We start from the raw sequence: 61059 nt of genomic DNA, 5'->3' as shown, positions 1-61059 counted from the left end.
GTGTGTGTGTGTGTGTGTGTGTGTGTGTGTGTGTGTGTGTGTGTGTGAGCGCGTGCAAAGCCAGGAGCCGGGACGTCTCAGAAACCTCCCTCCCGAGGAAACCTAGCTCCACACCACAGGCCGATCCAGGGCAGCTCAGATCCCGCCCCCCCCCCCCCCCCCCACCGTCACCGTCGAGAAAGAACCCTGAGCTGGATCCACACGGCTAACCCACCCCGGCATTCAGGAAAAGCCTTTGCACGTCCTGAGCACAGACCACCCGAGTGCTCAACGCACCCGCACTCCGGGGCGGCTTGCTGTCCCTCCCCTCTCTCCCTGCAGACCCACGTGGTTCCTCTCCCCCCGGGGAGACAGCCCGTCTGGGAGGGAAGCCAGCGACCCTGGGCCTCCAAGCAGAGCTTTGAACCTGAGAGACCTGTGCATTCACGTGACCCCGCGGAACCCTCCGAGAGCACCGTCATCCTTCCACCCTGCACAGTGGGGGGAGGAGGCGACCCAGGGCCGGGGGGGTGGGGGGGCAGCCTACGTGTCTTGAGCACCTACTGTGGGCCAGGCAGCTTGGAACACCTGCCCTCTGCAGCCCTCGCCTCCCCTGCGAGAGAGAGGCAGCCCCCATGTCCGTCTGCGTGCCACAGTGGCCTCTCCACCGACCCACCTGCACCATCAGAGCCCTGACCCACCGCGTGCACACATCCGGGACTCGCTCCGCAAACGCCGAGTGCACACCTCTGCACACCGGGCCCTGGTTCACATGGTCCTTGCCTTCGCTGAAGAGCAGACAGTAAATAAGAAATAACAGTATAATTCAGGGGCACCAGTGGGGGGGGGGGGGCTCCATCAGTTGAGCGTCTGACTCTTGATTTCGCCTCAGGTCATGACCCCAGCATCGTGGGATCGAGCCCCTCGCGGGACTCCACGCTGGGTGTGGAGCCCGCTTGGGATTCTCTCTCCCTCTCTCTCTGTTCCACCCCCACTCACATGCGTGCACGTGCTCTCTCTCTCTCTCTCTCAAAAAATAAAAAGTGTTTAAAACAGAAATTACATTAGGGGCGCCTGGGTGGCTCAGTCGGTTAAGCTTCCGACTTCGGCTCAGGTCACGATCTCACGGTCCGTGAGCTCGAGCCCCGCGTCGGGCTCTGGGCTGACGGCTCGGAGCCTGGAGCCTGTTTCAGATTCTGTGTCTCCCTCTCTCTCTGCCCCTCCCCCGCTCGTGCTCTGTCTCTCTGTGTCTCAAAAATAAACATTAAAAAAACAATTTTTTAAAGAAATGACAGTATAATAAAAGTTATGTTATAATTATTTCCATATTTATGTACTATAACATAGTTTCAAACTCTTAATCATTATATGATCTAATGAATAATTATTGTATTTATGAAGTTACGTGATTCTAATGAGAGATGATCAAATAATTCTAAAATTAGGTCAAGTACATAAACAATTTGTCACATTATTGAGTAAGAATTTGCAAATAATTGCATATTATCATTTATAGTTCATGTAAGCAACACTACTTCCTAAGACTTATCAATATGGAATAATAAAGGAATTTAATTACATAAACGATAAATATAAATATGCTTTTTCCAGTACTTGCTGAGGCCAGGTGCTATTGTGAGCCCTGGTAACCCACAATCGGTGGTTGTGAGGTGATCGATCACTTCAAAATAGGGGATTACCCCCATTTTACAGATGAGGGAACTGAGGAACAGAGAGTGTAAGTGATTTCCTTTAGGACACACAGCTAATAAGCCCTGAGCAGGAAGCTGAACCCTGGGCTCTCTGGCACATCGTGCCTCTGCTGAGAGGGTGACCACACTTGGTGGAGCTTCCCGGGGCCCCAGCTCGTCCCCTGGCCCTTCCTGCTCCGGGGCACACAGCCGACCCCCACCTGCCGGCCGCTGCGGGGGTGGCCGAGACGTCCCCCGCTGCCAGAGCCCCCTCTTCCTGCACGAAAGGCAGGGGGAAAGTGCCAGTCGCTAACGCCCCCGGGAGCGGCCTCAACCGGCACCTGGGGGAGGAAGGTGGGCGCGGGTCCGGGTCCCTCCCGGGGGCCTGGCCCTTCCGAGTCCAGCAGGAGCACTCCCCAGTAGCCAGGGGGTCACCTCCGTGGGCTCCTGTCCCCCCACCAGCCTCTCCTGACAGGACTCCACACACAGACTACTCACACTCCATCCTTGCTTCAGGCTCTGCTTCTGGGGGCATCAGAAGCAGGACCCCGCACGGCTTCTCGGTAATGACCGTTCACACCAATAAACCGCCACCCGCTCGCCAAGCACTGTTCCAAGTTGCTTCGAGGTGCTAACTCACTTACCCCCCCCCCCCCCCAAGCAGCCTACAAATGGGAAAACTGAGGCCTGCGGGATCTTCCCCACCCGCCGTCATTCACTCAGCTCCAGAGCTGGAAGCCCGACCCACCACTCCCGGCCCCACAGAGACACAGCCAGCGGCGTGACCTTTCGCTAGGGCTCTTGTGGTCACACAGACATTCTGGCAGAGCCCCAGTGCGGAGGATGGCAGGAAGGAAGGTGGCCCTGAATGAAAATTAATGAAATCTGGCCATTTGCAACAACGTGGATGGAACTGGAGGGTATTGTGCTGAGCAAAATAAATCAGAGAAAGACAGGGATCGTATGATTTCACTCATACGTGCAACTTAAGAAACGTAACAGAGGATCACAGGGGAAGGGAAGGAAAAGTAAGATAAAAACAGAGAGGGAGGCAAACCATGAGAGACCCTTAAATACAGAGAACAAACTGAGGGTTGGGGGGGAGGGGGGATGGGGAAAGAGTGATTGGGTACTCAGGAGGGCACTTACTGGGATGAGCACTGGGTGTTATAGGTAAGTGATGAATCACTGAATTCGAATACTGAAGCCAAGACTACACTGCATGTTATCTCACTTAAGAATGAAATAAATAAGTAAAAAAAAAATAAATAAATAAAATAAAATAAAATAAAATTAAAATAAAATAAAATTAAATAAAATAAAATAAAATAAAAAGGATGGGATGAATCTGAATCAGGGAGACACCACTCAAGGCTCTTGCCGTTGCGGCCAGGTTAACCCCCTCTGAGAAGCTCCGTTCAGGCCCCATCCTCACGTCTGGTGGGGACGGGGTCTTTTTGACACAGTAAAATACACCAGAGTCACGCCCTGATTGGGGATCAGCGCTCCCAAGAGAAGGGCTACTTCCCGAAGAAGGGCAGCGACCACGACGGAGCGAGGAGGTCTATCTGCCTGGGACTTGGGGAATCAGGACAGAAAGGAGCTGGGGTTGAAGGAGCTGGGGTTGCAGGGGTGGGGGCAGAAGACTCGTTTAACTGAAGGGCAGGTGGGATGCGTAGGAAAGGAGATGTTTCCGGGCCCCGCGGAGGCAGTTTTCAAACATGGCTGCCAGCACTTGGACACTCCTGTCACGAAGAGGTGGGGGCCCTGCTCACGCTCCTCGCCTGCGTGGCGTGTGACTGCATTGGCCGACAGAACGTGCCAGAAGTAACTCTCAACAGTGTCCGAGGCCGGGTCACAAACAGCCATCCAGCACGCCCCGGGTCCCCCGCGCTACCCCGGGGCCGCCATTTTGTGAGGAAGTCCCAGCTACACAGAGAGGCCGCGTGCGGCCCCAGCTGTGCCCAGCCTCCCAGCCCTCCCAGCCACGGGCACCGGCCATGTGGATGAAAAGGCCTCCGGAAGATTCCCCCCCCCCCCCCCCGACCCCCAGACGCCGAAGTCACCCGCCGCCATCTGTGCCTTCCCAGCTGGCACCCCAGACGTGGTGGAACAAGGGGAGGTCACACCATCGTGCCCTGTCTAAATTCTGACCCACAAAATCCATGAGCAAAACAAAATGCAAGTTTGAAGGTAGTGAGTGTGAGGGGTGGCCGCCCCCATCCCTGAAAGGCTCCATCTAGATGGAAAGGCAGCCCAGCCAGAGCAGAAATAGGGCCCCGAGGTTGGTCACACCATATCAGCCCCTGTTTCCCCATAGACATGTTGTAAGGAGCAACCTCAGGGCAAGTTAAGTCTGGAAAATGCTGGATCACGTGAGTTTCTCAGCACGAGAGAGAACTTTCTACGCGCAGTATACATGCCCAGGAGGAAGACAGACATTATGAGCGGGCCAAGACATTTACTGCCTCCCCCCTACTTTTAGTGAAAAGAGCCAGACTTTCCACTGAGAAACCACCCCTCTCCCTCCCTCAGCCCACTGAGCTGTTGTTAAAAATTACAGTCATTAGTTATAGATCGTTCTTTAGAAAGAATTTCTAAATATTTCTGAGTAGTTGAGTTGCAAAAGTTTCTCTTGTGGAGAGGCTGACTCACTCACATGAACTTCTTCCTGGTTCCCACGATGGCTTCTTCATGGAGAGAACTTGTCCCCAGGAGCACACAGGGGTGTCTGCCCAGGGGACCCCTCCAGGAGGACTCTCCTAGGACCCCAGGCCCAGCAGACCCAGTGGATGCTTATCAGAGGGGGCCGACATCTTAATTCACCACCATCTTCCATCGCACATGGATTTTGCAAAGGTTGGTGTTCCTAAGGGGCAACCACTCAGGAAGTGATAGCTGAAATATCTTAATTTGTGTAAATGTTTTTTAGAAAACAAAGTGTGAAGGCTGCTCGTGTGACAGAATGTCTCATGAGCCCGTTCCCACGGGCTGCCCTTAGGTCCCAGCAGCTACTTGTCCAGAGGCAGCCACCCACCTCAAGAGTCAGTTCATCTCTAGGGCCCTAACGGCATTTTCTTTTCTTTTCTCATTTATTTTTATTTGTTTTCATGTTTATTTATTTTTGAGAAAAAGAGACACGGAGCACAAGCAGGGGAGGGGCAGAGAGAGAGGGAGACACAGAATGCGAGGCAGGCTCCAGGCTCCGAGCTGTCGGCACAGCGCCCGACGTGGGGCCCGAACTCACAAACCGCGAGATCGTGACCCGAGCTGAGGTCGGACGCTTAACCGACTGAGCCCCCCAGGCGCCCCCCTAACGGCATTTTCTAAGCCCCCGATTATTCCTGAAGCACCTCGTCCCTGAACCCCGTCCTCTGTGGATGAAAGCGCTCCGGCCTCCCTCCTCTCCCTGCGAGCAGCTGAGTGAGAAGCGTCTTGTGAACCGTCCGCACAGGAGAGTTGAACTCCGGGGGAGAAGCAGACTCAGTCAAGTTTCCACATTTGGCCCTGAGGGATCCCCGGGCAGAATAGGACTTGCTGATAAACAAAGTGTCTGGTTGCAACCGCGAAGGTTTCTAAGAAAGCCAGCGATTGGCCCAGCAGCCGCCCTGCCCGGGTGTCACAGGCCAGCCACAGGCCTTGTCAGAAGGCCTCTCACACCGAGCTGTCCCGGGACACGAGTCGGCCCCAGCCCGCCCAGCATGGAGGGGCCCGTGCCTTCTTCCCACTGTCTCTGCGCTGAGGAGGACAGTCCCAGGACCGCGTGGTTCGTCTGAGGCTGCAGAGAGAGTGCACGTCGCCCATAGACGGAGCCTGGCGGGGGACCCCTCTCCCCCTGGGCTGGCCGGGGTCTGGGCCTCCCTGGGTTGTGCACGGGGCATGTCTCATGAGGCAACCTGCAACCGGACCAAACTGGGTCCCCCCGTGTCCCCGCTGTCTGTGTCCCTAAGGACCCAGCACAGTGAGCCTGTGTGTAACTGGAAGGATATGGAAGGATACACGACCCCATCGTGTGCGGCCGACCCAGGCCGGGGGGCCCCGCGCAGATCACGCCCAGCACTTTCCAGGACTTGCTCCACACCCCCCCCCACACCCCTCCATCAGCTCATGGGACCCCAAACAGGAGCCCGGACTTTCATAAAAACATAGCATGTCCCACGTTTTCTCCAGGATATCCTGTATGATCTGTGCGCCTCCGTACCTTTTCGCTACTGTTTTGGGGAGGAGTGAAAAGCAAAACAAAACAAATCGACAGGCAAAAAACCCTTAAACTCCCAGCGTAGCCTTGTGTTTTAATCCCCACCCCCTTAAAGAACCCAGAACCGAGTGACAGTGATGAAATATTTTACAGTGACTTAAACAAAAAACGGAGCATGAACCAGCTTTTAAAAAGGCACTTTATTTTAATAAAGAATAAGAGAGATCGATACACGCTTTAAATGGATACAAAAATAAATATTCACTTAGCATATTCAAGATACACGCTTTCCCATTCATTTGAGCTAGAAACCGAAAGTCGCTGTTCTCTGACGTAATTTCAGAAAACGGGTCTGTTACCCCAAACAATGTGAGGCCGGCTCTGTCCGCCAAAGAGGAAAAGCCACTCTTGCCGCATTTTCCTGTATTTTCAGGTGAATTCAAACACACCTAGAGGGCCTACGACCATCAAGTCTCGCTACATATGCCACGCCCGCGTCACCTTCGTGGAAGCAGCCACGGGCAAAGTGAACCAGTCTTCCTCGGCTTGGATTTTAAAGCAGCGACTCATGGTTACAAGGGGGCCAGGCTGGCAGTCTCGTCCCCCAGATCCCGGCTCCTCCCACACCTCAAGGTGAAAGCCGACAGGCGAGGCCGCTTCGTGCCCCGTCGGCTGTCAGTCAGGGCTGGTGGCCACGAGGCTGGGTTATGAAGGAGAAAGAACGGGGTGACGACTCTTCTCCCCCTCCCAACCCCACTCCACAGAGAGTTGGGGGGAAAGCCCGCGGACCCTCCCCGACCCTGCCAGGGGTCCACACTGCAGGTGGGACGGGCTCGCCCCGGCCGCCGACTTCCACTGGCAAGCGGCCGGCACCCGGCCACCCTCTGCCAGTCCCAGCACATCGCACAGGATACACGGGCGGAGAGGGAGCACCCCAATCTAGCGAAATACAACTGGCTTTTTTTCCCAGAAAAAAACGTTTAAGTGCTTTTCAATGATGAAAGTGATTTCAGAGCGGTTGTGGAGATGGGGAAGGTTGACGGGAAGGCTGGCCTGCCGCTGCCGTTTTGACACATTGTGGGGCAATAAATGCATCTGATTGGACAGGAAATAGCGTGACGTTCCTCTGGGGCTAAAACTGGGACTCCTCCCCTGGAGTCCCACCACAGGACTCCGCTGAAGAGTAGAATCTGGTGTGGCCCCAGGCCTGGGAGTCCGAGGGATGGGGAAGGCCTTGTCCCTGCCGCCATCCACCCTGTGACCAGGGCAGCGGTAAGAAGCCGACACCTCTCATCCGCGGTCCCCAACCCACCCGAGCCGCGCCCACACACTCACCACCGCCGGCTCGTCGATGGGTTGACCGAGTCAAAGGCACAAATCAAAATGCTTGTACAATCTACAATTACTTTTTGAATCTGTGGTTTATATCCTGCTCACCTTATGTGAAAAAAATATATATATCAAAGCAGTTTACAAGAGGACAAATTGAAAGAATGAGTATTTTTAAAAACAGGTCAAAACCATTTAGAAAGAAGAAAAAGTCAGGGATCTGGGATGATTGAATTACAGCAATGAAAACACACACACACACACACTTAGCTCGAAGCTTCCAGGCGACAAGGGCCCAGAGGAAAAATCTTCATTGTGTGGAGGTGAAAACACACCAGCTCACCTGCTGATGGAAATGCCCTCCTGGCAACAGATCCCAGGAAGGAGGTGCATTCCCGCAACAAGCCAAGAGTTCTGTGTTCACTTGCTAAAGGGGGGGTTGCTATCTAAGTTTTTCTAAACCTTATTAACGTGCTTAAGAGCAGAGACGCTCCACGCGGAATCAAGCATATCAAATCACGAATCTATGGCTCTAACGCAAGGTACAGACAAAAAGCAGACTTGTTCTGACAAGTTGATCTCCTACTCCAATTTTTTTTTTTTTTTTTTTTTTTTTTCCTGGAAGCAGCTATTTGCTAGTAAAACTAAATGGCGAGTCTTTGGAAATATCGATTATCCCGAAATGCTGAAAGAATCTAGCAACTGATGATAATTAGGGGAAATGCAGGGAATACATGTTTTAATCACGGGTTGTGTATGTAGTTACAGCATCTGGATCGTTCGGCGCACTTTCCTACGTTTATACCTGAACAAGAGGCGTGACACGACTCTGTGTCGAACATCAAGCCCTCACGGGACGCCCTTACTAAATTAAGAGCAGATGAAGCCCCGCCCCAGGTCAGAGGGAGCCACATCCTTAAATAATTACGACAGTAATTGTAATAACGAAACGCGAGACGCGGGCAGGACGGGGTGCCCGAGAGAGAGGCTTAAACCGTGATCTGCTGGTTTTCTCTGAAAAAAGGTCTCTGGTGGGAGGCACAGATGTCTGGAAACATCCGGAAGACCTGGTCCGGCTGGGGCTCCTCGGGGGGCGGCACCATGGGGCCGGAACCGCAGCTCTTCCTGGCTTCCTCCACCAGCTGCTGGACATAGAGCTGCTCGATCTACGGGGACGGGCACAGGTCAGACGTGGAGGCGGGAAGCGCGGTGGCCCTGCCTTTGGCCCTGGTCAGATTCTCGGGTTACCCAGGCCGAAACTGACATGGAGAACCTCCACATGAGTCCCACACGAATGAGCCCCAAACAGGCGGTGCAAGGAAAGGGCAAGGGGTCTCCCCATAGGGCCCCGACCTGGTAGCCAGTGGCCAGAATTCCACCATTAGGGTTTCATTCCTTTGACTAGATTAAACAAGGGCTTGCAAAGCCCTAATCCGTTCCTCAGACCTTGAGGCAGCTGAACCTTGCTAGAAAGGTAGCGTCTTGCTAGAAAGGGGGTTTCGACTTAAAACACAAACAAACAAGAAAGGCAGGGAGAGAACACAAAGATCGTGAGTCCCGGAACGCGGGAAGATGGTTCAGAGCGGCAAGAATGGCAGATGGCAAGAATCCACCAGCCCTGCGTGGAGGTTCACCGTGCGCCCCGGGCCTGCCTCTGCCCACGGGTGGAGCAGCCCGCTCCCTGTTCTCCAGCCCAAGCGTAAACTGGGTCCCGCCGTGCGGGCCAGGAGATCCGGCCCCGTGGCCAGAAGCCCCACGGCCGCCTGTTCCTACCTGCACGAGAATGAGTTTGGATCGCAAGGGAGTCATATCTGGAAACTCCTCTCCAAAGCACAGCACCACCCTGCTGTCGGGAAGCCGGCTCTGGTTGTTGTAGAACTGTTGGAGCTCTGGGGAGACAGGAGGGGGAGGGGCCCCTGTCGACGCCGCCGGGGCCCCCGCCACGCTCTCTCCCCGGGGGATGCTCCCCGCGGCTGTCACACCTGAGCCCACCTTTCCGGGGCCCCTTCTCCAGGGAAGCCGCCGGGACTGCTCAGGCCGGGCGGCAGGAGAGGCCTGACCCCCAGCTCTGGACCGGCGCGGTCACGGGGAGAGGAGCAGAGAGCTCTGGGGACACAGAGAAGGGAGCGGCCACGGCACTGCAGGTGCTCATTGCAGACACCCTGACCTGGAGGTGACCTGGGAGGAGCACCCGGGGTGGGATCCTAGCCACATGCCCCACAGAATAAGTCACGACAGCTACCGCCAGCGTGAGTGCCGTCCGCGGACTCAGCGCGCCTCGGGACGTGCACATCAAGCCCCGGGGGGCCTTGCCGAGATGCAGGTCTGACCCCGCAGGCCTCGGTGGGGGGCGGCGGAGACCCCCCACTTCTGACCGGCCCCCGGGTTACGGGGACACTCGGCGATGCACCTGCGAGCTACCGGGTCCCTTCATCCCCCCGAGGGCCACACGGGAAAGCTGCGGTCTCCGCACGCCCATTCCACACACGGGGCAGTCAAGGCGCGGAGCGGTTTCCCCCCAGGGTCGCTGAGCAAGAGAGCGCAGAGCAGGACCCCCCCCACCACCACCGGGGACCCCAGCTGGGGGGGGGGGGCGCGGCCCGCGGGAGGGAGGCGAGGTCTCTGGGAGGCGGGGGAGGCCAGCCGGCGGTGGCACCGACCTCGGAAGAACTGGCTGGTGTCGAAGACCTGGACCACCTCGTCCCGCTCCAGCTTGTTGGGCCTGTCCCTGCGCGGGACGGCGTTGCCGCTGCAGAACACGCGGCCCTGGCACCGGCGCCGGACGAGCACGCCCTGCCGGCTGCTGTGCAGGAGCACGCCCCGCTCCAGGTGCCCGAACAGCTTCCGCGTCACCTGCCTCTGCCGCTCGCTGGGGATGGCGTCGGCCGGCGGGAAGCACACCAGCTCCAGGCCCTCGGGCCCGAGCAGCCCGGCGCCGGGCGGGCCCGGGGGGCTCAGCGACAGGCGGCAGCCCTCGGGGCGGGTGGTGGTGGTCCGGCCCACCAGCTTGCCCCCGTAGTAGAAGCTGATGACCATCTGGGAGAAGGCTGCGGGGAGGAGGAGGGCGACAGGTCAGCTCCGCTGGGCGGGGCGGGGGGGGGCAGGCCGGTTGGCTCCTCGCGTGCGGGGGACCCCTCGGCAGTGCGGGAAGTTCACGCACGCCTTCCGGAAACGGTGTCTTTGTGAGCACGAGGACGTACGCAGAATCACTCAGGAAGCAGTGACTCGAAATACGAAACAACTGTTCTCATGCTCTCCGTTCTCCTGGGGAAGGTCGCAGGGCCGGTACGGTTTGGAAGTCAGTAGAACTGCCCCGTCACACGGCACTCTGGGACCGTCATACGACGTCACAGAATACCCATAAGCGACACACCGCGTTATCCGTTACCCGACAGATACACCGTCGCTCGTGCTGTGGAACAACGGGGCCGTGACCGGATTCACAACGGACCGAAGTGTGAGATTTGAACTCCACGCCAGGGAGAACAGACATGCCCTCTTTTCCTTGACAAATTCACAGCCCTCTTGGGGTTCCTTGGATTTCAAATCACGAATCCCTCCAAACCCTTCATCTAAGCCTGTTCTTAGAAGAGTCTGAAAATCATTCAAATTAAGTCGTTTCTCCAGACGTGCTACACTTAAGGTCGGGGAAGGAGGCAGGGCGGTGACCCAGAGCTAAGTAAGTGAAAAGATCATTCAATCTTCGGGGCACCCGGGAGGCTCAGTCGGTCAAGTGACGAACTGGCTTAGGTCATGATCTTGCAATGTGTGAGTTCAAGCCTCAAGTGGGGGCTCTGTGCTGACAGCTCAGAGCCTGGAGCCTGCTTTGGATTCTGTGCCTCCCACTGTCTGTGTCCCTCCCCCGTGCACACACACAACACACACACACACACACACACACTCTCTGTCTCTCTCTCTCTCTCTCTTCAAATAAATAAAAACTTCTTTTGTAATGACAGTTAGAGAAAAAGAGGATGTTACCAGGTGGTACCCAGATACGAAAAACCATCGTGCAAGTGGGGCTCCAGTAACTGAAATTTGGGAACCTTTAAGCTAAGGCACCAATGAAGACAACAGCTAACTTCTGCGACAGTCCCAGAGAAATCTGCCTTTTGATAGTTTTAAACTGTAAGAATTACAGGCACTATCACCAAACTTGGTGAGTTTGGGGCACCTCCTAAGGGTCCCAGATCAGTCCAGGGCTGCCTTCTAGAGCCACACAAACTGTGAGCTGCCCACCCCCATGGCAACCCCTCGAGTTGTGCAGTGCACCACCCACACAATAGTCAGGGGCAGCCCTGTGGGTAGCCACCTGCCTCACCCAGGTTAATAATGTTGTGTACTTATAATTTCTTGCCCCCTCCCCACTGGGCTCTGATTAAGAATCATTTGCTCAGTCAAATAATAAGACCCCCTGCTGCTGTGGGCACAGGCTCCATCTTCCCCCACATGGGGGTTAAACGGCATTCTAGAACCACTCTGGGTTGGGAGCTTCAGGTGTTACGGTCCAATTCATTTATATGACATGTGGGAAAACTGAGGCCCAGCTGAGGTCACCCAGCTGGCGAGTGGCAGCTGAGGTCACCCAGCTGGTGAGTGACACGTCTCATCCTGTCCAGTTCCCCATCCTGCGCACTGTGCCAGCTCTGGGACATCTGCATCCCCCGATGGCACGCTCCACTTCCTTCGCTCCAGAACATTTCTGAACTTTGTCACAGACGAATGAAACACTACAGACGACTCTGTCACCACTCCACACCCTCGCCCCGCCACTGCCGAGGCTTTATCTCACACCAGCGCCTCGCGGCCCAAGGGAGCCACAGATGGGTGCTCTGGAGAGGCCCAGACGAGGCCTCCTAGGGACCCCAGTGCCACAGGGCAGCTTAGCTTGGGGCCGGTTCGAGCCGGGAAGGCCTGAGCGACGACCGCTGCCCCCGCAGTGAGCGGCCAGCAGAGACCCGCGGAGAAGCCGCCACCAAGGCCACCAGGTGGCTCTGGCCAGCCCACCTTGACCTGCCCTGCCCCCGCACGGCCACCTGCCCACCGGGGGACAGCCGCCCCACAACGGCAGCAGAGCAACGATGCCAGGAGCACAGACTCCCCGACGACGCGTGAGCCCAGCTGTGACTCTGTGCCTCAGTTTCCCCATCAGCAAAGCAGAGATCGTGGTGGCGCCCAGCTCCCCAGGCGGCTGGGGACGAGCAGGAGCTCGTGTGTCGTGCGGTGCTCATGGGCGGCTCCTGAAGAAATCGGGGTAACAGGACCGGAAGCTAGCCGCGTAGACGAGACTCCCGGAGTCATAAGCCCTAATTCCTGGCCGAGGCAGCACACGCCAGGCGCTGTTCTCAGCGCACTGAACTGAGGGGCACATTTAACGCTCACGATGCGAGCTGGAGGCTGCTGATCACTCGACGCCTTTTCCAGGTAAGGAGTCGGGTGTCGACAGGTGAAGGCATTTGCTCTGATGGCGCAACCACGAAGCGGGGAGAGGGGCTCCCCGGCAGGCCGGCCCTGCACCCGCGTCCTGCAGCGCCGAGCCCGCCCCCTCCGTTTCCGGACACGGCCTTGCCCCCCTGCCCCACCACTGCAAACACCGCCAAGCACACCCCCACCCCCCCTGGCAGCCACGGGCGTGTCCGGATCCAGCCCGGTGGGGGGGGGGGGGGCGTCCACGCAGCTCTGTTGCCCACACTCCACACGGGGAGGTTTCACGTAAAGGTCTGGACTTCTGATCCCTCCAGAAAAGTGGGGACAGCAAGCCTGGCGGGTCTGAGGCCCGCAGGGCACCGTCCAGCGCTGAGCAGCCGAGGGGCAGGCCCTGCACTCCGCCGTGGCCTCCAGCGCTCCCTGCCCGCCCTTCCGCGGCCCTGCTCACTCACTACCTCGTCCCCGCGGCCCTGAGAACCGGGGACCCTCGCCATCACCTTGTTTCCACAGGGCGGGGCCAGAGAGCCTGTGGCCCGAGCAGAGGGACCAAAGCCCGCAACACCTGGAAGGTTTTAGGATTTTCTGTGCACGCGGCACTGCTGTGGGTCGCTCCGCCCGCTGTGCGCTGGGACGAGTCCGGAGCCACTCGGCACACTTCCTCCTCACCCGGATGCCTCGGCCCTGCCCCCGGCTCCTCTCCCGCCCCCAGAGAGCACCGGTCAGCAGACTCCCCGGGCCACGGAGCTGACTAGCTCAGAGGCCTGGCCCCGCGGGCCAGGGCGTCCCGGAGCAGTGACAGGAGTGCGACGAACAGGAACACGGGTTCTCCGCACTTTGCGGGCCTGGGTGAGGACCTGCCTCCGCCACACCCCGAACACTCGTCCCACGAGGCCCGTGGTCCAGACACCTCTCTGAGCCCCGCTTCCTCCTCCGCATGGGTCAGGCTGTCCACTTCTCACAGAGCTATCAGGGAGGACACGGGCTTTCTCTGCTCCGTCAGTGAGCCAGAATGCAAACTCCAGGGGCCACGGCAGGAGGTCTGAGTCCCCAGCACCAACAGACAAAAACGTGGCACAGAGGCCACCTCTGCCCACGAGGGGCGGGAGCCTGGAGAGGACGGCCAGAGGCCATGTCCTGGCTCTGCGGCCCACGTGCTGTGTGACCCAGAGCCTCTGAGCCTATGCGGCGGGAACGATGTGGCGGGAGGTGTAACGGGACGAGGCATGACCCTGGCGCCTCGCCAGTATTCGGCGTCAGCCGCCACCATCAACCCCATCACCACCGTCGTCACCACCACCAGCCCCAGCCCCAGCCCCATCGTCGCCATTAATTAGGACCATCGTTATCACGAACTTGAGTGTGGAAGACAGTAGAGGAAATGGGCACTGGGGACGCTCGCTGACCAGTGACGCTCCTACCAGAAAACTAACGCTACGTCTAATCCTCACGAGGGTCCGGTGAGGTTCTGCCTGGCGTCACACAAGAGAGGCAGGGCTGGGCCTTGAGTCCGTCTGTCCCCCTGCTCTCTCTCCTGCAGGGTTACGCTGCAAAGAGCTCTCGGGATCCATCTTTCGGCCCGTTCTGAGAAGAGCCTCAAAACGGCCGGCCCCTGACGTGCTCAAAAAGCAAGCAGCGAGAAGGATGAACTGGGGTGCTGCCTTCTGACGTGCGATTGGCTCATCCACGGGCCCCTGCGAGCCCACTCGGCCCTCTGGGCTCTGCCTTCCAGGAGCGCCCGCGTCCCACCGCGCCAGCCCAGCCCCGAGCACCCGCGTACCTGAGTGGTGCGGATCGTAGGCAGTGTAGCCCGTCACGAGCGGCAAGCCTGTGAGAGAAAGAGAAGGCCCAGTTGCGCGTGAGGAACCAACCCCAGCGCCCCCCCCCCTCCCAACAGTTCCTTTAAAAGCCACACGGGGCGTGCTCCCAAGGCCCAGAGGCCCTGCCACAGGCTTCCGCTCAATTCAGTGCTTTTCTCTCCCAGCGCCATGACCTGCGTTTCAAAAACACGGAAAATCAGGCCTCAACTCGACCGGCACAGAGGGGGAGGAAACGTCCTCTGTGCTGTGGGGTTTTTGACCAAGTGCCGGGGTGATGCTTTCCTCCCACCCAAGGGCCTGCTCCCGAAATGTCACTGGACGGCGTGCCCACCCTCCAGGCCTGGTCTCCGGAGGGAAACCTGGGGCCTCAGCTCGCTTTCCGGGAGGGACAGCCACCGTGCAGGGAGAGGGGGCTCTCCCGGGGCCCCTGACGCAAAACTGCCACCCACAGCCTGGAGACCTTTGAAGTCACTTGGGCCAGAGTCACCTCCCAGTCTCCCACAAGGAACGGTCAGGGAAAGAGGCGGAGGGACAAGCAAAGAAATCTGTGCTCGTGGAGGGTCGTTCGAGAAGGAAGCGGGCTGGGGGGGGAAGTGGTATCAGAAGCTAATTAAGTAATTTATTAAATAAGTGATTATTTATTAATCCCAATGAAAATAGGGGTATCATGACCCTATGGGACAGGTCCTGGTGTCTCCATTTCACAGATGAGTAAACCGAGGCGTGAATGAGATCTGCAGGCCCCCGCCCCGCCAGGGGGCTTCAAATCCAGGGCGCCACGCGGGCAACCCTCGCCCGCCTCCTCTCCTGACGCCCTGTGCTCCCCTTGGCTCTGAGGGGTCCCTCATGTCCCAAGGGAGTGGCTGGCAGACATCCGTGGCAAGCACGACTGTGGCCGAGACCCCCAACTCCCCTCTGGCCTTGGAGAAGTTTGCACACCCCCTCCCTCCCCTCCGACCCCTCCAGGAGCGCAGGAGACAAGCAGACCCCTCCTACGGGGAGGGCCCATGTGCCCCCCGAGAGGCAGTGGCGAACGGGGCCACGGGCATCATTTACCTTCGATAAAATAGGGCTCACAGTAGAACCACCGCCCCACCTGCCCCCAGCTGCCTGGAGGCTGAAAGGAGTCAGTGCCCAGACCACTCGAACGAGCCCCGCACGCCAGCCGCACCGGGGGGCCCCTCCTCACCTGCGCTGGGCTGCTGGATCCACCAGTCTGGGAGCAGCTGGCCCCTGCAGGCCTCCGGCGGAGAGGGGCTCCTTTTGACTACCCCCATGTAATCGTCCACAGAAGGCTGGAGGAACAGGGTGAGAGAGAACAGCATTGCGGTCGGCAGGCTTCCAAAGTGGGGCTCCGGTGCTCGTAAAGGCAAACGGTTTAGACTTAACCCAAGCCACACTGTCAACCTTTTATCCCAAGACAAAGGGAAAGTTTTACTTCACCTCTTGAAAGACCTAAGACAAATCCAGCAGGCTGAGCGCTCAAACCACGCGCCCGACTTACCAGCCCCTGCGGGACCCCTAATAAGTTTATGGGCGCCAGTTGCAAAACCAAATGGCCACGGGTCGCCCAGCCGCCCGGATGCCCCGGGGAGGCAGACAAGTGCTGGGACGCCGAGGCACAGCGACGCCGGACAAGCTCTGCCACGACCGGGCAGGCCCCACGCACCGTTCCACGCCCACGCTTCCGACCTCTGACCCACTCCTCAACGGACTCGGATAAATCTGGGTAGGCAGCATTTTGAAATCTGCTTTCCTTGGGATCCTGCTGCGCCAACCCAACCTCTCTCAGCTGAGTCAGCAGAAAAGCCTCGTGCAGAAAAGGGGACGTTGCTGGAGAGACACGAAGCCCGGAGTCCACTTGGCCTGCTGCCAGAGACCACGCAGAAACCTAACAGCTGCCATCGGCAGAAAACTCAGCAGCCGAGAGGAGGTTGGCACCTCCTGACAGCCAAGCTACTCGTAAAAGTTCTGTTGCTGCCACGACGGTATTAAGGAGAACGTCCACAGCACCCACACCGCCGTGTACGAGGACCCTGCGGGATTATTTCAGCTAGGCGACGTCTGCCTTGTACTGGCCGTAAAAACGGAGTTAAGAAGCAGATGGCGACAGGAAAAGGGTATTTGTAGAGAAAACGCTGGAATCCGAAAACCGTGTGTTTTGCCTCCGGAGACCCCGTTACGCCTTTACTCACAGCCTATTAACTCGGAGTCGATATACAGGCCTAACAAGCTCCAAGGCCCACCTTTCCAATCCATTAAGACCTAACGCCACAGATTAGGTAACAGGGAGCCCGCCTGCCCTGAGCGCCCCCCTCGAGCAGCCATGTGGTCACAACGACCCCAAGCTGCAAGGGAAGTCTCTCTTTCATCGTAGCCTGTCTAAGAAGCCAAGAGAAAGCAGGATGCACTTTTTCTAAGACTGCCAATCGAAATGTTTAAAACGTGGCGAGTTTAGGGCGGGAAGAAACGGCACCCAGCCCCGGCGCTCAGGATGGAGGCGGGGAACGAGGCGACGGGGCGGCCAGACGGCAGAGGCTGGCCTCGCCTTCCGTCTCGGGGGAGCAGGTGCCGCTGCCCGACAGAGCCCAGGGCTCTGCAGGCCTGGCCAGGGCAAGAGGGGTGCCGCTCCTCGCGGGGAACCACGCGGCTCCTCCCAGGGCCCCGGCAGTGCCGCGGGCCGGCCACTCACCTCCTTGATGAGCTCGTCGATCTCAGAGCGCGTGCACTCCATCTCCGTGATGTCGCTCACGCAGCCGGGAGTCGCCATGCCTAACTTGCCTGCGGGAAATCGGACAGGCGCGTGACCAATGGCACTGGGGCACTGCAGCCTTCCGCGAGGCCAAAATCAGTGTGTCGTGCTTTTTGGTTTTGTTTTTTTTTTTAAATGCCGAGTTGAAGGAAATAAAAGTCACTGAGTGTCTTCACTGGTTTGGAAAAAGGCCCGGAAACTATTTCCCGTGATGCTTCAGTCCTCTGACGGGCAAAGTCAAAGGGAGAAGTCAGTTTCGTGGTTTCTAACACTCAGAGGACAAGGACAGTGGTGCGGCTGTGCCCCGTTTGCCCAGACAGAAAGCGAGTTCCCGTCGGACACACTCTACACTGGGCGGTCACCACCTGTCCAGGTTCCATTTGTAAGTCAGGCTGTCTGAAGACGCTCAAAGATCTCCCGGCAAAATGCGTGTGCAGATTGGAGTCATTTTTTAAAGTTAATTGACAGGAAATGTCTCTGTGGCCTTTCCAAATATACAGCATGCATCTGTGCACACACGGCAGGCCCACACATGGGGGCCCGGCGGGGTGGGGGGGGGGGCAACAAGCTCCGTCAGGCATGGCTGCAGGCACAGAGCGACCCGACAGCAAGCCCCCCACTTCCTCCCCATCCCCCCACCACAGACCTGCCTTCCGAAGTGATCAGAGGGCCACAGACACTTGATTGACCCATCGCTCTGTCCTGACTGCATCTGGATTCTACTTTGAAAGACTCAAGAACTGGCTAGAAGCTGCTGATGGGGGAAGGAGGGGGTAGCCTGCAAACCACTGAAGGACAGAGCACAGTGGGTCCATTTAGACTTTATGCAAATGCAGCGTCCCTCTGCCCCCTGAGAACCTACTGCTTCTTTAAAACCCGCCCCTGCAGGTGATGCTGGCTGCACCCCGTACAAACAAGCTAGGGTCACCTGCCGGCTCAAGCTCGGCCAATCCCAGGGTGGGAGGGACCAACAGAAACCTCTCCACTCCTTCAAACCACAATTCGATTTGTGACAATGAACAATTATCCCAAACTTGGAGGTGAGTAAGGCAGAAACGATGCACACTTGGCCTTTCAAAGCCATCCCGGAGGGTTAATCTAAGAAGTCTCCCTGTAAAGGCCGTCAGATTCTCTGGGGGGTGGTCAGTTTGTTTGACTTACTGTTGACTATCGATTAGGGCTCTGACTCAGTCAAGTTCGGTGCTAATTTACAGACAATTCAGCTTCAAGTGACCGGCAGCACAGATAACCCCCACACTGGGGTCGGGGGGAACATCCACGGGTTGGGCTCGCTGACCATGTGTGACCCATGCTTCCTGTCCTCTGTTCAGTCTTTATCACTATGCTGGCTCCCTCGTGGGTGAGTTGAAGGGCTGAGACCCAGGCTCACTGTCTCTTTGGAAGACTCACAGTTTTAACTGTTTTTGAAATTACATGTCGACCCTCTCAACCTTCCCCCCCCCCCCCCAAGTGGGAAGGGCTCGAGTTCGGAATTTCTGCACAGCCCTAAGGAGTTTCTGAGGGCTCCATTTATTTGTAGATGCCCCGGGCATTCCTGGACCACTAAAAAGCAGGTAAGGAGAAGAGGGTAAGGCTGCAGGGGTCTAATTGCTACATCCAGCGGCTAATCGACGTATCAAAAGAACGCTTCAAGCCAGTGACGGTGATTAGCTTTTATCCCACGGGCCGGGCGGACTCTGCTGATTCCCAGCAGCTACACAAGCTGCCACTTTGGAAAGGGTTCGGAGGCCAGACCGAGCTCAGTGCATCCCGGTTGATTAGTGATGTCTGACCAGGGTGCCGAAGCAGGACGACGGGCTGGGAGGCGGGTTTCCGCCATCCCTGCTTTAATCTCCTGGGAAACACTCTCTCGGGATTCTAGCTAGAGCTGGAAGACCTTTCGGGAATCATCACATCCCAGAGTTCCCACATAACGATCGGGATGTAACCGTGTGCTGGGGCGTATCTGGTCTACGGCGGCAAAGCTAACAGCGCCATCGTCCCCAGACGCATTGGTAACTTTACCCTCCATCCTGTCACCCATCCCTCCTTCGACCACCTGACTGGCCCCTGGCCCCCTCTGGGCATTGCTGGAAAACAAAAGGGATGCCTCATCCACACTGTCCAGGATGCTCGCTCCTGTCTAACCCTGTTCGTTACTGAGCCTCGGGGAGGCCCCACAGTGAGCTCCCCGTCTGACAGCCCCAACCTCCCCACCCCTTCCTCCCACGGAAGCTGCCACTCGGCCAGCGGATGGTGGCCAGGGTCAGGGGAAAGGGCTCTCCACATCTGCTTACGCAAAGGAGTTGACTGGCAGCTGAGCTAAAACCACTCGCCCCGACTTCCCACCCCCGACCCAGGCTCTCTGGCGGGGCCTGCAGGCCGGGCAGCCTCTGCTGGGCTGAAAACCCGTAAGGGATACTTACATTTTTGCTCTTCCTCGGGGACGATGCGGTAAACTTTGTATGGCTCTGAAATGTCCAGCTGGGACCGGTCTGTCACCTCCTCAAAATCTGGGCTCTTGTTCAAAGCACAGCGTAGCCTCGTCTTCCAAGTGGCTGGTTCTGCTTTGTCCCCTTCCTTGAATTTCCCTTTAAACACTGCCCAGGCCTGTAGAAACACAAAGAAGTGCATAAAATACGTGGCCGCCCACCCCCACCGGCCCTGCCCACAGGCATCCACGGCCACGGGCGAGACCAGCACGTTCTCTCGCCAGTCCTGACAGTCACTTTTGGCCACCACCTCTCGTTCGAGGACTTTCGGCACAACTTTCTGTGACAGATGTGAAAAGATCGGGGCCAGGAAGGGGCCCCGGGGATCACCCAGCTGAGCCAGAATCCGGCCCAGGGCCTTGGCTCCTATACAGCACACATCTCGGATCTGTCTCTGGGCCATTCCTGCCTGGGACCAAAGGGTCTGGAGGAGCCTGAGGTCAGCTACAGCACAAAGAGGAAGTCGCACATGGTTTCACTAGAATGTTCAAAACAAAGAACAATTTGTTGCTTTTTCAAATCAACCCCTGGCTAAAATTTAGCATGAAAAGGGAACATTTGCAAGAAGTCTGAATGTGGTCACCGCTGCCTTGCTACTTTTAATAGAAATTTTGTTTTGCATTTTGGCGTTTATTCTAACCTTCCCCGCCCCACCCCCAGGGCCCTGCTTAAAAGGGCAATGAAATGGGTTCTGTCGCTGTTGGTTTTCCACGGCTCTGCTTCTGACCTCTCCAAACCCCTTAGACTCTGAACAAGGACGAGAAACTCAAAGCTGAAGACCTAAAAGCCACAGTGCAGAATGGGGCAGAACTAAAAGAAAATTCAGACAAACATGCGAACGGGCACGGTTTGAAGATTTCAAAACTGGAATCCAGACACCCCAATGAGGAGGTCACTGCTATCAGGTGAAGATAACCTCCCCCGTCAGACGAAACCGGATGCAACTCCCAGCCTGGGATAGCACGCCATCTGGGGGGAATCCCCAGTCCCACTCAGGAAAATGCAGTTCCAAAGGTGACCTCCCCAAGGTGACCCAGCCTGGGGTTAAACACCACTGTCCTCACTTCCGACCCAATTAAACTCCACTACAGCCAGAGTTCTGAAGCTTAATGTCGACACCGGCCCCCTGGGAAGCTCGTGAAATGCAGACGCCTGGGCCCTGCCCCCTGAGATTCTCATTAACTGTGGGTCAGGTCTGAGAATCTGCACCTTTTCCTTTAAATGTTTTTTTTTTTTTTTTGGGGGGGGGGGGGGGGGGGGGGGGGGGCGCGGAGAGAAGCGAATCCCAAACAGGCTCCGAGGGTCACCTCCTTCTCGGACGCAGACGCAAACTCCCCCCTAGAAATGTGTTCCAAAGTAAATGGTTTTCAGTCCCTTCCGGTCTTTTGCCCAAGGATTTTTTTTTTTTTAATTTTTTTAATGTTTATTTATTTTTGAGACAGGGAGAGACAGCATGAACGGGGGAGGGTCAGAGAGAGAGGGAGACACAGAATCGGAAGCAGGCTCCAGGCTCTGAGCCGTCAGCACAGAGCCCGACGCGGGGCTCGAACTCACGAACCGTGAGATCGTGACCTGAGCCGAGGTCGGAGGCCCAAGCGACTGAGCCACCCAGGCGCCCCTAGGATTTATTAACTGCAGCTCAGACCATGCATTGATTTATTTCTCCCAAGGAAGGCCCGTCACGCACCCGCGGAGCGGCAAGTTCACACTTCTATTACGTTAAGTCAGAGCTTCTCCACCTCAGCACTGTTGATATTTGGGGTCGGATCGTACTTTGTGACGGGGGCCGTCCCGTGCGTGGCTGGCTGTCCAAAAGCATCTGTGGCCTCCACCCGCTGGATGCCGGGAGCGCCCCCGCCCCTGTTGTGACAACCCAGTATGTCTCCAGCCACTGCCGCGCGTCCCCGGGGAGGCGAAATTGCGACACACTCACACTCCCCCGCCCCACCCCACCCCCCTTTGAGAACCACTGGTTAACCCACATTACAAATGGACCCCGAGGAGCACGGGCTTAGAGGCATGCTGGGCCCAGCTGGTTTTTAGCCGACGGTAGTACCTTCCGTCCATGGCTCGCACTCCCCCGAGAAGAAAGCCAGGACATCACAGAACAAAGCGCGGCCCCGCGGTCAGGAAGTGCCCTGGGTCCGTATCAGGTGCCTTGCTTCCAGCCCTGCCCTGAGCCCTTTCGTGGGCTCTCTGCTGGGCTCTAAACCTCCCAGCTTGGCTGGCTGATCTCTCAAGACTCTTCCCGAGCTAACATCTGGCAGAACAGAGCGCTTCTGAGGCCCAGTGACAACAGCCAGCACGGCGGTCAGTGCCCCCCCCCCCCACCACCACATGTATCCCCCGCCCAGGCACTGCATTCAGCAGCAACCAGCATTGACCACACACGCTTCCTGACCCAGTGTTACTGCCCCATCTCGTGTCTTAAAAATCAAGCACTATTTTTTTTTTTTTTCCTCGAAGGCCTACTGGGTTTGAAATATCTGTGCTACTAAGTAAGTTCTAACTCACTCAGGCCTGTCACAAGGCTGGTCGAGGAGAGAAACAACCCTCAGTCAACAAGGATTCCACCCACCCCACCGCCCCGGGTTTGTGAAAAGGAGGCAAAATGCTTTTTGAAAAACAAGCATGAGTGGATACGAGGGCCTCGGTGTGCCCAGGGACGGTACCAAATGAGCTCCGTCTTTTTCAATCCCCATCTCTGGCCCTGCCCCACGAGGCCGGCCGCAGAATCCTATCTGCAGACGACGAAGAACGCTCTGGTACAAATGCCTTCTTAAGCTCCACTCTATCCTCTTAACTCACGGATTTTTTAAAGGTTTCCTTTGAATGCTTCAAACAAAAGTTTCTCTACGGAACCAGAAGATCCATAAAATGGCTCCATCCAACCGAGGCCCGACTGCGGGCTCTTCCCGTGGGCGTCGCGGGGACGCACCCTCAGAGGACGGGAGCCAGCCAGCATGGCACAGGGCAGAGCCACGTGGCCTCCTCCCCCTGTTTCGCACCCGCGTGCCTCCCTCCCCACGGCCAGCAGCTCTGGGGGCTGCCCGCGCCCCCCTCCCACCCGGCTCCTGCCGAGATTGTGGGCTTCTCTCAGATTGCCACACTGGGCGACTGCGAAATGAACGGAAACACTGGGAATCTTACACATTTTTCTCAACGCTGTTGAAACGGCCATGAAGGGCATTGCATAAGACATATAAATCTGGGGCTTTATTTCATTGCCCCCAGAGCGTAAGCTGAAACAGGGAGCTGCGTGAAGGGAGAGGCCTGGCAGGCCACCAGGGGCCTCGGCCAGGGCCCCTCCTCTCCTCCCAAAGAGGCTGCCGTGATGGTCACCCTGAAACCGTGTCCTCGGCACCCCACGCGCCTGCTTAAACCTGCTCACTCTGGCCGCGGTCGGCAGCCTGCCGGCTTCTCAGTGGGGAGGGGGGAACGTGCCCCCCCCCCCCGGCCGGTCTGGTAATGTCAGGGCGCCTTTGGTCGTCACACTGGGAAGAGGCGTTACTGGCATGTAGTCGGCTGAGGTCAGGGGTGCCGCTGAACGTGCCCCAGTGCCCAGGACGGCCCCCCAAGGAGGAACTAGCTGGCCCCAGATGCCAACGGGGCCAAGGCTGAGGGGCTCTGGCCTGTAGCCAGCTACCATCCAGAACTCCCAGCGGGCCCAGAGAACCTTGGGCACTGTTTAAATGTAGCCAGAGCCATTCCCAAGAGAAGTCCACCACGAGCCCCAAAGGCAAAAGGCACCACCAAGAGTGATAAGGGGGCCATTGCCATTGCCAGGCTCCTGAGCCGGGGTCCTCGAGGGTAAGAAATCTGCTGGACACTCAGGCTACATGGGGCCCCCTGAAGGCGACTGCGTGCACTTGTGTCCGCCCGCATGTGCCCACTTTTCTGGAAGAGGGCCAGTAACTGGCAGTGGATTCCCAAAGAGACCCACGCCCCCGGATGACAGAGGTGACAGAATTGCTCAGATGCGGAGCCTCCCCGCAAAGCCCAGAAGCACTGATTACGCCTCTGAAGCCAGCCGCGACCTGCCTATGCTCCGCTCTGGGGCCAGGGGTGATCTCCGGTCGCTTCTGTTTGGTTGGGCCAGTGGATCAGTCATCCCTGGGGAAGCATCCGGGCGCTGCGCTGGGGACCCGCAGGCCTGCGCTCCCTCCCTCACCACGGCCCAGGGTCCTGTTCCTCCCTTCCACAACTCAGCCCGCCCTGCTCCTCCCCCATACTCACTCCCATACCCCCATGCCCACAGAACAAGGGAGGGCTCAGGGTCAGCTACCTGCGGTGCATCTGTCTGCAAACACAGAAGCCTGGGCTCACCTTGACCGAGGGATCCAAATCTCCCAGGGAGAACGCAGCAGGGAGCCTGCATTCCTGGAGCCTCAGAGAAACCCACGGGTGACGATGACCCCCAGGGGAATGACAAACACCTCTGCTTATGGGTACGGCTCGGGCTCGCTCGGGGGCAAGGGCTCATGCTTGGACTGCCAGGCTCCATCACCCAAGAGCCATGAGATCTTGGACAAGTCCCTTCTCTCGGGGCCTCTACAGAGGCAGGAGAGCAGCACAGCCGTGTGTGGAAGGAAAAAGAAACACGTGGGCCAGGCCTGGCACGGGGCGAGCTCTCACTGGGCACTGGCGGTAAACAGCGAGCCTCTCCATGCTTGGGTACTTCTTATTCTCAAGGGGAGGAAGACTATTTTAGATATCTGCTGCTGCCTCAGGACACCCTACATGACCAGGCCCCGGAAGTCACGACAGATGGTGTCTCTCTCATCTGAGCCGACCCTACACTGCCAGGCAGATAACCTTGAAAAATGAAGACTTATGCCCTTCCTAGAATTTTTTTGTGGATTTAGGCAGTAGCGTCCGGGGGTCTCAGGGCCTCGGAGAAGTACTCTCACTCCCGCTTCACTAGTCCTCGTGCAAAATAAATGGTGGTGTAGGTGATAAAGGTGCCCTCAATTTCCTCGGGGGGGAGAATACCAACAACACACAACCTCGAAGGGATTCGATCACACATACCGTAGATGCAAAACCACCCGGTATATATTTCTGAGACACGTTCGGCACTCAATCGATGTGTGTTTTAAGAAAACAGGTTAATTTTCGAGCAAATAAGAGAGATGTCACTCAACCCCTCCACGGGCCTGCAGGGAAGACCGAAACCACTGGTGACGCGGGGAGGGAGCTCGAGTCTGTACCTTGAAAATGGAGGCATCCACTTCCTGATTATAATCTTGTTTGCCAGCGTGTTTCCAAGGGATCCGGAACATGCTCTTCTCATCGTTTTCCCAGATCAGCCCCGGGTACATGTTGCTGTCGATTTGCTCGATCAGCCACTGCCGAAGCCGCCGGCCACCATTCCGGTCACACATCCTTGGAAAGGAAATCGAACACATTCTGTGATGTTACAAATATCGTCCCGTTAATCGCAGCGTCCCATGTACTGGCACACCAAGAAGCACTGACAGGAAGATCAGAGGGTTGCCACACAGGTGCCCGCCTCGGGGAAACCCACAGACCTGGGACGCCGGGCCACCTGCCGAGGGGAGGCCATGCCTCCCCTGGGCCTCAAACCCCCGAAGGAAAAGCGGAAGCTCCCTGGGAAACCTGCAGCTTCCCAGCAGCCAGACGTCAGCCCCTCCTAGGGTTCCGCCTGGCACTCCTTCCAGCTTTCGCCCCTCGCTCTGGTTTGGGCAGACAGCCCCATCTGAGGACACCTTTCCACTCACAGTACGAGATGGGGAGTAATCACTTTGACACTGTCAGGTCCCTTTAGTGAGCAGCTCGTCCCTCCGAGAGCAAGCTCCATTACTCGATGCCCAGTCTGACCAGTGTTCATGAGTAAATATGACATCTGTGTGTGCCAAGAAAGAAGAGATCCTCAAGGCTATCCCTCTGAGACGGTTCCTTCACAGCTGGGCTAACGATAAGACCAAGAGTCTGGGAATGAGACAGAGCTGGGGGCCCACTTGAGTCCCGCCATCTCCCAGCTGAGTGACCCTGAACCATCATTTAACCTTGGGTGCCAGGCACCCAGGCTGAAGCCCCAGGACAAGTATCAATACTTTGCGCCATTGCGGTGAGGGCTCAGAGGATGTGTATAAAGCACCTGAGGCCACGCCTGGACCTTAGAAGGTTCTCTCTAAATACCGGATGTCATCTCTTCCAACTTTCTTCCTCGGGAAGTCTCACGACCAATGGGGACAAAAGCAAGGAAACCCACTCTGACCACTGGACAGACCAAGTTAGCCGGGCTAGACTCTTCCAGAAGGCACCAGAATTTGGGGATCTCACCAGGGTGCCCAGAGACATCCTTTGGAGGAACATTCTCGCCAGAACAGGCAGCTTTCCCAACAGCCCAGAGAAAAAGAGAGAACAGTCATGCCACATCCACTCATAGCCCGCATTTACAAGAACAGGGGTGGAAATCCCCTAGGCGGTTGGACAGACGCCCACCAAAAAAAAAAAAAAAAAAGCATTTCTATTCCTCTGATTAAAATGTGACCTCTTCGGGCAAATCGGTTTGAGACAATCAGTGGAGACAAGACACAATGTCCTCCAGAAAACAGTCACATCCAGAGCCATGCTGGTCCATAACGTACGTGACTCGGAAACCAGCCACCCTGCAGGTAGCTGTCGGACCGGAAGGGGGTCCGGGTCCCAGAGAGAAGGTGAGTCCCAAGTGCCAGCTGTAACTTTTCCATGCCCACCTGTGGAGGTAAAAGGAGTGAAGCACGTGGGATAGAAATTGGACTTGGATTTGGAAACTGCAGACCCAGCAAAGGCTTTGCTCCAACTAGAGGAAGGTGTTTGGGAAAACCACCTGAACGCCTCTGAGGCTCTCCTCGTCTGCAAAATGAGTGCCTCTCAAGCATCCCAGAATTCCAAAACAGTCCCTGCGTGTATAAGTAAGAAGGTACAGATTTAGGAGGGACACCTAGTAACAGAAAGAGAACGACACCACCAAGCCCCCCCCCAATCCCGCCCCGGAAAAATAACCTCGCAGAGGACTGATTCCTACAGATCCCCCCTGGAGAAAAGACAGGAGACTGTCCCCTCGCTTGAGGAATGAGCTGTGTGCAGGAGGAGGGTGAGGGGCCAGAACACGATAGAAGGGGCGGTGTCTGCGGGTCTCTCAATTCAATGAAATGTGCCCACTCAGGAGTATTTTGTTCACCCTCTTAGTACTAGGCTTATAAACCCCAGTCCGTGTTCCAGGAGCCCCCTGAAATGAAAAGCAAGATTTTGTTTGTATGGATGCTTTTCTAGAAAGTGAACCAACACCTTCTTATTGAGATTTCTAATGGATTCACAACTCCCAAAATTGTCAGGAACAACTGCCTTGCTGATTTATAAGAACAGGAAAAGAGAAAAGACAGAGAGGGGCACTAAGAGGAAAAGTGATTACGGGACATGAAAGCGGGACAACACTTTAGAAGCCATGTGAGCAGCCGGTTTGCTCACAGGAGGGAACATGGAGACCCAGAGAGGCACCCTGACCCCCAGGCACCCCGGCCAGCGTCTTACTTCACTGACTCTGCAGAGAAAAACCACGGTTAAGTCACGAGATCTAAGCACATGGACCGCCCTACCTAAACTTTCACTGAGATCACCTCTAAGACCCTAAACAGCAGTAAAAGCCAAGATTCTAGCTCGATGATGACCCACAATGATTTACTGAACGCTAACAAATTAATTCCACCAAATGCCAAGCCAGAAAAAAATGTATAAGTCCAGTCACATGTTTATAACTTCCTCTTCCTTGATTTTTAGGTAATAATTCTCTTTATGGGCCAAGTCCTATCTGGAGCTAATCTGCATCCCAATAAATGAGTCCGGGGGATCAGGCTTCCCAGGCAGGAGATGATAAGACGCTTAGCCCGGGCCCCACCCAACCCAGATTCCAGGATGTGCCCATGAGGCCACAGAGGACTCACCTCCCGCACTCCTCAGGGCCCCTCGGCATTTGCCTGGTGGCCACAAATCCCCATCTCCCCTGACCCCAGACCAAAAGCATCAAAGCCATTTCTTGCTTGGGCCTCAATCTTTCTGAAATGACTGAACCCAATTCTGTTCATGGAGGAACCGGACACAACCCCAAAGGACAGGCTCAGAACCTTCATTTAAGGACCAGCTCCTAATTTAGGTTAAAAAAAAAAAAAAAGTGTCATATCTCCCCATATGTTGAAGGGTTAGGTTGTTTTGGGGTTTTTTAATGTTTATTTTTGACAGAGACAGAGCACGAGCATGAGCAGGGAGAGTGGCAGAGAGAGAGGGAGACCCAGAATCCGAAGCAGGCTCCAGGCCCTGAGCTGTCAGCACAGAGCCAGATGCAGGGCTCCAACTCAGGAACCATGAGATCATGACCTGAGCCGAAGTCAGACGCTTAACCGACTGAGCCACCCAGGTGCCCCCAGGGATAGTCTGAAGTTCTGGAAAATTCAGTCTCCAGTCTCCATTCACAACACCCTCCACAACCTTGGGGAAGCAACAGATCTCACCTTAGAAAGTCTCCCCTTGGCCCTGGAGCTTTTATACCAAAATGCTCCCGTTTGCTGTGAGCCCTCCACAGCCTTTCTCGCCAGGGACCACTGGGCTATGACAGGAGCAAAGGGCCGCAAACCCACTCATAAATCCTAACTGTCAGCAGGCAGAAGAAAACCCCGGGGCGCACCCCTCCACAATGCAGGGCACACAGCCTCGGCGAGTTTCCGGGCAGTTTCTGGGTCGTGACCCTCCAAGCGTTCCTCCAGGCAGCAGGGCTTGGGCGAGACCCAGGGGCAGCTCTTGCAAAAAGGGCTCAATACTTCCCCTCGTTAGGCAGGCCATTCTAAAGTTTTCCGTGCAAACCAGATTTTAAGAAAAATGGGATTATTTTTTGTCAAGCATCAGCCATTTAGGGAGCGGCCACCCCATGCTCAACGCCTGGACTTTGGGTTTGGGCTCCGGGGGACCAGCAGAGGGGGAGGAGAGACAGAGCCGGGCCGGCCCGCCGCCTGGGCCCGCTCCCGCCCAGCCGCCTACCTGCCGCCGCGCGCGCCCGGCCCTCCGCCCGCCTTCGGCGCCGCCGCCCGCGTTCCCACGCTCGCCGCCGCGCTCCAGGGATGCGGCCTCGGGCTCGGGCGCCCGCGCGAGTGTAGGGACGGGGGGCGGGCCCGGGGCGCCGAGCGACGGCCGCGCAGGCCAATGGACGCTGCAGGGCCTCCCGGGTGGCCCAATGGGCGCGGACGCGCCGCCAGGACCGCCCAATGGGCGCGGCCCGTCTGGCCCGCCTTCTTCGAAGCGCTCAGCTTTCCGAGAAATCACTTTGCGCAGGGGCGGCCGCTGACGGCCCGGGTGCCCTTCCGGGGTCCCCGCCGGGGGTCCCGGGGGCGGCGCGGGACGGGGGTGTCCGCAGGAATTCCCGAGGGGACTCGGGGGTGTCCACGCGCCCAGGCCGAGGGCAGGGCGGGCGGTGGGTGTCAGATGGCGGAAGTCAAGGCGCTGCCAGGTTCTCGGGGCGATGCTGGGGTCAGACCGCGGAGGTGAGGCCACGTCGGGGCTGGGGCGAGGGTCAGATGGCGGCGTTCAGGACACGCTGGGGCTGGGGCTGGGGCCGGGTTCAGATTCCAGAGTCAGGGCTCTGGGATTTATGATGAGTGTCAGACCGCAGAGGTCAGTGGAAGTCACGGCTGGGATGGTGGGGGCCCAGAGGTCAATGCTGCAGACGGCCTGTGGGTCCCTGCAGAGTGACCCCCAGGGTGCCCACTCAGCCCTGGTCAGGCTATCATCTCTGTGGGCTGCGTGGGAGGCATCCGCCACCCGGAGGAAGCCCCTAATAACATGTCCAAACAATGGCCAACCTTACATCTAACATGTGTCTACTTATAGACCTGGTCCTAGATGACGAATGCTTGCAATTGACCGGGAGTGTTTAAAAAAAAAAAAAGTGCCCAGCTAAAAAGGTATCCGAAACCACTGCCCTCTGAAGATCAGAAATAAAAACAGGGTTGTCTAGCATACTCGTGCTAGAATGTCCAATTAGGGAAATTTTCATCATAAATTATTTTCCCCAGAAAATGTCACTTGTGTTGAGGCAGGGTCCTCTGTGGGTCTGCATCCAGTTTCCAGCCCCCTGTGGATGTAAGCTGGCATTTACTATATATGGGAGTGCAGTGGGGGGGCAACAGTGGTGACAGAAATGACAAAGAAAACCCTCGAAGACAGGAGGAAAAAGACACGTTTCCCCACACTCAGGTCTGGGGCAGCCTTATATAGAGAAGAAGGAGAGCCTTCATTGGTTTTTAATGGCCTCATCGGCCACTAATACACAAGCATCGGTGTTTTCCAAGCCATTTATTCATTAGGCTTTTCAAGAACCTATAAAAATGTTTGAGCCTGAGAAAGAAATTTTATTGGCCCCAAAATGCAAAAAGTACGCTGCCAGTTTGAAATTACTAAGTGCTCAAAGAAAAGCCCCCAAAACATAATGTGCCAACATCAAATTGTAATTTATTTACTGATAAACATTCCATCGTCTTTGAAAACCACATGCAAGTTAGAAATCACTTGGTAAGAATTTCCTGACACCATGATTGCCAGGAAGTCATAGCAATCAAACATTAAATGAGTTCCCTGTCACCAAATAATTTCAAGTGAAAGCTATTTTTGCAAAGCTCAAATTCTTTAAGAGTAGTTGGATAATTTTGTGGGAGTATTTTGATATGTCTGTTAGGATGTGGGACAAGCTTCCCGAGCTCAGAAATGCTTTAAAGAGGCTGCATGGGTGTTTATAGTCCTACCTTTTCGCAAACGTGCCCCTTAAGGTACCCAGAGTTACTGACCGATCAGTGCTGCCCACGACACAAAGATGTGTGCTCAAATTCCTGCTCGACACTCCAGTTGGGTAAAGACAGGAGCACACAAATATAGAGAAGTCAGCCCTGGAACCGTCACAGCATGCATTGTTGGCGGTAGGTGTCACTATATACATTACGGGAGCCGTTCACAATACACGAGCTTGCGTAAAACTGCTCCTGAAACCCGTATTTTCACCGTGGTGATTCCTCACTGCCTAGCGACAATTTCTAACCTTATCTGTTTAGCTCTGTTCTTACTTAATGAGCATTTATTGAGCCACGGCTGTGGGTTAGGTACGGTGCCACGGACCGAAGACCCAAAAAACAAAAGAGTCTCTGACCATTCCTTCCTCTCCGGTGACCTGCCAGCACCCCATAATCCAGGTAGACTTCACCCTGGTCTCTGCCGCAGCCGTGGGCACCTTCGTCCTCCGGGTCTCTGCGTGTCCCACCCGGTCCCCCTGCTGAAGCCTCTCCCTCCAGGATGGATTCGCTGTGGCTTCACAGCACGTCGAGATGTTCATCTTGGCATCTAGAAACCATACCCTCCTGGGGCGCCTGGGTGGCTCGGTCAATTAAGTGTCCGACTTCGGCTCAGGTCACGGTCTCACAGTTTGTGAGTTCGAGCCCCGCGTCGGGCTCGCTGCTGTCACCACAGAGCCTGCTTCGGATCCTCTGTCCCCCCTCTTCCTGCCCCCCCCCGACTCTCGTGTCCTCTCTCTCTCTCAAAAATAAACATTTAAATAAATAATCAAATAAATAAATAATAAAAACCATACCCTTCCAAAATCACCTCTTACATCATCTGACCTGAATCCTCTCCCTGGGTCGCAGCCTGCCAACGCGGTCAGAACAGCACGTTGTGCAGCCGGGCCCCGGTTCAGATCCCAAGTTCCTGGCTTACTAAACGTGTGACCTTGAGCAGAGGAGTTAACCCTCCTAAGCTTCAGTTTCCTCGTCTGTATAATGGCGCTGATGATACTGTTATGTTACATCATTTGAAATCGCTGATAATCAGTTGCTTTCTGCTCCACAGAAGAGTCCACAGAGTCACGCCTGCCTCTTAGGAGTAGCGAGGGTTGGTGAGACCATGGGGGGCGCCAGGGAGGTTGCGGGCTCAGTAAGGGAACTGGTGGAGACATTTCTCAGGGGGGGGGGGGGAGATTTTCATTTTCCAGTCCCCACCTTTGCACTTTCTAAGCCAGGCTTAGAGAGGAGGGTTCAAGAGAGCTCGGAAATGTGCTCGCTGGGAGGACAGGTGTCAACTCCCTCCTGAGAAAGCCTGGGGCGGGGACTCTGACTCCTGTTCTGGAAACCTACCGGGCAAGGGAGACCTACTGGTTGTGGCACCGAGCACTTCTGATGAGCAGGTCACAGCCCGCAGCCTGTGCCTTGTACTGTTCATCATCTACCTAAACACACTAAAAAAATCTCCAAATCTCTATTCATTTCCTGTGTCTGCTGTAACATCACCAATAACTAAAGGCTTAAAACAGCACACATTTGTTATCTTGCAGTTCTGGGCGGCAGAAATCCAGCCCAGGTCTCAGGGGACTAAGATCAAAGCGTCCACGGAGCTGCGTTCCTGTGTCTTTCCAGCTTCTTCCAGCCGTGTTCTGGGCTTGGGGCCCTTTCCTCCATCTTGAAAGCCACATCCCATCACTTTGCCCTTTTCTTCTGCCTCCCTTGTCACCCAAAATTCATGCGCTGAAATCCTCACCCCACGGTGATTAGGAGGCGAGACAGCCCCTCCTATTAGGATAACCCCTCAGTTGCATTAGGAGGTGAAGCTTTGGGGAGGTGATGGGGCCGTGACGGCGGGGCCCTCGTGAACGGGAGTGGGGCCCTCGTGAAAGGACTCCAGGGACTTCCCTCCCTCCTTGCCGTGGGAGGACACAGAGGAGGCAGCCGTCTAGGAAGCGGGCCCTCACCAGACACCGAATCTGCCAGCACCCTGAGGGTGGATTTTCCAGCCCCCAGAACTGCGAGAGACCGATCTGTGCTGTAGATAAGCCACCCAGTGTGCGTGTTTTGTCATAGCAGGCCCAAGAAGCTAAGACATTCCTCTCCCACATTTAAGTGCCCTGTGATGACACCAGGTACACATGCATTTCCCACCGGCGTCATCCAGGACACCGTCCCCACCTGAGGACACTGTCCCCACCCAGCTGATTAGTACCTTCAATCCCATCTGCAAACTGACTTTCCCTTCGCTGTGTAAAATGACACGTTCCCAGGCTCCACAGATTAGGACCCAGGTGTCTTTGGGCCCATTACTCTGCCTGCCACACTATCCCTAAGATCCGACTCAAGCCTAACCTTTTTTTTTTTCCCTCCAGCCTTTGACCCTCATTTTAAACGCACTGGACTCCAGCCACACGGAAGTCTGTATAACATAATTTGTGGGACACATTTATGAACGATTGCTCTGAATTCTCCTTAAGATAAAGAATAAAACCTTGCTCTGGTTTAGCACGCCTAGTTAGCACAGCCCTGAATTGGGGGGGGGCTTAGACAGACAAGAGGTGGTCTCGGGGGGACAAGAGGAGAGAAAGCTGGAAGAACATTCTTTCGTCTTTGTGCTCTAGGAGAGGAGTTATTTTTTTACACTCCTCTTAGCTGAGCGTCTCCAAGAACACCCTCAGTTGTGGTATTTCACTGGAAGGACTCACGAACTCAGCACAGAGTTGTACTCACGGCCAGGATATTCTAAGGACAGGACACACGGCACGATCTGCAAAGGCACAGGCACGTGGGCAAAGTCTGGGGGAACAGGGGCCAGCTTCCAGAGCCCTCTCCCCAGGGTCACACAGGACACACTCAATTCCCCAGCCATGCGCTGTGACAGCAAGTGTGACGTGGCATCCCCCAACGATACTCGGTAGGGACTCAGCGCCCGGGGTTTCATCGGGGGGCCGGTCCCGTGTGCGCCCACCTCGGCCTGGCACGTGCCCAAATCCCGGCCTCCCAGGAGAGGAGCAGGTGTTCAACACCAGCCACACCGTCTGCACAGTGTCGGCACAGGGAGCCACTCTTGTCGATTCTGGCAAGGGGGGACCCTCCCCGAATCCCAGATGCCGGCCGAGGGCCGACCTTGCCAACAGGCCTTCCCGGGGCCCACGGTCTCAGCCCTGCCGCGTCCGCTCACTTCCGCACACGCTCCCAATTCTGAGGGGCTTTTGACACCCAAAAGGCGCCCGTGGCTGTGTCCCTGCTACCAGCTGCCTGCATTTACTTGTGAACGAGGGTGAGTTGCGTTTTCTCCTGTCGCCCAGGGGCGCAGCTCGCAGGACAGGCAGGAGTGAAGGCAGGTGGGAGGAAGGCCTCCGGGGAGGGCCTCTCTCCTGCCACCTGCATCGCCTACGCTGCGTGGGGCCTGCTGGCTGCCAGCTGCGTCTGCCGGCCACGGGGACCCCGATGTGCCTCTCTAGCTTCTCTGGCTTCCCAGGCTTGACCCCACTGCCCTCCAAGTACGGCCCTGGGCTTAGGAAACAAGGACCACGGTCGGATTTTTTTTCCTGAGGGCGTGTTTCCGTGAGACCAGTAAACAATGACTCTAATGGAGTTGAGCCCCTTCAGGATGTGATACTGACTCTGAATTGAACTTTCTGTTTAAGACCACATCCACACAAGGACATGACTGCTCTCCTCCAAGACAGGCGAGGCCAAATCGTCGAAAGGCTGGTTAATTGCTAAAACTGTGAATGGCCAGCCAAAGAGCACCAGACACACGGGCCGAGGAGCAGGACAGTCAGAAGAGTATTCATCTGGGTGGATACGAAAGAAAGGCTTTAAAGAAAACACAATGTGCCGGGGGTGCGGCGGGCCGTGGGTCAGAAGCATAGCGCCGGCAGGACAGGATGCTTGCTAAAAATAATCTAACAATGGTCTCAGTGGGGCGCCTGGGCGGCTCAGTCGATTAGGGTCCGACTTCGGCTCAGGTCACGATCTCGCGGTTCGCGAGTTCGAGCCCCGCGTCGGGCTCCGTGCTGATGGCTCAGAGCCTGGAGCCTGCTTCGGATTCTGTCTCCCTCTCTCTCTGCCCCTCCCCTGCTCACGCTCTGTCTCTCAATAATAAATAAACGTTAAAAATATTTTTTTAAATAATCTAACAAGCAAGAAAACAGTTGTGGGGAGGGGGGGAGGAGGGTGGGTGCAGGCAAAGGGTCCTCAGACAGGACGGACAAAGCAACAAAGCCATGAACGAAACGCTACATACACGGGGCTTCACTAAAATCGGGAGTTCATGTTCGTTATGAGACGGCATGAAGCGAGCCCAGAAACTCACCACGCCCATTTTCAAGAAATGACTTTTGTCTAGAATAGAAAGGAGTCCTATGCACCAGTAAGAGCAAGATTCCATCTCCACTCCAAAGCAGAGGCGGTTGGGTGCCTGGACCTTCTGTGCCGCCAGACGTCACAGGCCGTTTTCGGAGAAAGGCAGTGGGAAGAGCTGTGTGGAAATGCACTTTATCATCTGTGAGTCGGCCCCCTAGTTAACTCTCTGCCTGGCTGTTACAGAAAACTGCTCTGTTGTGACGGATGGCGGGCGCAGTGACAGCGTAGTGCCCGGACCTGTGTCTCTAGCGGTCTTCGTGCGACACGTTTTAATGCCCTGGAGCCCCGGCAAGCGCTCAGGCTTTGTAAAAGGAACGTGACTTCCTTGCACAAGGCTGATCCCCTTTGCGAGAGCTCCTTGATGTGAAGTGGTTTGTGTGGGCACGAAACAAAGGACACATTTGAATCAGTCCTTCTTCTAAGACTATTGAGATTAAGTCTCGCTAACACGGAAAGTCATGCTCGCGCTCTGACCTTCACACGTGCGTCTGTCAAGAGACGGGACACATGAAGCGAAGAGAAAGATCAAACAGCCTCGGCACTAACCAAGTAAGTAGCCACAGAGCGCACGAGAAGGTGGACAAAGTCGCCGGCCAGGGAAACGCGAATCGAAACCCACAGCAAGATACCCCGATACACCCGCCGGAACAGCCAAAATTATAAAGAGACCGACAATCCAGGGGTCGGGAGAGACGGGGGAGGATGAGGGCGATGACGCGTGGCTGGCGGGAGCGCAACCTGGCGAGATCGCTTTGCAAAACACAGGTGGAACCCGTGCCCAGAACTTCTCCTCCTAAATCTGTCCCCAAGAGAAATGAGCGCAGGGAGCGCGTCCACCAAAACCCACGTGCCGGAGACTTCACTGCAGCTTCACGCAGAATAACACCCAGTGTCGGACGGAGGCAGCCCGGATCCCGACTGGGCTGCGCGCGGATGACCTGGCGCGTCACAGACAGAAAGAACACACTGTCACTCCGGTCGGCAGCGAGGACGCGGCTCACAGACACGACGCTGAGTGAAAGAAGCCAGAGCAACGGTGTCTGCTTTCGTGTGCACGAGTTCAGGAACAGGCTAACTAAGGTGGCAGAGGTCAGAATAGAGGTCACCTGGGGGGGGGGGGGGGGGGGAGGGAGGGGTGGCATGGGGGCGGGGCTTGAGCGGGACTTGATGGGGATGAGTCACCAGGGAGCCATCGACACCTTGGTCTGGGGGTGGGGGGTGCACACGGCCGTGAACGTCCGGAAAATCCGTCCTGCTGTATTCAAGGTTTGTGTAGAACGAGGACTACAGTGGCAGAGGGGCCACTCACAACCTGCGAGCAAGTGACGGGGATGTTGGCTCAAGCCGAGACGCCCGACAGACCTTGGCGAGGTCAGAACAAAGACCCGAGGGTGTGCACGGGCGGCCCTGGGCCCACAGTGCAGGAAGTCTGAGCTCTGCCTGACAAAGCCAGGCTACTTGAAAGCTGGCTCTTTATCCAGGCAGATAAGGAAAGATTCGTTCATTAATGCACCCAGCACAGAACAGATGGCTGCAGTTTGTCAGGTTGTTAAACACACAGGGCGTGTGTGTGCGTCTGTGCGCGTGAGGGTACACGCAAGAGGTCAATCTTTTTTCCGTGTAAGAGGCTGTCTTTCCATAAAAGGGGGATTTCTTCAAGGTGCCGAATCGGGGCGGACCCAAGGGCCTTGGGAAGGAAATATTCAGAACCTGGACACAACTCGTCTGCTCTAGGGATGTGAACTTTGAGCCCATGTCCTTATAAGCAGTTTCTCTTTTAACTGAATCAATTGGTCTATTTGTTCAAGGTGGAGTTCGATGATTATTTACCCGTCGCTAATATTGCCCCCAATTTATTTCTTTACCCCGGAAGGATGACAAAAATCTGAGATAAGTCTCTGTTTGTTTATACCCTAAAACCCATTACTTTTTTTTTTAATGTTTTTATTTATTTATTTTTTTAATGTTTTTGTGTATTTTTTGGGAGAGGGAGAGACAGAGCACAAGCAGGGGAGAGGCAGAGAGACGGAGACACAGAATCGGAAGCAGGCTCCAGGCTCTGAGCTGTCAGCACGGAGCCGGACGCGGGGCTCGAACCCACAGACTAGGGACTGTGAGATCATGACCTGAGCCAAAGTCGGATGCTCAACCGACTGAGCCACGCAGGTGCCCCTGAAATCCATTACTTTCAAAGGCACTGTTTATTCACTTCCTGGATGTTTATTATACATTATTTATTATATATTATCCTTGCAATGTGCTAATTCATAACCACCCTCCAAAGGAGCGAGGGCAAGCGTATAAAACTTTAAAGAATTTGCACTGAGCATTTGATTGTTTTTTTTTTTTTTTTTTTTGCCTTTCAAATATAAACTTTATATTCACACCAATTACTAGTGAGAGAGCTTGGGACACTCATTGAAAAGAAGAGCTTTTTGGAGTAAACGGGTTCTAGGCACAGATCAAAAATATCTATCCCATTTGGGGCTACTGCAAGGAAATACCGCTTTACCAAAACTACCGATTCTGACATGTAGCGTAGATGAAAGTCTTTAAATTTTAATATGCGTACGTAACACGGGGCGCGTAGTACATTCGGGCTGGGGCCAGGACCCTGCTCACGCTCGACCAGCAGTGCTTAAAAATCTAGAATGAGTTGATCCATCCCGTCTCCGAGCTACCTTTGTGGACTTGCCATAATTATCTCTCTGATAAACATACGACCGAGCACGGGGGGGGGGGGGGGGGGGAATAGCACAACGGTGGTTATTTACCTCTGCGTAGAGCCATAGGCTCTGAGGATTCAAAGCGACATTGAAAACAGTGAGCCAGAAGCCCGTCTTCACACTGGTCCTAAGAGACAGGGCGGAAAACTTGACAACGGTCCCCACGTGACCTTCTTTCCGACCTCTGTGGCACGTGGGGCTGTGTGCCAGTGGCAGGACTTGCTTCCGTGTCCACTGCAGTCCACGTGATGGGTGAGCCGTGTTTTCACAAGCCCTCCGAACGCGGGATGACGGGCCCGGTGCGTTGGGGAGCTACCTCTCCCCCGGGGGCACCGCGGAGGGAACAGGTGCTTCCCCGGCTGTGGCGGTTTTTTTGCGGGAAGTGCTCCGGCGTCATCAGGAGAGAGCGACTGAATCCAAACTACTCAGGTCCCTTGCAAGTTTAAGATCCCGATTGCAGGGGCGCCTGGCCGGCTCAACAGCAAGAACATGTGACTCGATCTCGGGGTCATGAGTTCGAGCTCCGCACTGGGTGTAGAGATCACTTAAATATTAAAAAAAAAAAAAAAAAAAAAAAAGATCATGATTCCAGTTCATTGTCACTAACGGGAACTGGGGCGGTTAAATCCACACCCGGTCGTAATTCGTTTCGCTGGAGCCGCACAGTCACTGGCTGGGATGTGCCACTTAACTAGCAACAGAGAAAGGTTGCAGGGAAGCCATAACGCGAGCCGGTGCCCAAGGCCGAGGAGGCGCAGCGCAGGGACCTTCTGGTGGCCAGCGCTGGATCACAGGACTCCGCCTGAAAGTGAAGGGCAGGGCTTAATGCCCTCGTGGGCCGTAACAACTTCAATCCGCAGTTTGCTTTCTCTTTGACAAAACGCTTGCTCTCGGGCCTTCTCATGTGGTTTTCCAAACAGCCCTGTGGGACAGGTATGATTGTCCCCATTTGGCAGATGTGCAGGGTGAGGCCCAGGGAGGCCGAGAGCTCTTGACCTCAAGCCCAAGGCTCCTCCCACTCCTCCACGTTGCTTTGCCCCGGGGGTGCCTGTCTCCTCTCCTGGAAGATTAAAGGGTTGAACCGGCCAGGTGCTTCAGTTTCTTCCAGATCTCCGGGACTGATTTCTCCGGCAGAGCTAGGCTGCAATGCCCACCCATTGGGAACTTGGGGCGTTGGAGAGAGGACACAAGTGGCTGAAATTTCTTTACAAGTTAGTCATTTCCTTCCTGACAGCCTTCTTCTTGCTCTGAGCTCTTGCTTTGCACCCCTGTCACCTACTCATGCAAACAGAAGCATCATCACTTGCGGGTCAGACTGGAGATGTGCGCGAACACCACCTGCTTCCCCTCCGCTCCTGGAGCAGGTGTGAAGGTCGCGTCTGCGGGAGGGTCGCACGAGCTCACACCAACCCTCGGAAGCTGCGCACACCCTCTCCTTGCTCGCTTCCAAGTCTTGGGGCTGCTTTCCGGGCCCCTGAGCGTTGGGGACTATCTCTTTGTAGAGTAATTTCCAGGGACTCTTTCTCATAGGATGCGAGTAGATGGAAACCTGTTTCATCCCAGGAGGTAGGACTCCGGAGAGGCAGCGTGTGCTGCTGATGCCCGCGGAGACTCCCCTGTATTGAGCAGGTGCTTTACCCTCTCAGGCAACGGATGCCATGTTTCTTCCCCCCACAGACCGTCCGAATGCTCTTACCTCCTCATTTGCTGCTTGGTTTGGGTTATTTACTGTTTAGATACATGAACTTCCTGGAATGGTGCATGTCCCTCAGTATTCGTATGTTGAAGCCTGACCCCCAATGTAATGGGATGAGGAACTGGGGCTTCGGGGAGTGATTAGGTCATGAGGACAGAGCCCCCATGAATGGGGTCAGTGTCTTTATGAAAGGCTCCAGAGAGACCCCTCGCCCCTCCACCATGTGAGGACACGGCCAGAGGGTGTCATTTGCGAATCAGGAAGTGCTCTGTTATTGGAAGTGAGAAAACAGAACATGACCGGATAGAGAGCATACCATGTTCATGGATGGGAGCACATAACATCACAGAGACGAGCCAAGACAGTGTTGCACAACGATGTGGGGGGCTCGCCCTGCCCGATGTCCAGTCCTGTCACTGAGTGGCTGGGACTGAGGGAATGCGGTGACAGCCCAGGCAGAGACTGAAAGTCATGGAAGCCACAGGGTCAGCTCGGAAACTGCCCTATGTGTGTGGAAATGTGATGTGACACCCGGGAGTGAGAGCCAACGGCCAGAACAGCTTGTACCAGAAGCAGAACTCAGAAGGACAAATCCAGAGATGTGAACCAGATGGGAAGAGGGGTTTCAGGCAAGAAACAGTGTGCTCACAAGGGAATGCAGACAAGGCACAGCTGGGACAGGGAGGGGATCCTATGTTGTCCCTTGACCCAGGACTGACTTTTCAACCTGGTTAGCAAATGTACCCACGCAAAAGAGAAAGGGGGGGGGGGTGGTTGGGAGAAAATGCACACACACGGCATATACTAAATGATTAAGAGGAGTAAAGAATAATCATAATCTCCTCTCTCAGGACGCCCAGGGCCTCTCTAGCAGGGACAATTGGACAAGTGCACAATCACTATAATTCAAAGTAAAATATGCATGTGGTTAGAAGGACCTGGGCAGGGCCAGCACGTGCGGGTCCAGAGGGAAAGATAACAATGTACCCACGCAGGACACTCTGGTAAAGTCGAGGAAGCCCTTCCTCACGGGCCACGGGCCGTCTGCTGGAGCTTCTCGGCCGTCTGATTGGGGGATGGAGGGTCAGGCTGAACACCAGCACCCCCACTGGACACATGCAGAAACGTGGATGCATCGAGGCACAAAGGGTCGGCCAGTCAGCAAACTGGAGAAGGAGAAAAGCCGGTTCTCTTGACGTGAAGGAAGTAGGGCTTACCTGTTGCACCGAATTCACCCCAACTGGAACAATCAGGAAAGACTTCACGGAGGAAGCCACATTTGAAATAGGCTTTAAAGGTTGAGAAGGGCTTTTTACAGGTAGAGGCAGAAAAGACCTAACCGGGAGAGAAACTTGTGGCGGGGACCCCTGGGACAATAGAAAGCCTGGTTTCATCTCTTGGAATCTGGTTGCTTTGTGTGGCAGCGCCCGGGGACACTGGTGGTCACAGGGTAGCAGCATCCAGGTTACAGACGGGAGAGTAAGGGACACGTGGGCGGGGGTGGGAGCCATGCGGAGACGGGCTTTCTACGCCAGAACCCGAGTGACGAGTGACGTGCTGAGACACAGATGGCCCTTGGGAAGGCGGGGGAGGGGGGAGTAGGGGGAGAGGGGAGGGGGAGGGGAGGGCTCCGTGGGCATCTTCGCCTCAGGTGGGTGGCAAGATGAAAGAATTCATTGTGTCATTCAGAAAAGTTTTCCGTGGGTGGTTGGTCTCCCTGACCGTGAACCTGGGGGTTTCCGGACAGGCAGTTCTCCTTTCCTGGCTCACGGCTTCCCGCCTCCCTCTCTGCCTGGCTCCCCCTCCGCCCGCCTTCCAGCCGGGCAGCACCCCTGCTACCGTCCGGCCCCTCACGCGCTCCCCTGCACCAGACGACACAGAAACACACTCAAGTTCTTTTAATGTGGTTTCAACACCTTAACAGGCGCGACACAAATTCCATACTAGAAAAAAAAAATGTTTTTCACCCTTCGCCTCTGCAATAGCCAAGCATCCCAGGTGCGGCTTGGCTCAACCCTGTGCGTGGACTAAAATGCACTGAATTGCCCTCTTGAAAATGGCAGGTTTGGGGGCATGTGAATCCTACCCCAGTAAGAAGAAACGAATCCTACCCCAGTAAGAAGAAACCATACCCAAACATACGGTAGCGGTGGTGGGTCTGGGCACGCAAACGTTTGCAGCTGGGGGATCGGGGGGTCAAGTTCGAGCTCCCGCGCTCTTTCGGAAAAAAGGTCATTTGAACGTTCAGACTAAAATCGCCCGAATTTCACTGTGCGCATATCCTAAGCTATTGAATGACACGGTTCTCACCCAGCGTTCTCCACTTCTCTCTTCTGGTTTTGACTGGAGGAAATTTAAAAATCATGTCCTTCAAAGGCACTGAGGTTGCTGTCTGCTCGCTATGCGGACATCTTCAGGAGACGACAGGGGAGGGAAAAGAGAAGAGGAAAGACGAGGCACCTCAGGGCAGAGAGGGTGGTCAGGCAGCTCTGAGGGGGTGACATTTAAGTTAAGAACAGAAAAGCGGAGAAATCAGCTGTGTGAGCTGGAGGAAAACCAGCGTCGTGGCCACATGGAGTCATGTGGGAGAAAGTGGTTTGTAAAGGACGGGGCGCCCAGCCAGCCCTGACCCCGCAGTGGTTTCCAGTGTCTCGGGAGAAGTGACAGGGGACAGGGGATGTGGGTGTCAGACTTGAGACCGGGCCCAAAGCTGAGAAGTGCTGTCCCAAGCACGGCGGGAGTTTCCTCCTGGCGAAAAGGCATTTAGCAAGCGTCACGCCGTAGAATGTATGTGGGAGAGGTTTCACGTCACCTCCATCCAGTGGTTTCCTGATTAGACAATATTTGAGAGAAAAAAAAAAAAAAAAAAAAAAAAAGCAGGGGAGGTGGGGGAAATGCACTTGTCAGTCCTCAGTATAACTTGATCCTGTTCAGAAGCTTTTCAAGGCGGAGGGGAAGCATTATTTTTGGTGGGCAAGTCAGGAATGCCCGCAAGTTATAGCAGCAAAAATCATGAAAAAGTAAGGTTTTGACAGGAGACGTCAGTAATCCCCTAGGGAGGTCACAAGGATTCTCCGCCTCTTTTGGGTCGTGGACCTCACGGTGGGCTGGATGGTGACCCCTCCGAAGAGATATGTCCACACCCTAAGACCTGTGACTTTGCTTGGAAAAGGGCTCTTTGCAGATGTGACTAAATTACGGATCTCGAGATGAGATTACCTGAGACGTAGGAGGTCCTTATAGGAAGAAAGGACACGGGCACCCAGGGAGAGGCCGCACGCAGACAGAGGCTGAGATCGGAGCGACGCGGCCCGACCAGGGAACACCAGGGTCCCCGGCAGCCAGCAGAAGCTGGGAGACAGGCACAGAATGGGTTCTCCTCCCAAAGCCTGCCTACACTTTGATTTCAGTCGTCTGGCCTCCAGAAATGTGAAAGAACGAGTTTCTGTTGTTTTCAGCCACGCGCTCTCTGGCAATTTGTTGTGACGGCCCCAGGACACCCATACAGATTCCTTCGGCAATCCGATGACAGGGCACCGTCGAGAATAACGGTTTGGGGAGCCACATCATGCAGTGTGTATATATGGCTGAAGAAGAAACCAATCGCATCGCAGTGCACCTTTCTCTCTTGGCCCCGTGGGCCTCAGGTGAAGAGCAAGGAGGAACTTCTATGGTTCCCGCTGGAGAATTTCTTGGTGTTTGTCCCTATCCAGAAACCCTGCTAATTTAGCAACTCCCAGGTTGCTAAATACAGATACAGATACAGCGGTATCTGGGGGCCCCTTGCCCCGGACACTGCCCGGGACGGCACTGCCTGGCTTCGGGACCGAGTGACTCGTGTGAAACACAAAGCCTCGAACGATGACTTTTAGAAGGGACAAAGGAATACAAAACATTTCTGTGACACGCCTTCCATTTAAAATCTTCCAGCGTCACCGTGCACTGATTTCCGGGGATAGGAGCAATGACACCAGACTCTTGAGGGGTCTGGTCCTCCAGCACGGGCTCTGCTCAGATCCGAGCTGCGCCCACAGTGAGCCTGCTCTGCCCGCAACGGGCTCCCAGCCTCACGACTTGGGGGTGGCGGAGCGGGGTGGGGGGTGGGGGGAAGACTGATGACCGGTCTTTCAGAGAATAGCGCTTTTTGCTTCCAAAACATTCGAGGTAATTCTGGCCCTAAAATCACCACCGCATTTCAACCTCAGAAAGCCAAAAGGACCAAAAGTGTTCGTGTCAGATCACCGTGTCCCCTGATGTACAGATTTGGTGAGAAGACCGGCCACCAGCTGCCCCGAGTCAAACACTTGGGAAGATTGTTAGTTCAGAGGGAAAGAAAGAATCCCCAGGGTCAGCACCAAATCAGACTGACGTGTGCAATCTACAGAAGGCTTCACCCCTTTAGCACCTCCCTTGCCCCACTGCCAGGGAGCCAGGGCCGCAACCCCCCCCCGCCCCCGCCGCACCCATAAAGCTTGCTGTGACGTCCAGGCCAGGGAAGCACAGATGACCCTCATGCTCCCATCCTCCTCTTCCTTTAGTGGCTTGTAGTGGCAAGCTCTCCTTGTCCACATCACCTCTACTTGGACAGCGCCTGAAAACGCACCCCCCCCCCCGATTCCCTGCCCTGATCCCTGGGGCCTGTGCAGGCGACGGGACGTCATGCCCTGATTACGTCTGTTACGTGACATTTTGTAATTAAGATCACTCATCAGTTGACTTTGAGTAAAATCAAAAGGACGATTATCTGGTGAGTCGAATCTAATCACACGCACCCCTGAAAAACCAGAGAGTTTTTCCCCCCCGCCGGCAGCAGGAGGGGAGGTCAGAGAGGCAAAGCCTGAGGGGCCACATGGAAAGCACGAGGAGGAACGTGGGTGGCCTCTAGAAGAAAAGACCGGTCCCCAGACGACATCCAGCACGGCAGTGGGGAACCTCAGGCCCATGTCTTCAAGGAGCTGAATTCTGCCAGGAGCCTGAGTGAGCTTGGAGGCAGGGCCTCCCCAGTCGAGCCTCCGGCAGAGAATGCAGCCCGGCCGACCCCAGGAGGGCAGCCCACGAGGCCCTGAACAGAGGACCCGGCTGAGTCCACACGGACATCTGACCTACGGAATGTGAGACGACAAACGGCCGTGGCCGGGAGCCACGAGTCCCCGGCACAACCAAACAAAGGCTGCGGAGGGGGACGAGACCACACGCTGATCGACCCAGGGCAGCATTTGGGGGCAGCGGGAAACCCCTCCGACCTCTGCACATTCCGCACGACGAACAGGCTCCGATAAGCCGCTTGAATGGCACCACGGTCGTCAGGGACACCCCTTCTCCGGGACACCCAGAAACGTATCATGAGAAGAGAAAGGTTAGGGTCCCCACGACGTGACCAGTTTTTATAAACGCCTCCTATAAGCCCGGGTTATCCTCACGTTAACTCCCACCCAAGATGCCTCCAACCAACGGAAGTGGCCCGTGCTGCGTCTTCACGCTCTGTGGACACGGTCTGGGAACAGAAGGGGCAGCGGTGGCCTGGGCTCTCACACGCAGTCCCTCCCCCTGCCCTGAAGACCAGTTCCACAGGGGGTTCGGGGACCCAGGGGTCATCCGTGGCACCAGGGGAAACTGAGGGGTACGTGTACCCATTGAGGAAGTGGCGAGCTGAGGACCAGAAGCGGGGAGCAAAGGCTCGGTCCCTCATAGTCACTCACACCCGTCTCACATCCACCTAGCTCTAGCTACTCAGCCACGACACTGCCGTCTTTTACACCCTCTTGCTGTCCCGCTTCAATTTATATTCCGTTTGAACCCCCTCGTAGAAAATGTTTGTCCCTTCACAATTTCAGTGTTCACTGTGTTGAGAATGCCAGGTTCCGAAGTCCCCTCTCGGGAAAGCTGGTATCCTCATCGCCGAGCCTACCCTCAAGGATACGAGACCTGCCAAGCACACCACCTCCCAGGAGCCCTCCTGGGATTGCTCCCGGGGGTGTAGGTCAGAGGCGGCTGAATGGTGTCGGTGGGGAAATCTCCAGGGTCATGTTCTGAAACTCTGTAACTTGTTTTTGTAAAAACATGTGACACTCTTCGTTACTTCTCGAAAACTCTTGCTCTGAAGATGCTGACCTCGCTCCCATGGACTGTGTGGCTCCAGCAGGGAACTAGGCTCCTTCCTGCACATCCCGGGATGGGCTGAGCGTGACCTGGGAGAACGTGCTTCCTTCTGGGTCACACGACCTAACAGGGGTGACTGCGGGTCGGGAAAAAGCAAAATGCTCCACTCAAGTTCCCAAGACCTCGAGGAGAGGGTTATGATTTTTCTTACGTTGGAAAGGAACCAAAATTCTTTGATTACAGAAGTTTAGGTCTGCCATCAAGCCTCTGCATACTTTAATTCTTAGTACATTTTTTCCCCTGCCGGCATCGCATCCGGCCAACTCTGAGTGCGCATGCCTGAGTACGTCCTCTGCTTGGAATTGAAAAGGGGAAGGGCGCCCGGGTGGCTCCGTCGGTTAAGTGCCCAACTCTTGATTTTGGCTCAGGTCACGATCTCACAGTTTGTGAGATCGAGCCCTGCAGCAGGCTCTGTGCTGACAGCACGGAGCCTGCTTGGCTTCCTCTCTCTCCCTCTCTCTCTGCTCCTCCCCTGCTCGTGCACTCTCTCTCAAAATAAATAAATAAACTTAAAAAAAAAAAGAATTGCAAAGGGGAGCTTGGGGACCCCGACCTGCCCCTTGCTCCTTCCCTCCCCTATACACTGAATCTTTCTTGTGTTTATGCCTTTTAAAAATTGATGGTCATGGTCACATCTGCTCATGCACGTTCAGGGCGGCGCCGTTCACGATAGCCAAAAGCAGAAACGGCGCGAACGTCCATCGACAGATGACTGGAGAAACAAAAGGAGGTCCAGCCACTCAGTGAAATCCTAGTCAGCATTAAATAATAATGAAATCCTGACTTCGTGCCGCAACATGGATGGGCCACCAGGACCCGACACTAGAAGGGAACCAGACAGAGGGACAAGCGCTGTCTGAGTCCACGTGTACATTGGATACACAATAGGCAAATCCGTAGAATCAGAAAGTAGATGATGATTCTGAGGGCTGGGGGAGGGGAGGGGAGCTGCTGTCTCACGGGGACAGAGTCTCGGTGTGGAGAGAGGAGAAGGTCCTGGTGACGGACGGTAGTGAGGGCTGTACAACAGCGTGATGTCCTGAGTGTCGCTTCAAAATGGTGAAAATAGGACATTTTCTGTTGTGTATGTTTTAGCACAGTAAAAAAAAAAAAAAGTTTAAAAACGTTTTCAGCGATAGGAAAAAATAGATTCGCTGTACTCTTTCAATGATCAATATTAACCTTATGAAAATGAAAACTTTCCAATTCTGAAATGCTGAGTCAGCAGCTAACCAAGGAATGTAGGATGACAGGGAAATGAACTTGCTCTTTCCTTGAACTCGTGCAGAACGAAGAAAAAAAATCAGATGTAAATATATTTTGCCTTCTGTTGGAGAATTAAAGGTTTGCATTTTCTGTAAAAAAAAAAAATGAAAAGGGGGTGCCTGGCTGGCTCGGTTGGAGGAACATGCAACTCTTGATCTTGGGGTCCTGAGTTTGAGCCCCACATTGGACACAGAGATTACTTAAATAAATAAAACTTTAAAAAAATGTTTTTGAGAAGTTGAGAAAGGATATAAGGATCAATTTCCATGGAATTCTGTAAATTGCTTCTTTTCATGTACTTATTCCTTTGTTTCCCTGCTCTCCACTATTGAATTATTTTAGGGTAACCTCCTATTAAAATTTTACTGTTTATAAAGATAAAAGATGCTTGTAGGAAATTTCCAAAATGTAGAAAAGCATGAGGAAAAATAATTTCCCCAAAATTCAACCACCCAACATACACACCACCAATATTTGGTTAACGTTTTCCCAAACCCCTTGTTATTCTAATGGATGTAGATTAGCTAGATTAGAGGGATGGATGGATGGATGGATGGATGGATGGATGGATAAATAGAGAGATGCATGGATGGTTGGATGGATGGTTGGATGGATGGATGGACGGATGGGTAAATGGATGGTTGGATGGATGGTTGGATGGATGGATGGATGGATGGATGGATGGATGGATAGATAGATAGGTGGATGAATGGATGGATAGGTGGGTGGGTGGGTGGATGGATGGATGGATGGATGGATGGATAGATGGATGGATGGTTGGATGGATGGGTAGGTGGATGGGGGGATGGATGGATGGATGGATGGATGGATGGATGGATGGATAGGTGGATGGATGGATGGATGGATAGGTGGGTGGGTGGGTGGGTGGGTGGGTGGATGGATGGATGGGTGGATGGATGGATGGACGGATTGATGGATGGATGGTTGGATGGATGGATGGATGGATGGGTAAATGGATGGATGGATGGGTAATAGATGGATGGATAAATAGAGAGATGGATGGATAGATGGATGGTTGGATGGATGGATGGATGGATGGATGGATTGATGGGTAGGTGGGTGGATGGATGGATGGATAAATAGATAGATGGATGGATAGATGGGCAGATACTTGCATGGATGGATGGATAAAAAGAGAAATGGATAGATGGATGGATAGATAGATAAATAGATAGATAGATAGATAGATAGATAGAATTATATTTACATAAATAAAACAATTATACTTGTTCCTTTTTCACTCAGCAAAATGCTGTGGCATTCACTCCCTACCAAAGAGTACATTTAGCTATAGCGCCCTTCCCAAAGGCTGGTTAATATTCCAGGGTGTGGATAAACCATGGTTTATTTAACCAGCCCCCCATATTGGACAATTTCAGTTGTTTCCAATGTTTCCCTATAATAGCCAATGTTGCGATGGTCATCCTTGCCCATTTGACTTCGTGACCGTTGTTGGGGTACCTCCTTGGAGAAGTTTCTAGATCTTGGTTACTGTGTCGAAGAATATGCACTTGAAGTTGTTGAACATTTTCCCAAATTGCCTTCCAGAGGAGCTGTGGAAATCTTACGCTCCTGCCAATGGTGCCTGAGAGTGAGCGTCCCTTTTCCCGCACCCTGACTGACACGGGACAGGGCCACGCTGCCTTCCTATCTGCATCTTCCTGAGCAGTAGTGAGGTGGGCCAACCAGATTGATTTTTCACAAACTATAATTACAGGCAATTTAAGTCTTATTTGAATTCCCTGCTCATTTCCTTTGCTCACTATCATTCACCTTGCTCTTTATTAATTTGTGGATTTTTTAAACATACCTTTATTCTTTGTCACATACTGCAAACATGCTTTCTCACTTTGTTTTAACCTCGTCTATGGTATTTTGTTTTGCTCTCCTGCACAGAGCTTTTTGATTCTCAAGGAATCGGATCTCTGAATCTTTTATTTGGTGCTTCTAGACTTCATTCATGCTCATAAAAGGCTCCTCCCAAGATTACAGAACATTCATCCCAACTTTCTTCAAGTAGTTCTGTGTGTTTCACATGTAATCTTTCATTCTGTCCTAAACTTATTTTGATATAAGTAGTTGGGGGCGGATCCCACTTTTTATTCCAAACGGCCACCCAGTTGTCTCAATATCTCAGTTTCCCCCTCTGACATAGCTTCTTTCTCTGACAGTCCTCATGTGGTTTGTAAGGTCATTTCTGCATTCTTTCTTTCTCCTTCATTATGCACACGGTCTGTTTGGATGGTCGCACATTTGCTGGGACTCCAGGCCCCAGGCGGATGGTGCAGGCACACCTTATCCTCCCGCCCTCTCCGCACAACCGAACCCTGAACGGACGCCTCAAGCAACTCTGTGACTTTCCTAACAGGTCAGTAACAGCAGGTGGATTTGGGGGGATAATGAAGATTTGAACAACTGATGGGGTGATGAGCTTCCTGAGTTTCTTCCCCCCCCCCCCTTATGTCCAGATTTAACCATAGGGAAGCCTGAATCCTGGAACCACACAGTGGATGTGGGCAGGACAAAGCTGCATGAGAACTACTCTCTTTCTGGCCTGCTGGCTGGGAAGGCGGGGTCCTGAGAAACAGAGAGTGGGGGAGACCCCCTTTCTGCTCTTTTCTTTTCACCATCCTGTCCCCCCCCAAAGCAGCCCCCATCACAGATCTGCACTCCCGTGGTGGTGCCAGTGCCTGTGGGACATTTCAGACAACCAACACTGAGAGGAAAGCCCTTCTCTCTGGCCAGATGCACCAGGGAAGAGGGCACTGGCAGTCCAGAGTCTCTGCTCTCTCTTTCCTCTCGCTGCTTCACCCTGAGGCCGGAAGTGTGCAATTGTGCAAGAAGGCTACCCCCCATCTTTCTAGTCAGTACACCTGGAAAAGGGACCCTTCAAAGCTGCGGGTAAGCCCCTAGGCTCACACCCAAGTTGCACATGTGTAGCATTGACCGATGGCACATAGCAAAGGCTCTGAGAACTGAAACACAGTGTGGCCCGCTACCCATGTCCCAGATGGGACAGCGCTGGGCAGTGTGCATGTGGAGTGACACGGTTTATGCTGTAGAGGCTTTGGAAACTAAACAAACTTGGAACCACAGCCCACAAAGGGCAGGTCAGTAGTCTGCAGTCTGAACTTAACCAGACTGCTAACCTGCTAAACCAGAAAAGGAAATATTCTCCGGAGTCATTTAGCAAGAACCAAAGTTTCATAACATAATATTTAAAATGTATGGGACACAATCCAAAATTACTTGACATACAAAGAATCCAGAAAATCTCAACAGCTCTCAAACCCAAGATGACCCAGATGTTGGCGTTAGTACAGCCTTTCCAGCGGCTGTTGGAACCACGCTTTGTGAAATAAGGTGAGTGCGCAGAACAGAGTAAAGACAGAAGTTCTCGGTAAGGAAATAGAAGGCATAGAGGAGAATCAAAGAGAAATTTTAAAACTGCAAAATTCAGTAACAGAGATTTAAAAAGTCACAGCTCAATTGCAGAATACGTGGCGGAGAACAGATCCACAGCTGGGGTGCCTAGGTCACTCAGTTGGTTGAGGGTCCGACCGGCTCAGGTCATGATCTCATGGCTTGTGAGTTCGAGCACCACATCGGGCTCTGTGGTGACAGCTTGGAGCCTGCTTTAGATTCTGTGTCTCCCTCTCTCTCTGCCCCTCCCCCACTCACACTCTAACTCTCTCTCTCTCTCTCTCAAAAATAAACATTAAAAAAAAACTTTAGGGGCACCTGGGTGGCTCAATCGGTGAAGCATCTGACTTCGGCTCAGGTCATGATCTCACCGTTCATGGGTTTGAGTCCCACGTCGGGCTCTGTGCTGACAGCTCAGAGCCTGGAGTCTGCTTTGGAATCTGTGTTTCCCTCTCTCTCTGTCCCTCCCCTGCTCACACTCTGCCTCTCTCTCTCTCTCTCTCTCTCTCTCTCAAAAATAAATATTTTTTAAAAAATTTAATAGCTCAATAGGAAGGATCTAATCTGCACAAAAGAGAGAAAAAAGGTTTTGAAAAATAAACAGACTTGGACACTGTAGGAAAAATATCAAAAGGTCTAATAGTCATTTCGGTGAAGTCTCAGAAGGGCAGGAGAAGAAAAGTGGTGCATACAAAATATTCAAAGAGAAAATAGTGAAAAACTCCCCAAATCTGGTGAAAGACATAAGTGTACAGATTCAAGAAACACTATAAATCTTAAAGAGATAAACCCAAAGAAATCCCCACCCTGCCATATCATAATCACACTGCTGAAAACCAAACATAAAGGGGAAAATTATTGGAAGCAGCCAGAGAAAAGGCATATGTTACATATAAGGGAACAATGATCTAAAATACTGGAGATTTCTCATCAGAAACATTGGATGCCAGAAAATAGTGGAAAAACATTTTTTAAGTGCTGGAAGAAAATAACAATTAACCCTTAATTTTATATCCAATAGAAACACCTTTAAGAAATAAAAATGAAGTAAAGACAGTGTTAAATGAAACAAAACTAGAATCCACTGACAGTAAACCTTCTGTAAAAGAAATGCTAAGAAAAATATTCAAATGACAGGAAAACAACAGAGGGAAACTTGGAACTTCAGGAATAGAGGAAACAGAAATGGTGAATCTAATAAATATTGTTTTTGAGTTCTTTAAACTATGAATGACAGTTGAAAGGAAAATCTATAACATTTTCTGATGAGGCTTTTAGTGTAAGGAGATACAGTACTTCTGACAAGTACAACACAAAACAGGGGGAAGGACAGTAATACCTATGATCATAAGTTTTCTACATTTTACCTGAAGCGGTAAATTATCAATCCTAAGTAGGCAGGATAAAACCCTAAGTATGGATGTATATTGTAATCCCTAGAGCAACCACTTAAAAATGATACAAAGAAATATAGTCAAAATCCATAAACAAGTTAAAGTGGAATACTAAAAGAAATATTCAAATAATCCAGAAGTTAAGAAAGGAGAAAGAGGAAGAAAAAACAGAGAAATAAACAAAAAACAAATAATAAACTGCTAGACCTCTATTTAGCTATATCAATAATTACATTAAATGTAAATAGTCAAACACATGGATTAAAAGACAGAGATTATCAGACTGAATTTTTAAAATATCCAACTATATGCTATCTACAAAGAACATACTTTAATGACATAAAAAGGCTAAGAGTTAGGGGTATGTCATGAAAACATTAATTAAAGAAAGCTACTCATGGGCGCCTGGGGGGGATCAGTCGGTTGAGCATCTGACGCTTGATTTCAGTTCAGGTCATGACCTCACAGTTCGTGGGATCGATCCCCATGTGGGGCTCTTTGCTGACAGCACAGAGCCTATTTGGGATTCTCTCTCTTCCTCCCTCTCTGCCCCTCCCCGACATGCACTCTATTTCTCTCTCCCTCTCAAAATAAATAAACAAACATTTAAAAAAAGAAGAAGAAAGCTATTCACAAATTTAAACACAGAGGTATCATATGACCCAGCAACTGTATTCTTAGGTCTATAATCAAAAGAAAGGAAAATCTATGTTCACCCAAAAACTGGTACATGAATTTTTATAACAGCATTATTCAGAATAATCAAAAACTGGTAACAACCCAAATATCCATCAACTGATGAATTGATAAATAAAATACACCCATGCAATGGAATATTAGTCAGCCTTATAAAGTAAGGAAGTACTGAGGCACCTGGGTGGCTCAGTCAGTTAAGCATCTGACTGTCGATCTCAGCTCAGGTCATGATCTCATAGTTTGTGGGTTCAAGCCACTCATCAAGCTCTGTACTGGCAGTACAGAGCCTGCTTGGGATTATCTCTCTCCCTCTCTCTCTGCCCCGTCCCTGCTCACGTGTGTGCTCTTTCTCTCTCTCAAAAATAAATAAAACTTAAAAAAAAATGTAATGAAAAAATAAAGCAATGAGGTACTGATACATGCCATAACATGGATGACTCTGGAAAATATGCTAAGTGAAAGCAGCCAGACACAAAAAACACAAATTGCATTATCTCATTTATCTAAGTGTCCAAAGAGATACATGTACTGAGACAAAAGTAGATAAGTGTGACAAAATTGATAACGCAACGTTTTCACACCCTGTGAAGGTACTAAAAAGCACTGACTTGTGCAGTTTAAGTGAATTCTCTGGTATATGAATCTTAGGTCAATAAAGCTGTTTTTATTAGGAAGGAAAGCTAGAGTGGCTAGCTCAGAATAGTTTCAGAATAAGGGGAATCGCCAAAGATAAAGAGGAACAACATATGGTGACAAAGGGCCGATTCTTCAAGACGACGCAACCAGCCTAAGTGTGTAGCCGTTAACGGCAAAGAATGAAAACGCAGGAAGAATCCGGCAGTGTCGGGCTAAGCTCGCGGGCCAGGGTGGGGTAGGCAGCAGGTGGAGTGAGTCTGGCGTGACGGCCCCCACCCTGTCGCTGGTGCGGCCTACCACAGGGCCAGAGGCGGAACTCACGCCGACTCTGCATCTCTGAACGAGCGCGGGGAAGGCGCGTGTAAAATGTCTGAAGACCTGAACAACCAACTTGGCCCACTTAACATCTCTAGAGCACTCCATCCAACAGCACGAGACGGTTTCTTTTCAAGTGCATGTGGACTTTCATCATTGTAGACCATGCCCTGAGTCACACCACACAACGACCAATCTAAAATGACAAACCTCAAACGAAAACAAATCATACTAAGCATGTTCTTTGCCCGTAACAGAATTAAACTACAAATGAATGACAGATAGTTACAAAATCCCCCTAAATACTTGGGAATTAAACAACATACTTCTAAATGATCCCTGGGTCACACAGTAAGCCACAAGGGAAATTATAAATGTTTTGAATGGAAGGAGAATGAAAATTTGTGGGATGCCAGTAAAGCAGAGCTTGGAGGGAAGTTTAGAGATAGCAAATGTTTATATGAGAAAAGAAGAAGGTTTTCAAATAAATAATCTAAGCTTCCACCTTAAGAAACTAGAAAAAAAAAAAGAAGAGAAAATTAAACCCAAAGCATGTAAAAAGAAGGAAAAAAGTCATACTAGGAACCAGTATGAGTTGAATTAAAAACAGAGAAACGAGAGACAAAATCAATAAAACCAAAAGTTGGTTCTGTGAAAAGACGAGGAAAATTGATAAACCTTTAGCCAGACTGACCAAGAAAAAAAAAAGAAAGAGGAAAGACAAGTATTAGCAAAATAAAGGCTAGCATACAGCTCCCAGAGACATTAAAGGGAGAACAGAAAAATATTATAAAATTTCTATGGTAAAGTTTGACAACTTGGGTGAAATCGATCACTCCCTTCAAAGACACAGACTACCAAAGCTCCCTCAAGAGGAAACAGACAACTTAAATAGTCTTATATTTATTAGAGAGTTTATAGCTTCAAAATAAAACCTTCTTTTTAAAAAATGTTTTTCTAATGTTTATTTTTGAGAGAGAGAGAGAGACAGAGACAGAGCGTGAGCAGGGGAGAGGCAGAGAGAGAGGCAGACACAGAATCCCAAGCAGGCTCCAGGCCCTGAGCTGTCAGCACAGAGCCCGACATGGGGCTTGAACTCACGAACCATGCGATCGTGACCTGAGCTCAAGTCGGACACTTAAGCGGCTGAGCCACCAGGCGTCCCCAAAATAAAACCTTCTAAGAAAGAAACCCCAAAGCTAGATGCTTTTATCAAGCACCTAATGAAGGAATAATACAAATTCTACAGTTTCTTCCAGAAAATAAAAGATAAGGAAATACTTGCCAAGTCGTTCTATGCATCCAGCATTACTCTGATACCAAAAACAGAAATACTACATACGAAAGGAGACAGACCAGTATCCTTGATGCAAAAGTCCTCATCAAAATATTAGCACAGCACAGCCCGCAATAAGGAAAATGCACCATCACCAAGTAGAGTTTACCCCCGCAACATCAGATTAGATCAACACGTAATCCGCCGCTTTAACAGACGAAAGAGTAAAAATCACATCGTTGTGTCAATAGATGCAGAAAATGCATTTGACTCAATCTAACATCCATTCCTGATTAAAAAAAAAAAAAAAAAAACTCCCAGAAAATTAGCAATATAAGGAAACTTCTCTAACCTGATGAAGGACATCTACAAAAAACCTCAGCTAACATTACACTTAATGTTGAAAAACTCAATGCTTTCCCTGTAAGTTCAGGAACCAGGCAAGCTTATCCACCCTCCCCCTACTGCATTGAAAACGTATGTCCCCCAAAAAACCTATACACAAAATTTATAGCAGCTTTGTTCGTAGCTGCTAAAAGTCAGAAACAATCAGGCATCTTTCAGTGGATGACTGGATAAACGGTGGTGTTTGTTCCCCTACTGTGGTGTGATATATGGTATATTTCCATACAGTGGAATACTACTCAGCACTGAAAAGGAATAAATTACTGATTACACACAACGTAGATGAATCTCAAATGCATTACGTGAAAGAAGCCAGACCCAAGAGATTACATTCTGTATGATCCGGTTTATGTGACATTCCTGAAACGGTGAAACTACAGGGAGAGACAAGAGGTCCATGGTTGCCTTGGATGAAGGGCGGAGGGAGGGTGTGACAGCGTGGGGCAGCGTGGGGAACGGGGGGTGGAACTGTTCTGTATCCTGACGTGTTGGCCGTTAGAAAACCGTGGCCATTTGTCAAACTGTGAAGACCTGTACACTCACACACACACACACTTTACGATAAATTTTGTAGAAGTTAGCAAAACACACATGCTTGTTAGTCATATTTCCACGTAGAGTCTTACAGATGAACTTTAAAACAATTGTGTTAAAAACAAAAAAGGTCACAAGTAATTGGCTTGGAACTCCATTGAATTTATAGATAATTTATGGAGAATTGACATATGTGCACGTTTTTTTAAATTTATTTATTTATTTTGAGAGAGAGAGAACCAGCAAGCAGGGGAGGGGCAGAAAGAGAGAGAGAGAAAGCATCCCAAGCAGGCTCCCCACTGTCAGCGCAGAGCCCGACGCAGGGCGGGCTCGATCTCGTGAACCCTGAGATCATGACCTGAGTAGAAATCAAGAGTTGAACACGGGGAGCCTGGGTGGCTCAGTCGGTTAAGCCTCCGACTTCGGCTCAGGTCATGATCTCGCGGTCTGTGAGTTCGAGCCCCGCGTCGGGCTCTGTGCTGATAGCCTGGAGCCTGGAGCCTGCTTCGGGTTCTGTGTCTCCCCCTCTCTCTGCCCCTCCCCCACTCATGTTCTGTCTCTGTCTGTCAAAGATAAATAAACATTTAAAAAAAAAAAAAGAGTTGTACACTTAACCGACTGAGCCACCCAGGTGCCCGGTTGTATTTTCAATAGTAAGTTTTTTTTCTGTGTTAAATTAAAATCAATTAAATTAAATTCTCTATCCAAGAACAAGTCGTTTTTTACGCCCTTGAATGGAGTCATCAATATTTTTTTCAGTGTGGGTCCTGCACAATTTTTGTGACAACTTTTTCTGGATTTTTATGCATTTTGTTGTTACTGTGGATGAAATGTTTTCTCTTCCACTACAATTTTTATTTTTATTTATTTATTTATTTATTTTTATTTTTTTTTCAACGTTTTTTTTTTAATTTATTTTTGGGACAGAGAGAAACAGAGCATGAACGGGGGAGGGGCAGAGAGAGAGGGAGACACAGAATCGGAAACAGGCTCCAGGCTCCGAGCCATCAGCCCAGAGCCCGACGCGGGGCTCGAACTCACGGTCCGCGAGATCGTGACCTGGCTGAAGTCGGACGCTTAACCGACTGCGCCACCCAGGCGCCCCCCACTACAATTTTTAAATTATCATTCTTGGCTTAAAGGGAAAACAGAGATTTCTGAATACGCGTTTTGTGAACAGCCACCCCGTCGATCGCTTTTGCTATGATTAATGTCACTTATTGGTGAATATTATGACACGTGGTGTTTACATCACCCATCCACAGTGACTGCTCTTTCCACCATTTCTATGTCTGACTTCCTTTTTTCATCATGATGACTAACGCCTCAAAAACCGGGTGAAGTGATTCCACTTTTATTTTCTAAGTTTCGCCCAGTCACAAGGGACCAGGCTGCCCTTCAGCCTCCTGCTCTCAAGGGCCATTTTTCTGAACTGGGAGACAAAGGCTGGGGTCTGTACGCACTTCTGTCTCTCTCTCTTACAGCAACTTTCCAATAACTAAAGATCAACGACTCCTCAATATCAGAGTTTACAAAGGAACAAAGCAAACCACTCGCCACTCTACCACTGGACAAATCAACTGTGCCCACTCTCTCCGGCTCCCTGTCTGTGTTAGTCCCGCATGACGCATGCTCGGCCGGCATCGTAACCTAGAAAATGTCAGCTGAGAGGCAGGGAGCATGGACTCCTAGACCCAGACAGTCGCGGGGGCACAGCCCCACCTCTCCATCAGAAGTTCGGCTGAAAAGAAGTGATGTAAGGAAGAATCAGGAAGATCGGCAGGTGCGGAAGCAGGGAGGAGGGCTGGGCGCCGTACCTGGCCCCAACCCCCTCGCACCCCGCAAGGCTGGCCAAGCAGGCAAGGCACAGAGAGCTGGGGGGAGGCTTCCAGCTCTGATGTCACACATCTGTCTCTTGGGAAACACTGGGCAGGGCAACAGGGATGGGGGGTTGAGCCATCAGAGCAAGACAGCCAACAAACAATTCTAGGTTCTTCCAGATCATGAAATCATCTGCTCTTTGTGTTGGAAAGGACCGTAGGGTGACCTAACATAACTTCCCACCCCTTGTAGGAATCCCCTCTAGAACACCCTTGACAACCTCTTGGCATTATTCCAGAAATCAGTGTGTTTTTTGTTTTTTTGTTTTTTTAATTTATTTATTTTTGGGACAGAGAGAGACAGAGCATGAACGGGGGAGGGGCAGAGAGAGAGGGAGACACAGAATGGGAAACAGGCTCCAGGCTCCGAGCCATCAGCCCAGAGCCTGACGCGGGGCTCGAACTCAGGGACCGCGAGATCGTGACCTGGCTGAAGTCGGACGCTTAACCGACTGCGCCACCCAGGCGCCCCCAGAAATCAGTGTTTTTTTAACAGCTTAATGTCCAGAGAACTCTTATACAGAGACCAAATTAGTTCCCATTCAAATTGCTTTCAAAAACTGAAGTGGGGTTATCTTCTGTGCCACCCCAGACACGGCTTCTCTCCACAACACGTGACCATGAGTGGACCTGTAGTCGTGCTTATAAAGAATTCTTTTGACATACAGTATACTCTTACCTGGATTTCAGTAGAAACAAACTATAGGGATTCTATTCGTAAGCGGGGAGGTTTGTGATCACAAATTTTGTTCGACGGACCTTCAGGCATGCCCTGCTTGTGTCACTGGTTCGCTCTGCTGTCCACGGCTGTGTGTCAACGCCTATGGCTTTCCCTTGCTTTCGGGTTATCCCTACCCCTCCTGCTTTATCAGCCTGATAAAGGATTGGTAAAGGGTTCCTATTCGTAAGTGGAATGAAAAGGGGACGCTGGTTTTTCTCCAGGTAAACGGGCAAGATTTTTAAGTTGTATTTATTTATTTTGAGAGACAGAGCCCAAGTGCGACGTGAAGCGGGAGAGAGAGAGAGAGAATCCCGAGCAGGCTCCACACTGTCAGCACAGAGCCCAACGCGGGGCTCGATGCCATGAAGATCATGAGATCATGACCTGAACCGACATCAGCAGCTGGACGTGTAACCGAGCCACCCAAGTGCCCCAGACCCTCAGTCTTTTAAAATCCTGATGGGCCAGAAAGCTGAGAAAGCTGTCATGTAAAAATTGGGAGTAGCTTCCGTTTAGAAATGAGGTGTGGTTGATCTTTAAAACTCATCAGGCGAGAACGCCGAGCCTCAGAGAGCGAACAGCTCCGTGAAGAAAGTCACAGACCCCCCGTTTTTCATCCTGAGACTGATTCCAGCCTGACGTCCTTTCGGCGGCTTTCCCTGAAAGCTCTCAAACACTGGCTCATACACAACGCCAGTCTGAGCTAGCCCTCATAATTCAGAGGGAAAATATCCTTTCTTTTACGAATAATGATACCACTGTATGGTGGCTGGTTTTCAAAATGACCTTATTACAACGTCAAAGTGCCAACTCCCCAACACAACAGGTTTTTTTTTTTCCTACTGGTCTTTGAAGCACAACAAAGTAGAAGCCCCAGACAGCTACCATATGTGATAAAAAGGCATCAGATATGAAAGCGGAAAACAATATGAGAGCATCTATATGTTTCAATGCATTCGCTAAAGACTATTACATAGGAATATGAAAATAGGGCTTTATGCCTTTCCCCTTATGCACAGCGGTGCGTGTCCCCAGGCCGCCAGGTGGAAATGGGATGAGCCGGTTGTGGAACATGAGATTACCCACACCGGACGAACTTTTGTGTTAATTACCATGCCAAGGAACAGAAATTCACCTATGCAGACTCGTGCCTGACGTCTGGATAAGTGAAGGAAACCTAAGATATTTCTGGAAATCGGGACGCGTCACTAAGGTGCATGACAAGGAGAACTGTGTTTGAAACCAACGCCCACCTTCCAAACTTTGAGTCGGAGGTTTTTCTGGATACTCCCTGAGCTGGGAGTTGCAGAAGAGAAAGAAACGCAGACCTAGGAGCAAGGTATGTATTTCAGATTGTTCTGTCTCGTTCTCTAAGGTCGCTAGACCACTTTGGCCACCCGATTCTCTAAGTCACAATATTTGAAGGGGGCCCAGCTACGAATGCTTTGGCCAAAGTGCACTACAAACTTGCACAAAATCAGACTACAGTCTTCAGAGGGAACGGGAATATTCTAACTGGCATCCCAGATAAATACGCTATCTGATAAAGTCTGAATTCTTTTCATGACAGGCCCTGTATATACACTCCAGTCTTGCTTTTTCTAGTAAAGTCAAAACAGAATAGAGTCTAGAAATAGATCCACGTACATGTAGCCAATTAATTTTCTACAAAGGAGCCAAGGCAATTCAATGAACAAAGAGGAATCTTTTCAGCTAATGGTACCAAAATGGTTGGGCATCTAGATAGATATTTTTAAATGGGGGCACCTGGGTGGCTCGGTCGGTTAAGCGTCTGACTTCGGCTCAGGTCATGATCTGGCCGCTTGTGAGTTCAAGCCCCGCATCGGGCTCTGTGGTGATGGCTCAGAGCCTGGAGCCTGCTTCGGATTCTGTGTCTCCCTCTCTCTCTCCGCCCCACCCCCACCCATGCTGTGTCTCTCTCTCCTTCAAAAATAAACATTAAAAAAATAATAATAAAGTAAAATGAGCCATGACTCATTTCATATACAAAAAATGAACTCAGAAAAGCCTAAGACATAAATGTAAGAGCTACAACTAAAAACTTCTAGAAGAAACATAGGAGAAAATCTAAGTGACCTTAGGCTAAGCAACGTTTTCTTAAGACACCAAAAAGCAGAAACGTAATCATTAAAAAAAACAACTCAGTTTTTAAAAAATGACCAAACACTCCAAACAGACATTTCATCAAAAAAGATACACAGATGGCAAATAAGCCCGTAAAAAACATCATCGGTCCTTTGGGAAATACAAGTTAAAACCACAAAGCGAAGGGTGCCTGGGTGGCTCAGTTGGTTGGGCTTCTGACTTCGGCTCAGGTCACGATCTTGCGGTTTATGGGTTCGAGCCCTGCGTCGGGCTCTGTGCTGACAGCTCAGAGCTTGGAGCCTGCTTGGGATTCTGTCTCCCTCTCTCTCTGCCCCTCCCCCTCTCATGCTCTGTCTCTCTCTGTCTCAAAGATAAGTAAAAACTAAAAAAAAAAAAAAAGAAAGAAAGAAAGAAAAAGTAAAACATAAAATAAAAAATTTAAAAAAACACACAAAGCGAAATGGTTAAAATTAAAAGCCAGATGGCAAGGCCTGGGAGCCACCAGCCGGGAATCTCATCCATTCCTGGTGGGAAGGAAGACGGCGGGCAGGGCCGCTCTGGAAAACAGTGTGGCTCTTCCTAAGAGTCAAACATAAACTGGCCCTATGACCCAGCAATTCCATTTATAGGCATTTACCACAAAAACAGAAAAGAGATGCCCATATTAATACTTGTAATCGAATGTTTCTAGCAGCCCTGGAAGCAAGCCAAGTGGCCATTTAACTGGCGGGCGGACCGATGCACCGCGGTGTCGCCACACCTCGAGGCGGCATTTAGCTATCGAAGGGAAGAGTTCCCGAGGCACACGACAGCGGACGAACCTGAAAAGCGTTACATGACGTTTTAAAAGCCAGATATTAAAGACGACCCCCCCTGAGATTCCAGGTATAGACACTTATTTGCTAAAAGGCCAAACGCAGAGAGAGAGAGCA

The 61059-nt window shown here is 52.8% G+C and overlaps 1 protein-coding gene across 2 annotated transcripts; it reads right to left on the bottom strand.

The window, feature by feature from the left end:
- Nucleotides 1–6049: 6049 nt before the first annotated feature.
- On the bottom strand, nt 6050–28829 carry IRF8 (interferon regulatory factor 8). Of its 2 annotated transcripts, none has more exons than XM_049622704.1 (9): nt 28722–28829; nt 24896–25070; nt 19620–19803; nt 17134–17222; nt 15631–15736; nt 14402–14449; nt 9858–10244; nt 8971–9086; nt 6050–8363 (listed from the first exon to the last, which is right to left on the bottom strand). In XM_049622704.1, exons 2-9 carry the CDS (start codon nt 25067–25069, stop codon nt 8187–8189), a joined length of 1281 nt encoding a protein of 426 aa, XP_049478661.1. In that variant the 5' UTR covers nt 25070; nt 28722–28829; the 3' UTR covers nt 6050–8186. The 2 variants fall into 2 exon arrangements, with proteins under 2 accessions (XP_049478661.1, XP_049478662.1); XM_049622705.1 differs by lacking the exon at nt 28722–28829 and adding an exon at nt 28199–28715.
- Between the last annotated feature and the right edge of the window lie 32230 nt (nt 28830–61059).

Source organism: Panthera uncia, assembly GCF_023721935.1.
Source record: "Panthera uncia isolate 11264 chromosome E2 unlocalized genomic scaffold, Puncia_PCG_1.0 HiC_scaffold_20, whole genome shotgun sequence".
Taxonomy (NCBI): Eukaryota; Metazoa; Chordata; class Mammalia; order Carnivora; family Felidae; genus Panthera; species Panthera uncia.
Note: the sequence above shows the minus strand (reverse complement) of the source record. Positions and strands in the feature narration are given on the sequence as shown.

Bases quoted from the DNA above. Each gene is read 5' to 3' on its own strand.
- IRF8 (XM_049622704.1), bottom strand. From the start codon at position 25,069: ATGTGTGACCGGAATGGTGGCCGGCGGCTTCGGCAGTGGCTGATCGAG. The intron at 17,223-19,619 runs GTAAGTATCCCT...GATTTCCCGCAG, and splicing joins CCCCGAGGAAGAGCAAAAAT to GCAAGTTAGGCATGGCGACT. The intron at 14,450-15,630 runs GTGAGGAGGGGC...TTTCTCTCACAG, and splicing joins GATCCAGCAGCCCAGCGCAG to GCTTGCCGCTCGTGACGGGC.